We start from the raw sequence: 72089 nt of genomic DNA on the forward strand, positions 1-72089 counted from the left end.
CGTTTGATTACCGGTCATTGATGTATACCGTTAACAAACGCGAGACTACTCACCGATAATGATAATGAGCGTCAAGGTACCCAGTACAATCTAACAAGTGTGAATAGATGAGCTGAAGTCGAACACCTGTAAGAATCTATCGATCAGGAGACAATGATGGTTTCCCACTGTCGATAGCGAAGGATCTGCCACTAATGACTGAAAACCCCAAGGTACTGCCAAATGGACTCTAGATCTTTACCCCAGAGCAATGAGTCGGAGTCGATAGGGAAAGATCTGCTAGAAGGAAGGCATTAAGGCATCCTCCATCAATCTAGCGCGAGTGTAACCCGTAGGCCAATAATGTGGAAGGAATCGGACGAAAAAGATGTAGTAACCCAACCGAAGTACGTTTCCGGCATACACAAGATGTGGCTAGCGCACGGCAGAAACCCTCTGAACCAACCAATAATGAAAGCTGACACAGAGGTGAGGTATCCACCAATAGGGTCAAATGGAAACCAAGGTACTGCACGAATCCCAATGTGTGATAATGTATGCTGATGTCGAACACAAGGGAAACCACTCAGTCAAAGACCCATGATACTGATTGATGCTGAGCACAAGGTGACCTATCAATAATGAAAATAGGGCCAGGGTGCGGCTCTAGGCCTGTCCTCAGAGCAAGGTGTCGTCGTCGATAAGGACAAGACCCGCTAGCAAGAAGTCAATGGGGACCTTCTCAAACCGGCACGAGTAAAGGACCAATGTAACTGATGTGATGATAGACATGATACCGACAACCAGGGATGGCTGATTGAAAAATGAGTCAAGAGACACCGCAGAGAGGCCGACTCAGGCTAACTTCCCTTGAACAAAAGCACGACTCAATGTGACTATGTGGCAGCATATGATGACTCTGTATAAGTTCGCCATGCAGAAGGCACGAACGAACCCTCCATATGATTGGAAGAGATAACCAACTGGGGGAGAACTGACTCAATAACAAGGTTATGGCATACCTAAGTCAAACTAAATCCCACCCATGTGGAGGAGACTTTGTTTTGAGTTCTTTGTTCAAGGGCGACACGACTGACTCTAGTTGCCAACAATAAATGGAAATAATGTCCCTGTTCCCGCTCTTTTTTGGAATATTTAATTTTTTTATCTTTTTCTGTTAAGCCGGAAAAAGAATAAAAGAATGCTATAGTACAGTGGAAAGAGCGAGTGTTGGTGAAACAGATGATCTAGTTCCCGGGAAGGGAACATTCCTATGCTCAATGCAGGGAGGTGAAAACTGGTCAGTGACACTCAAAGGTATGTTCCTTCCACAGATCAGGGTATGTCAAGACGCAGAAGTCAAAAGTATGCAAGATTGATTTTGCAGATGTCATGGTCAAAAGTTGGCTTAAACACGAGTCCAAGTGAAGCCGGCTCTAGGCCAAAAGGTGCAAATGGTCAACATGCAATGCAGAAGTACAACTCGACACACATAGGAGCCTCTAGGGTATAAGGCCAGAACGAAGCGAAGAAGAAAAGAGGAATGAGTCTTCAACGCATAAGTCATGGCGGGACTACAGAGGACTCCCGAGCCTAGGGATGAAAAATCAACATGAGTGCCAAGTGACAACAAGGTACTAACTAGGGCACCCATGATAAGGTAGGCTCTACCACACAAGTCATGATACTTCTAAGCAATGAGAAGGTTCCGCACCATAACTTGGTGGGGTCGATCCTAAGGCCAAATGGGAAAGGAAACTGATAAGTGCACAATGCAGGCGAAAAAACCTAACCTATATGCCAGTTTCGAGAACCAATACCTGTCAGAACGGACCAACCATAAACTTCCAAAGGAGAAATCTTCCAAGTTCTGTAAACATAAATAGGAACACTAGACGAGAAGTTAATGCATCCCACATATAAACTTCATATAAAATCTTTGTGTTATAGAATACAAAACTTGAAAATGCGTACCTCATATATACAATATGGTACAGGGAACCACGCAGCCTTGCAGCTTACGCATAATAGTTCTTCTGGACAAACCCCTTGCAGGGATCAGACCAAGGACTCCTTTGGTAGTCATAACTCATGGCTTCAAAGAGTTCCTCCTGTGAAGGCAAAACAAGTTCTAAGAAATCATGAGAACTACAAGGATCAAAAGACGGAATTAAAGGGTCCCATGTCCCTATAGGATGAATCTCTCGGTCAATTGCCGGGACCAAGTCCCAAGAAGGAGAATAATAAGTCAAAGGATCCTTCTCAGAAGCAATTGAACATTGAGGACTCAATGCCACATAATTCACCCGTGGCCGGGTAGAGTCTACTTGAACACTTGGAACAAACCAAGGGGCATTCTGCAGTAAAGTTGAATTAGGGTGGTGATTATCAGATGCAAGCTGATCAATAGTGACAATATTCCCGTTATGAGGAAAGCACATTACTCGAAAGAGTGAAGACACCACAGCATTCATAGCATAGACATAATCATGCCCAAGTAGCATATTAAAGTCTAAAGGGCTATCAACCACCATCATATCGATTAAGACAGTCTTCCCACCTAAAGTGATAGGCATTTGAGGAAGAACACCCATAGATTCACCAGGCCTTCTATCATAGGCTAACAACTGACTCTGAGCTGTCAACAACTTTGGGGAACCCAAAGCTTTCCAAGTCAAAGAGGATATAATACTTGCATATGATCCTTCATCCACCATACATCGATAGACATTTGTGGAATTAACCCTGACCTTTATTTGAAAAGGTGCAGCGGAAGGAAGACGAGGCTCAACAAGGCTATCCCAATCAAAGGAAACACTCTTAGAACTTGGAGGGGGAACATTCGAAGAAACCGGAATGCCCCCTATACTAGAAGACTCTGTACTAGAGATCAAACAAACTCTTTTGTTAGGCACTTCACCCCCCAAAAGAGGAGTGTAATCGGCCAGCGATTGCACTGGATTTACCACATTATCAACCAATGGTTGATGGGATTGATGAGAAACCATATCAGATCTAGGAGTAGAAGTACTTTCAGACTCGGACCATAGCTTTTGAACCTCTGGAATACCAGGGCATAGATGAGTAAGATGGTCTCCCTTGCATATCTTACAAGGGAACTTAGGTTTAAAACTTCTACGTCCAGGTTTCTTATCAACCTCCATTCCGTCAACATGACTAGCAGTGGTTTGCGGAGAGTCCTGAACATGACTTGCAGAGGTCGATGACTCTTTGCTAGTATGACTTGCAGTGACTAGACTCATGCCCCCAGCATGACTTGCAGCGGCTGAAGACTCATCTCCAACATGACTGGCAGAGGTTGAGGATGAAGTGCTAGTGCGACTTGCAGTGACTAGACTTGTGCCCCCAGCATGACTAGCGGTGGCTGAAGGCTCATCTCCAACATGACTCGCAGAGGTTGAAGATGAAGTGCTAGTGTGACTTGCAGTGACTATACTTGTGCCCCCAGCATGACTAGCAGTGGCTGAAGGCTCATCTCCAACATGACTCGCAGAGGTTGAAGATGAAATGCTAGAATGACTTGCAGTGACTAGACTTGTGCCCCCAACATGACTAGCAGTGGCTGAAGGCTCATCTCCAACATGACTCGCAGAGGTTGAAGATGAAATGATAGAATGACTTGCAGTGACTAGACTTGTGCCCCCAGCATGACTTGCAGCGGCTGAAGACTCGTCTCCAACATGACTCGCAGAGGTTGAAGATGAAGTGCTAGTGTGAATTGCAGTGACTAGACTTGTGCCCCCAGCATGACTAGCAGTGGCTGAAGGCTCATCTCCAACATGACTGGCAGAGGTTGAGGATGAAGTGCTAGTGTGACTTGCAGTGACTAGACTTGTGCCCCCAGCATGACTTGCAGCGGCTGAAGACTCATCTCCAACATAACTGGCAGAGGTTGAGGATGAAGTGCTAGTGTGACTTGCAGTGACTAGACTTATGCCCCCAGCATGACTAGCAGTGGCTGAAGACTCATCTCCAACATGACTCGCAGAGGTTGAGGATGAAGTGCTAGTGTGACTTGCAATGACTAGACTTATGCCCCCAGCATGACTTGCAGTGGCTGAAGACTCATCTCCAACATGACTCGCAGAGGTTGAAGATGAAATGCTAGAATTATTCTTCTTCTTTGACTTCCTCTTTCTCCTCTTTTTAGATTTCTTGTTACAAGAAGGAGGAGAAGAAGGAATCCCAGATTTCTCTTTGAAAGAAGATGAATAATTAGCACCCATGTGATGCCCTTGAAATAAAGCATTCAACTGAGAGGCTTCAAGAGCATTTGGAATATTCGGAGTGGACCACGGCCAAACGGGTAGTCCAACATTCAACCCAGGAATATTCAAAGTGGCCATCAAGGGAGTACCAACGTTTCCAAAGGAAGGAAAAGAGCAAGGATCCCCTTTCGGGAGGGCACCTTGGTTGGTTTCCACGGGAATATTGGCCATATCTAACTGATCCAAAGACCCTTCCCTTATAGAAATAACTTTTCAAGGAATCTGGATAAGCAATCAAAACCTTTGCCCTTGAGGAGGCAACTCCACAACTTCTGAAAGAACAACCAAAATCCTTTCAAGATCGGTAGAGTGGTAAGCCAGGCACTCAGAACACAAAGTCCAAACATGACTAGAAAAAAATACCTAAAGCCAACTATATACAAGGAGCAAAGAGCACACACTATAAAGTCCCTAAAGATATCAGCCAGTCAAACAACTTCCAAGTATTTCCGCTCCGCGTGATGAGGACTGGACACCAAAATACAAGAAAGTGGAGTCAGGGGCCTTCTGAAGATAGTCTGGGATAATGACGGCCCAGTCCTATCAGCGAAGGTAACAGAGGAAGTTACGCTGACCTCCTAACAACAGCCTACGCTGGTGCAAGCCCCCAAGCTTCGCAAGGGTGCCCTCCAGTAGTACTATCGAGAGTGATACAACGTCAACCTCAGGTGCCACGGGATTCCCCTCCGCAGCCACCTATGTAGATCCCTAGGAGAGGCAACTATGGGCACCAAATCGTCGCAGAAGCCAGGCGGAACAGTCGTGAGGTAAGTTCGGACAAGTAGGAGAGGGGGTATCTCTCTTCCCTGTCTTCACAGACCCTCGTGCTTAACTCCCAGATCCGGAGCTTTCCTGGTCTTCCTAACGCTATTGGATTTTCTCTCGTTATTCAGACTCTTATGTTTGACATTTTATGTGGCCTTGGAGAGTTAACTCTCCACTCGCCTAATCCAAGGCCCTAAAATCCTAAACTTGTTCTTTAAGTCACAAGGTAATGGAGATGAAACTAGTGGTGTTTTTTGACGCAAAAGAAATTAATAAAAACTTAATTACATGCACATGCACTTTTTCATTTTTCGATGAAAAGTAATCTCTACAGGGTTCAGAGGAACTTCAAATAAACAAAGTTTTTTGCTTTCTTTTCAAACTCCACACTCACAAAAGCTAACAAAGCTATGTATGCATAAAAAGGGATGCAAATCTATCCTAATGCAACAACTATATGTGAATGCAAGATTTTAAGACTACTCTGCAAACAAAGAAGGAAAGTTGCTCACTTATCAAATTTGTCTTGCCACTAAAATGCTTAGATAGAATATGATGTGCTACCAATCATTTCGTCCAAACAATAAAAACAAGTTCTAAGATAAACATAAAGCACTTTCACTTCGCAAAAAAGGAAATCAAACGAAAAGCAAGTTTAAGAAAGCGAAACTTAAAACTTTCAAAAGATTTTCTTTCAAACAACAAGCAAAGAAGTCTTTTTCAAAGAATGCTCTCAAAAATACTAACACTAATGATTGAAGAATAGGCAACCAAACACTTTTGCGAATTGAAACCTTTCAAATGATGAAAACCCAACAAAAATAAATGTGTTTGAAATCGCTCTTGACAATCAAAAGCAGCAATGAAAGTCCAAAAGATCAAAAGACAAGTCTCAAGAAAGTGATAACAAACAATTTTCCCGAAACGAAGGAGCAAATGGTCACAAAAATGGTTTCGTTAAGCAAACAAAAGGGTCAACAAATCAAAATGAACACAAAGATTGAATCCAATCTTCCTACTCTGCCAAAACAGAGCAGTCAAGATTCTTAACAAGAAATCTTGTGTGTCAAAAAACAATGACGCTTGCAATCAACGAAAACAAGAATAATACTCCTTATAATTAGAGAGAGTTCAGAACAAGATGCCCCCTGTTTAAATAGAGGACTGTTACTGGAAAATGACTGCTTCAAACTGACCCAAACCACCAGACAAACATTCAGCAAAAAGAAAATTTATAAATCTTGAAAATTATATAATATACGCGCCTGCAGTGATATGCAGAGTGCGTGTACACGCGACGGTAACTGAGGAAACCTGCGTATATGCGGGTTCACTTAGTTCAACTTGCGTATATACGCTTCTGTAATCCAGAAAAACAGCGTATCTGAAGATTTTCAAGAAAAATAAAAAATACAGACTGAAAAAACTGGAAAAGCTTAGAGTTCAAGAACAGATCAGACAGTCAGAGCCAGCAAACAGAGGGGCTGAGCCTTGATTGGCTTGAAGACTACCCAAACTAGGAACAACAAGAGTGTTGTTCCCCAGCGGAGTCGCCAATTCTGGTTGAGGGGAAAGTACCCCTAGGGTCCTTTGGGTTGAGACTCTACCAGTCTGAAAATTGCTTATTCAAAGAAACACACACACAGCCATTATCTTTACTGTAAGCAAATTCTAATGTTTAGGGTACATACCTAAGGTCCTACGTTCGAGAAGGCCTTTAGGGTCCAAACCCTTCTTGGAGTTCCCTTCTTCTCCTTTGACCTGTAAAACAAACCAATCAAAGAACACAACAGTACATGGACAAATACTTATACATAAACCATCTTCATGGTATAAATTTAGTTATAAAAATCTTTAAGTAACTACTTGCATAAGAATTCAAGACAAGAATCTCATAAGCACAAAGAAAGATTGTTTCGGGCACCAAGACGTGTTTCTTTATATAAAGGCAAGTAAAGTACATATAACGGAAAGATTTCACCTGAAACACCTTCAGCAGGCTCCAAGCGAAGCTTCCTCCCGGATCCGTTCCAGCCTCAAGCCTCCAACAAGAGCTCCTTCCAAGTCTTACTCAATGGTGATATAAAGAATGAATGATCACCAATACACATGGAAACAAGGGTTTCCTATGCAAAATGGGGGAAGTGCAGAAGGCACCAAGGACTTCAGACCTAGTCTAAGGGAAAAATCTCAGCATAATAATCTTGCTCTCTTTTCTCTCTCCCTTAGGCCCTCCCTTTGATGTCTTTTTATACCATCTCCAAAGTAGTTTTTTAGTTAGGAGTTGGTTGGGAACAGTTGGTCCACGGGCACTAACAGGTGATCAGCAGGTAAAACCCGCGATCTCCGCCCGAAAATAAGAAATTATTTATTTTTTTAAGTGTTTTAATACATACATGCGGGTTGGGCATACACAGACCCGCGTGTACACGCGTTTAACTCAGGGCAATGTCGCGTATAAGGGATAAAACACTGTTTTTTAAATTTTAGGACCAGGTCTGGAAGGAGGGGTTGCCCTAGGCCATGACTGCAGCATCAGAAACCATAAGAGTGAGATTTGGAGCTATAACAATGAGCGCACTGGCAGATTTTGAAGTAATAAAGATTGCGGATGATAGCAATCCCTACCTTGCACTCCTTGGAATCGATTGGGTCACTGACATGAATGGGGTGATCAACCTGAAGAAGCGAAAGATGATATTTGAAAATAAATCACTCCGCATAGTGGTGGCACTGGATCCTGCAGAAGGACCGCACTATATAGAACCAATATGCAATTATGAAAGTGATGACAATTTGGAATAGATTTACAAGATAACAACACAAGACCGGGATTGAGTAAATCCAACAGTAGACGTACATATTGCATGGGACCACGAGAGATCATGCACATCAAATTTAGATGAAGAATTAGAGCACTGGTAGAACCGGCTACATGAAGTATCTACACTGCGTTGTAATATGATGACCAAGTCACTACACTGCGTATCATTAGAGGTAAGGAATCTGCCGCACTATGATGGGCTCACTGATTTTGATCAATTTTTGGATGCATTTGGGAGAGAAGTACCGAAGAAGCATCGCTTCCACACCTTGGATTTGGCACTACGCACTACACTCACAAGATGGTGGGGTATGCAAAAGGATAATTTCGATGATTGGTGCGAATATAGGAGGATGATGAGAATACGTTTTGGACAACCGAAAGTACGAATGACAGACAAGTATGATGGAAGGGATGATTCGCGTGATCACCTGGCCAAATGGACTAAGGTTTATGGAGTGGATCCCCAACGTGAATGGGTGCATCTGTTTTGTCATACCCTAGATATCATACCAATGAATTGGTACTTGGAAACAGAACTCCACCATGGCATTGAAGAATGGTACATCTTGCCTGAGGGGTTTATAATGATGTTCAACTTTAATGATGGGTTTGACTATGTTGATGCGACGCTACAAGAGGTTAAAGCAATGATCTTTAGGATACCACAAGATCCTTTTGGACCTGATTCAACCTGATTGAACTACCCAGCTGAGCCATGCACTGGAGTGATATAACGTGACAGCTAAAGAAGAAGATGAGGATCCCAGAAAGATTAATATTATGAAAATCGAGGGTCATCGCAAGGTTGAAGGACCGTAGATAGAGGATCCAGACATAACCACGCTGCTAAAAACTAGACAAGTCAACATTGTCAAAGAAGCAGATCCGAAATTTACGAAGATTGGGGACTATTGGGATGAGGCCATAGTAGATAAGGTCATTGAGATCCTCCGTGAATATCAGGATTTGTTCCCCATGAAGTTATCTGATCTGAAGGGAATAATAGGAGACCTAGGTGTCATGAAGATCAACCTGAAACCAGATGTGAAACCTGTGAAATAGAGACCTTACTGCCTTAATCCAAAGGATAAGGAAAGAGTCCACGCTGAGTTAGATAAGATGCTCACGGAATGTATTATTGAACCAGTGGAAGAATTCAATTGGGTAAGCCCAATAGTGGTTCAGGAAAAGAAACAGAAGGAAGAAATAAGGATATGCGTAGATCTTCAGAAATTGAATGACACTTGTGTGCATGATCCTTTCTTGACCCCATTCACTGACGAGGTCCTGGATAATTTAGGCAGTCAAGAATCATACTCTTTCACTGATGGGTTCTCTGGGTACCATCAGATCAAAATCGTGCCCGAGGATAAAAGCAAGACGACCTCCATGACTGAATGGGGTTGTTTTCAGTACACCGTGATGCCTTTTGGGCTGAACACTGTGCCATCAATATTTTTGCACGTAGTCATTGTAGCATTCAAAGAATTCATTCATAAATTTCTAGAGGTATACTTTGACGATTGGACAACGTTTGGATTGGTCAAGCACCATGTGGTGAGCCTGTGCTTGATGTTGGATACATGGAGGAGATACCAGATCATGCTCAATCTGAAGAAGTGTTTGTTTTGTGTCCCTTTTGGGATCTTGCTGGGTCATGTGGTATGTAAACAAGAATTAATGGTAGACCCCGCAAAGATCGTGGTGATAATTAACTTGGCGATGTCGAGGAATGTGAAACAGCTGTGCACAACTCAAGGGCATACCAAATACTATAGGAAGTTCATCAAGATCTATGCCCAGATCACCGCGCCTATGGACAAATTATTGAAAATGGATGCTACGTTCTATTGGAATGATGAATGTTAGAAGAGATTGGATGTGATGAAGGAGAAAATGTTCACTGCACTGATCCTAGTCTTCCCCGACTAGAAGAATGAATTTCATGTGCACGTCGACACATCATGTATTGCACTGGGGGTTGTACTAACACAGGCTAGTGAGGGAGAACTTGATCATCCTATAGCGTTTGCAAGTAGGAAGCTATCTAAAGTAGAGAAAAACTATTCCACGACAGAGGGCGAAGGACTAGCTATGGTGTACACGCTCCAGAAGTTCAGGCACTATTTGTTGGGCGGACGCTTTAAGATGTATACGAATCATTCCATGTTGAAGTACTTGGTCAAGAAGCTTATGTTGGGGGGGGATATGTAGATGGTTGTTGTTGTTACAGGAGTATGACTTTGAAGTTATTGTGAATCTAGGACGACTGAATGCGGGACCTGATCATTTGTCGCGCATTGAAACGGGAAAGGAACCTACTAATTTGGAGGAAGAGATGCCTGACATGCAACTTCATGATGATAGGATTGGTTGCGGAAGGTTATACAAGTCAACAGAAGAAGGAACAAATAGTGCGCGTGATAGAATTTTCTATCATTGCAGGGCACTTGTACAAAATGGGGTCAGATGAAATATGGCGACGTTATGTGCCCGACTTTGTATGAAGTAACATCCTCGCTGAGGCTCATGGAGGAGCTGCAAGAGGACATTATGCAAGAAAAGCAATAGTGGAGAAGATTCTACGCACTGGGTTGTGGTGACCAACCCTACATAAGGATTCGAAGGCATATTGTAAGGCATGTGATGCATGTCAAAGGATTGGCAGGCCGTCACGGAGGGATTAACTACCTCTGTTGCCACAGGTGATGTTACAACCATTCTAGAAATGGGCGATGGACTTTGTGGGTCCAATTCAGCCTCAAGGAAAGAAGACGGGTGCATGCTACATCATCACCGCGACTGAATACTTAACTAGGTGGGCAAAGGTGCAGCCTGTGAAGGATTGTACAGGCATGACAACAACAAAGTTTATTTTTGAATATGTGTTGACAAGATTTGGCTATCCAAAGATCTTGATGAGTGATCATGGTACGCACTTTCTTAATGAAACAATCAGCACGTTGACAGAAGAATTTCAGGTGTATCATCAGAAAAGTACGCCTTATCATCCGCAGGCTAATGGGATGGTGGAAGCATTCAATAAGATATTGGAGAGCGCGCTGATGAAGGTCTGCAATTCTCAAAGAAATGACTGGGATGTGCACGTACCCATGGTGTTATGGGCCTACAGAACGACTTGCAAGAAGCTGACTGGGAAAATTCCTTCCAGACTTGTGTATGGCGTAGAAGCTGTGATGCTAATGGAATACATTGTACCTAGTCTGCGCATAGCGGCAGTCAAAGGAATGGCAGATCGAAGAGCCCTAGAAGAGAGGCTTGCACATCTAGCAGAGCTTGAGGAGGATTGATTTCTAGCTAGATTTCATCAACAAGTTCAAAAGGAGCGCGAAAAGGCATCGCATGATCAGCACATCAAACTACGCACCTTCAAGGTAAATAATATGGTATTGTTATATGACAATAATTTTGATAAATTTCCAAGGAAATTTAGGATGATCTCGCTAGGGCCATATGTCATGAAGGAGATTACTGATGTTGGAGCAGTTCAGCAAGTCAAATTGAATGGAGAACCCTTCCCAGGGAAGGTGAATGGCAGCCAATTGAAGCTATACACTAGTGATCCAACTAGGTGACTATATGAGTGAAGAATAGTCTTAGCGCTCCAGGTAGCTGAAAGGGAGGGCAAGACTATAAACTACACTACTCGGGATGGAGAGTTGCCCGATTGGGGAACTATGCGAAACGAAGAAATGTCATAGAGCCTGCGAAGCACGTAGGGAGCTGCACTGCCAAAGGAAAAACCGCGTAAGATAGCTGGAAAGTGAGAGTTAAAGTCATTTTTCAAGATTTGATGATGAAAAAATGGCCAAAGGGAGCGGGGGGAGGGGGGCGACATTTAAGTGAAAATTTATGGACCAGATCTTTGAAAATCTGCGGCCGATCTAGCATTAATGAAATTATTTTTAGGGGAACAGTCAGATTTGAATTTGAAAGTGCCTATAAATTACAGGTGGCTGCCTAACAAAAAACACTTAGAATTTTCAGAATTGAGTTGTTGAGCTCTCAGGTGCACATGAACCATGACACCTTTGAATTTTTGCTAGAAAGTTTAGTATTTGAGACATTGCCACAGGAGACATAGGAGTTGTTGCATAGCATCATTTCGACATGCACAGAAGCTATGAGCGTTGAAGCAGTGACAGATGAGGGAGATGTTCTAGAGGTAGCCATGGCAGTAGAGGGAGCTGCCCCAGAAGTTGCGCCTGCGGAAGTACCGATAGAAGTACATAAATCCCCCAGGACACCTCGGTCAAGCCCTACGCCAACCCAGGAGGGGACAAAAACAAAGAAGGACAAGCAGAAAATGTAGTCGCCACTACATGCATCACCTGGGAAGCACCTATAGTTGGGAAAACCCACCGCTCAAGAAAAGGCCAAAATGATTGACCTAGAGACAAAAGAAGAGGTCGAATAAATCCCTATGGATGATGAGGATATTACAGTGGAAATGGAGGCAGTGGAAATTGAGGGGTCGGACCCCATATCTAAGCTACCTGAATACATTCCTATGCATAGGGGCAAGACAAAGGTGCCCATTGATATTGATGAGAGTAAGGTCACCCTACACACATCCCTCCTACCAGACCAAATCATCTTTGAGGGAATGCACTTGGGGCGTGTCTTCCTTTTGAAGTTGGAGGACTAGGACTTAGCATACACAGAGTGCTCCCTCATTTAGCGACTAACCAACTTATGCACTAGATCTTCCACAAAAATACTGGAGTGATCGCGTTGGAGCTTAGGAAGTGGCTGAAGGGTGTGGACAAGGCAAGCCTGCTAAACCTGCTATGGGTGCCGCATTACAACAACACACCTATCATGTGAGTAGTGATCAAGCAATTAATATGCTTGGTACATGACAGGTGTTTATGGCTAGAGGAGCTGATACCCATCACGGACATGTTGATCCATAGGATCACGCGGTTGTCATACAGAGGAGAAAATTTGGCCATGGAATTTGGTGGAAAGGTCAGCGAGCATGCTCTTGCTGACGAAATGAAGGAAAAATTTAAGCTTGTGAAGAAGTCACGCGGCTACACCATTTCAAGTATCTGTGACCCTGCGGTCAAAGTGGCGACACAAATATTGGCAGGGAAGGTCACGTGGAAGTGTCGCGCAGATGAAGTGTTGGCACCAGCGATAGTTTTGGCAGCTCAGTGCATGGAGGGAGTTCAATTTAACTGGGCGTGCTACCTCTGTGGTGAGTTCCTCATGAACTGCCGTGAGGCACAAGATCGCAGTAAGACTTTCCACTATGCATGGCTATTACTGTCCATAGTGCTGGTTGCATGGGAGCCACCTGAAGGCAACCAGTTTCCTCCGGTCACACCAGACCTACCAGAGGCAGCAAAGTTTGCTTCACTGTGGGCAATGAAGGATCCTCAACGGATAAAGGACAACAAGATCTTCTGGATCTTGATGTAAATAAGCCTCCATATGGCCATCAACTGTAAGCCATGACTGACACCTACAAATTTGGAGAAGTTGCAAGAATCTGTGGAATTCAAAGGCTGACTTCCACCATGTCTCCATATGGGTGTGAAAAGACCCTGAGGAGAAATGTTACAACTTTCCATACCTGGCTACAAATGATGCAATTGCAGTAGTCCTTGATTGATGGCCGGCAGATTGGTGCAATGCGACAAAATCAACAGCAGGATCTAGCAAGAGCGTTGCGCAGCAGAAGAAGGAAGAAGCCAAGTTGAAGATGGAACAATTGGCCGCAAAGAGGAAAAAGGAGGTTGATGCCAAGGCCAAGGTAGAGTGTGCTGCCACGCAGTAGTCAGGTGGACAGGTAGGCAAAGAGGAGCGTGACTCTAACCGGAGTTAGAAGTCACCTTCCCTGGAGACCAAGGAAGAAGATGATCAGACAAAACAGAGAGGAGCAGACTTGGAGACGACTCCATTCTACACCAAGCGCACCAGAGATCCAAAGAAAGTAGGGCCGCAGAAGAATTCCAAGGCTAGCAAGACGTCTCTGGACCCAATCACCATGACAGAGGGGGACTTAAATGATATTGGTGATACGTTACAAGATGCCACCACAGAAATACTGTAGCAGTTTGAGCAGCAACAACAGAAGGCATTGGGTGCTATACAAATGGGTTTGTGCGACCTGCAGATCCATGCATCACAGATACAAAATAGTGCAACATCAACCAGGTTGGCACCCGAAATCTTAGAAGCCACAGGGATGCTGTGCGGAAGGAATCCCCAAGCAATAGTGCTGTCAGATGGACCACTAACAAAAAAGTCTGAAGCTGACAGACCCACTGTCAGCGCACTCAAGAGAGTTGGAATCAACCTGGCCGTGCTTCTGAATAAGGCGCTTTACCTTTTGCAGGACGTCGTGATCATGGAACTTCGAGCCCGTGAATAATGTGCATTACAGGTAATCAGTGAAAAAAAGGTCAATAATGCCCAGCTAACCATGTAAAGGGACTCCACCCTTAACCTTTTCAAAGACATTACACACAAGAATCAACACATTACCACCGTCATGACTGAGATGTGCAGGATTGTCCCGATGTTGGGAATTCCTGAAGTTGAGCCGATAGATGTGAGGATTCAGAAGCTCACTCCTGGAGTTCACGACGCATGAACTGAATTAGAAAAGGTTCAGTTGGAGCTGAATCTCAAAATTGTAGTGTTGTAGTTGAAGGCCCAACCTTTGACTCCGTCATAGATAAGAGAGAAGCACAAGACCATTGTGAAAGATGCAGTAGCAGCAGTAGAAAGTGCAGTGAAGGACTGTACCATGATCTTCGAGTAGTCTCTTGAGGTAGTCACATGCCTACAAGAAGATCCTATGGTACAATGGCTAGAAACAGAAGCACGAGAGCTGTAGCAGTGCTATGAAAAATTCAAAGCGACAGCGTGCACTTTCACCATCACGCAGAGGTTAGTTAAGCTGCAGGAGGCAAAGGTGTTGAAAGAGCAAGTACATGTAGCTCAACACAAGGAAGTCATGCCGAAGGCTCGCTTGAGCCCTTGGTTAGAAAAGTCCTACTTGATCATGGCCACTATTCAAGGCAAGTTGGCTAGTCTACAGGAGACTCAACAGAAGATTAAGTCAGACAGCACAAGGCCAACGAAGGAGTAGTTGGTCAAGGAGATGAAGCAGGAAAAAACACAGTGCACCGCTGAGGTAGTAGTTGTCCAAGTTGAGATGGGATTTCTTCACGACAAGATCTTCGCGCCAACTATGTGACTCGAGGGCGAGTCACCATGTTTATGTTGGGGGCTTGTTGGGAATAGGTCCCTTGGGGGTCAATTTTGGGGTTAAAAACCCAAGTTTTGGGGTTGAAGACCCGAAGTTTTTATAAAGAAATGTATAGTCTCTGCATTTTGAGGTCACGGAGCGCGAAGATATCTAAAGTCAAAAAGGGTTTTCCACCATTAGTCTAGATAGGTTGTGTTGGTTTTGGAGATATTCCCTTCGTCCGTAGACCATGGAACACATATTTCATTAAAATTGGAAAAATATTATTACAAGGAAATCACTACAATTGAGTTTTTTGGTTATTTTGAAATTCTATATCCACTATTTAATTCCAAATTTAATGAAATATGTGCTATGGGATTATATAAAAAGAAGGTCTTAGAGGATTCTAAGGGAGGAAGTGAGTGAAGTAGAAGTATTGGATGAGTTTCTAAAGAGCTAAGAGTGACAGCCTTTGTGTAAGAAGAGGCTCTGCATCTGAGTGTGCAGAGGCCTAGGGTACAAGTCTGCAGCTGAGTGCGCAAACCCCTGTAGTTGTGTGCACAAGGCAGATAGAGTCTGTATTGAGAATCCAAATCATCAATAAAGAGAAGTATTTTGGAATTACTGTGTACGTTTCATCTGTGTGTGTGTTATTTTACTTTTGCTATGAATGTTGCGATTATGCTATGTTGAATACTGGCATTATGAATTAATGCTATATTGATGCGCGGATCTATGTATTTTACTTTGTCATATGAGAACAATCAAGAATATATGTTTACACAAAGATAACCGTAATACATGTTAAGGATAACCAATACTTAAGCTAATCTGGGTAGACACAGAAGTAAGGATAATTACTGAGGCGTGTAAGCCGTTGATCTATCTATTTAGGGTCCGCAAAGGATGATCAGAGACTTCCACGGAGCCTCCAAGGATGACTACGAGAAGTACATTGATAAGCCCTAAAGGGCTTATTGATCTGCGCGAAGGCGGAGTGAAGGTCTACAGACCAACATCACAACCATCTCAAGGTGTGAAAACTTGGTTCCTATTGTTAGAGTCCTATAGTGATAGGATCCATAATTTTGAAATTGGCTAAGGTTAAGCCTTGTAATATTGTACATACCTTTTCTTTCTACAAATGTTTTCCATATTAAAAAATTAAAAAATGTAAAGAGGGTGTGTCCTAAAAGAAATATCAAAGGACAAAATGAATAAGAAAAGAACAAAAAATGAAAATATATGAACCCCAAACCCAAAAACAGATCATGAAAGTATGCAAGTCCAAATGCCACTACTATTTTACTGCTTTACTGTCTTAAATAATGGCTGTGTGCAGCTTGTCATACATGCCACAACCCATGGTAGTCAAACTTCTTAATCTTGACTATGTCATGCTTTGAATTTAATGTTTATATTTAGAAAATAAAATCTGACCAAACAGCTTAATCTTGGCAAATCATTAAATAGGTAGAGAAAATAAAAGGAGCTCATCAGTTTAATATTAGCTCTTGGAAGATATAAGGTTAGAATTAGATAGTTTAATTTATAAAATAAAAAAGAATGATAAGGGTCTGCTAGCCTAAATGCACTCACCTAAATGAAGAAAAAATGTTAGGGGAAGTAATGGGTAAGTAGAAGAAAGGTTGCTGAAGTATAAAGTTGATTGGATAAAAGCACATTTATCATGCTTAATCATATGTTTCAATGTGCATGAGAAATTAAGAAAGCAAAAAAAGAGGTTTACAAGTTGATTTAATTGACTTCCCCTCATTCATTTCATCCCTATACTTACTAATTTCCCAATCCACAAGTATCTTCTAGTACTAAAAATCCTTGAAGTGACCCTCGGACGGACCCTCGGCTTAACGACTTATGGACATCAAGTGTTAGAATTCCCTTCATAAAAGTAATTTCCTTCATTACCCTAATAAAACCCCTTTTCTTAAGGTTAAATTCCATTTGCCTATGAAAAGTAAAAACCATGTTAAGTTCCATTTCACTCAAAACACCCACAAGAAGTTTTTATCCTAAGTATAAATGTATGTGAAGAAAATGAGCAAATATTACATTATGCTTAGTAGTATTTTCATTCCACTCATTTCAGTTCATATTATTTTTTAACTTAATAATATATCTCCCGATATACCTTTTCCCATATATAAATAAATCCCGTATATAATACCACAACCCTTAGTTTAACTATAAACTATATTTTTATCCCATACCCCCGACAAAACCCTCTTAACTCACCAATTCTCGGTAAAGTTAAGATAATCCCTTAATTAACCCCATCCAATCATTTAATCCCATGTTTAAACTCGTAAATAATCACAAACCACCATGGATTAAAGCCCTGCCCCCCCCCCCCCCCCCCCCCCCCCCCAAAACCTGTGCCCATTTCATTTGTGCTAATCAGTCACCCGACTACCGTCCGATCATTAGCACCCAAATCCAACGGTTCACAGCCATATCTGGTTCACCCAATATCCAACCTTTACTCGCCCGATAAAGTGGTATTGCCTGGGCCCCCATCTACTACATGTCAAGCATTAAAGCTGATTAGGTGACCTCGCCAAAATATCGCCTCCTCCATAAATGTGGTCTGATGGCTTGGGAAACCACCTCCCCGCCCAACCCGAAAAACCACCCACTATTCATTTGTAATTCACTTGCCAAAAAGTGACAGTTGTTCAATAAAAAGGACGAGAAGCCCTATTTGGCTTTTTTTCAATCAATTTCTTTGAAAACCTCTACAAACCATTGTGACACCTTCAAACACTAAAATCGCTAATTGACCTCAATTTCACCCCTGAAGAAGTTGCAGAGACCCTAATCAAGCTCTCAATCTGTACCATAGCCCATTCAACCTTTTGCGGTTTCTGAGAACACCAATTTGAAGTTAATTCACCCAAATTCTAGGTATTTGAAGAGAAATTACCAGACACCCTTTCAATTTGAAAACGTTCAGTCTTTAAAGTGTTTTAATTGAGTAAAATTAATTGATATTACTTTAAAATTAAAGAGTCTGCCTGACTAAAATACCCAAACCCTTCTGAAAGCTTCTGAATTACTTTCAAACCTATGATATAGACCTATATAAGTCAAATTCAAATCCACAAGAACTTAATTATGGCTTCCCCCATAGCCATGGATGTCAGACCAGTGGCAACCCCCCATTTGGACCTTGACCACCTTCCCCTGGCGGACAGGGATTTTGAAATCAAAGACACAAGTTCTTATACACACCTGCTCAAAATTCATTGTTGGAGTAAGGATAGATATCTAAAACATACTGATGAAATTGGCCTTTGGGAGTCCAATTTTCCCAAATACCAATTTCCACAAGTACATGTCTTTCTTGAGAATGTTCATCTGTGCCATGCTTGTTACATTCCCAGTGAGAGAGCTACAATGTCCCTAGACCAAACAGTCTTGTTTACCATTACAACTGAGTCAATCAATGAAATGTTGCAAGTCCAACCAGGTCTAAACCTAACCCCACTCTCCATTGGGGATTTGTTAGACCAATACACCAAATTGAGTCCATATAGACTGGCCCAAATATTCCAAACTTTCATTGTAGAAGAGCAACACATTCCTAAAAATGTCCCTCCATATGTTTTTGCCATTTGTTTTGAAAGGGGAAAGCAAATTGTAACCGTGATATCATGTATTCTAGGCTATACCATAAATGAATTCGTTGATGAGCTCATCCTAGCCTTCATTTCCATTTCCACCCTAGGAAAGCCTCCTGCTACTTTGTACAATTATGCCTAGTTCATAGCTGAAAGGATGCATGAACAATTTACCAGAATGCACAATGAGAGAGTATTCAAGTACTCATCTGTACTTTACCACATTTTTTTGTATTATCAGTCAGAGAAATTTCTCTTCACCATCCAGAAGTTGGATAGTAAAGGCCAGCCCAGGCCTGTTATATTTTTGATACCATTATTCCACAGGTATTCATCACCATACACCTACAAAGACTTCATTGACTCTTTTGTCCATGCAGTCATGACCATGCTAACAGGAAGCCCTCCACCCAGAATAAGACAAGAAATCAAAAGCGTTCTACAGTTCTCCAAACAAAGTAAGGTGGGAGATTAGTACCTTTGCCAAAATCAAACAGAAATAAGAATCTATGGTTTCCAGCTTGCCCCATACAAATTTCCCAAATACCTCCACATGAGGTTATTTTCTTTGGAATATTATAGGTAGATAAAGAAATTTGATGATATCAACTTTGTCTCAACTAAGAAAAGGACTTAGATCAAGATAAAAAATCAGTTAAGCCCTTTCATTTGCAATTCTAGAGAGTTAGGAGAGGAAGCAAATCAAATTCTGCAACAAATGAAGTTGTAGAATAGTTTCATGTGGAGGTATGACCCTCACGGGTTTATAACGAAACTAAGACAAAAGGTCAAATTGGGACCTTACATTCATCACCCTATACCAGAAATAGAGAGATATGCCAACCAATATGAGTGGCTGGAAAACACTCTCATAGGTAGAGATAGTACAAAGGTAGATGTTGAAAATACCTTGCTTGATTTAGAGAAACAGCTTAATGAAAGCTCATTCCTGTAGGTACCAAAGCAATAAGGAACCATGAGTACCCTTCCTATTTTGCAGACTCTCCAGAATGAGGAAAGGAATCCCAAAAGGAACTAAGAGGAAGGCTCCAACACAGGTATGGAAACTTCCAATGTACAGTATGAAGCTAGCTAGGGCAAAAGGCCTAGGTTTAATCCTGTTTCAGAATAGGAAGACACATAAGGCTCAGTAGAAATAATTGATGCTGAGTTAGACATGAGCAAGGGCACAACTCCTTCTGGAGAAACACGGGAGCCATCCCATCAAAAACCCAAATTTTAGAAAGGTAGCTCATTGTAGAAGTCTCCTCACTTAATAAGCCTGATGATAGAGATAGGGACATTAAGGAAATACTCAAGGAGATTAAAATGAGAAATGAGAAACTGGAGGAGGAATCCTATGCACAGTATTTCAAGCTTACATTACCTAATCAAAGTAGGCTGATGTCAGATTTTGACATCAAGGAAGGAAAGATGAAAATGTCCTTCATAAAGCCAACTGTACAATAACTGAGAACATCAACAAATTTCAAGAAAATAGACTTTGAAGTATTGACAAGGGATATTCATCTTGTTGACCAAATTGAATTTTACAAGCAGGCTGGAGAAATGATTTACTCCACCCTTACAGGAAAATCCATGGTTGCTCATCAATTGCAGAATTCACTCAGTAACATTTCAAACCAGTATCAATTAAAAAAGGCCTCCTCACAGGCCAAGGACACCAGAATCAAGTCTTTGGAAGACTTGATAATTGAATTGGGACATGATCCCAAAGACATCAAGGCTACTAAACAATTAATCAAAAATAAGAATGATGACATTAGAGCACTAAAGAAAAAGTTGAAGATACCTCAACTATAGCACCCCCAGACATAGGAGGTCTTGGAAAACCAATCTAAGCATGAAGAGTTAATGGACTTAGTCCTTAAACTCAATGATCAGTTGAGGGAGACAAAAAAGGAATTTGAAAGCTTAATCCAATTAAAACAAACTGACCTTGGCACTACCTCAGTGAATGTCATCCCAGTAGTTACCATAGCTCCAATGGCCACATCACTACCGGCTTCTACAACATCTACATCAACAACAGGTACATCAAGTGAAGAAGTATGAAAACTGGTTAAATCTATGGAAGAGATGTCCATACAAACCACAAAGATGAATAAACTTAAAGAGAAAGTGACAAGCTTTGAAACTGATTACAAGCTTGCTAAAATCATGCGCAAAGAAGAAGTGCAAAAGGCTACCAGGATGAGTGAAAGATTGAAAGCCCTGGAAAAGGACTTAACACTAAAAGAACCCCTTGGGCAGGCTAAGGAACAACTATGGGCCAATATCATTGACTCTGTCAATGATATTTGGCCATCTATTCAGGTGATTTTCGAGCAAATAGATTTGATAAAACTAGCTACAGAGGCCATCCAGAAAGTAAAAGCAAAATTAGGATAGATGCCAGAAGAGGCTGCCAGAATTATCCAATTCCTTAATAGCAAGAATAAGTATGAGCTACAGGAATTGGAAATAGAGGACAGAACAGAGACAATTTTGGAGGTCAAAAAGGTCCTCTCCAAGAGGAACTTGATGCAAAACTTGGAGGATAAGTGTCAGAATATGTTGCTAGCCATTGAAAGATTTATGGCTAAGTTCCATATTTTGAGAGAAAAGGTATTACCCAATCCCTTAGTGATAAATGATAAGATCATGACACGGGAGGATTATAACAATAAAATCAGAGAGGTAGAAAAGGATCACGTAAATACATCATCAATGAAGGCATTTCCAATAGGCAAACTACTCTACCAAACATTTGAAAACTTGTTTTACCTCCAGCATGAGGTAAAAGACTTATTTAGCAATAAACCTACTTTTTCCAAATACATAGAGGCAAATGAAACATATAGGAGGGTGCTAAAAATCCAATTACTTGATGCTGAAACATGGGAGAAATTAACTTATTTACTATAGAAAATGCAGTAAAAAGGTTGATTTTCAGTAAAAGTAAAACAACATGGTAAAAAGGATGTTGACAGATCAACAGAGTCAAAGTGTATAAGATGAAAGGATAAATTAAATGAAGCATCCAACGTGAAATATCAAACAACAAAGCAGATAAAAGGGCAAAATATCAAAGCTAGCAGAACCACAATAAAAGGGACAGCATGAAACAGTTCAATAGTTGTCTCTATCTTCTTGCATGAAGATATTTCTTTTCTCCTAGATTAGCTCTGAATACAGTTTCAGATAATTTGTAACTCCATTTGTATAAATACTTCAAAATTCTAAGTATGTAGGGTGGATTCTATTAGACATTTCGATATACTTTTTGATGAGAAGACCCAGAAGGTTACTATATCATTTGCTAAGTTAGCAAGCTGGATTGATAGATAAAGATCATATATTTCCAAGGATTCATGTGTTGAGCAAATTTCAGACAATCATTTTCATTTGTTATTGTCATTTTTCTCAAATTTATTCATAATCTTTAATGTGTTTCTCAATCTTCATGTTATAACTGGAATAATATTTCAGAACTTATTTAATTACACTCTGTCTTAACAGTTATGCATTTAAATGTTTTCTTCTGATATTTAAATTAAAGAATTCTTAATTTCTCTTTGGTTTAGATTGATTTCTTGAATATCCAGGTTAAAGGATTCTTAATTGCCCTTTGATATTGATTATCCCTTCATTCCTCATTCATTATCCAGGTCTGAGAACCCTTAACTGCTCTCTCACCCCGAGTGAAACCCTTTCACCCCTCTGTCTCAAATATCTAAAAAACACTCTGCTATCTTGCCCTTGGAACATTCCCTTTAGTGAGTTAATCTAGTTTTGCTCCATTATTGCTTGACTCTATAGCCCAATGGTCTAAAAGACATCATTTTATCCATCTGTCTAAGTAGATCCCACCACCCAATCTCAAATAAAAATAAAAAAACCCTTGAACAATCATAACTAGACTAAAAGCATCTTAACTAAAACAAAGTTAAATTTTAAAGAGAGATCCCTCTCTGAGCATCAGGAAGGCTAGGTCTTGATCTCCAAAAGCGGTTTGTGGTTACCTTTGGTTATTCTTTCCTTTTACTTCAAAAGAATTATCAGAGTGATAACATTTCTAGCTACCATATTGGGGAATTCAATCCTTAGTCTCATAAAACTTTAAGGAAACCTTAAATTAAATATTGAGCCCCTTAAGGTCATTACTTGAAGTAAGTTTTCAGAAAATTTCATAAAAAAAATTTAAAAACTTAAAATTCGGGCTCATAAAAAAATTCCCTATACTAGGGCAAACCTAGATCCAAACCCTACAACTATAGTGGATGACCTAGAGAGGATTTCAAGACAACCTAAAATAATAGAAAATCAACCCAGTAGTAGCAGGTTAGTTAGATCCAATTCACTCCCTGAGGAGTTGTCAACTTTAGAGGACATCCCTTTCGATTTTTCATTTGACCTCTCATTATTCAGAAGTAAATCTGAGAATGCAATCCATGAAATAGTCTTAGATCCTGAGTTTGTTCAACTCATTGAATCAAAAAGGGTTATTCATTCAGATTTAGATAAATTAGTTGTTGATACTTTTGACAAATTAGAAGCTTGGGCCTCTAAATTGATAAGTAATATAGGTGATTCTTACATTCAACAATCTACTAAACTAGCTGCCCTTACTACTGCTACCCTTGGAGTTTCTCTACAAACTTCACTTGCTGTAAATCCACCTTCCTTTACCACAACTTCATCAATTGTATCTACCACAATCCAATCACCTAAACCACTTATTAATCAATCATCTTCATCATCATCTAGTTCACCTCCATCAGTTTCAAGCCCTTCTTCAACCACCACAACTTTACCCCCCAGTCAAACTAGAATTACAACAATGGAAAACCGATATGCCCCTCTTGTTTTACCTACCCAACTCCATCCCATGCCTGTAGATTATCAGAGTAAGATTTTCCTGTTTGATGCTACTAGTCATTAAACTGCCTAGCAACATGTAAACAAGATGTCTAACTTTTCTGAATTGCATGAAATAGATGAAGCAGATGTCCAAATGAGATGTTTGCCCAAACTTTAACTGGTGATGTCAAGAAATAGTTCAAAGCCTTTCCTACCAACCATATTGCAGACTTAGCAAACTTTCAAAGGTTATTCATTGATAGATGGGAGAGAAAGAAGAACCCTTTGCAAATACTTTCTGAATATGACAATATTAGGATAGCTCCCAATGAGTCAGTTCAGGACTATTGCAATAGGTTTAATAATATCTATAATGGAATTCTAGCCAACATTAAGCCTCCACCTGACCTAGCATCAATTAAATTCCCTGATGGTTTTGATGTTGACATGTCATAATAGCTAAGGGAAAGAAACCCTGAAACACTTGAACAAATGCAGAGTAATGCTGCCAATGTAGAGGGCAATCTGTTAGCTAAGAAAGCATGAATGAGGAATGAAAAGAAAGTTTTATTTAAAGAAGAAGCTTCAACTTCAGATGGAAAAGTAGATGTTTTAGCTAAAAGTTTAGAAAGAATCATGGATAGGTTAGATAACATGGAGAGGAAAAATCAATGGGAGAATCAACAACAACCCCCAATAAGAAACCCAAATTTTAGGAAGAACCCTAATACTGCAAAAAATGATATACCAGACCAACAAATTAGGACCCCTTTCCAATAAAATTAAGTTTAGGATTCACAGAACCAAGAAGCAGAGGATGATACCCAAATTAACTTACTGGAAACCACAGAGGAAGACACTATTTTTCTTACTCAAGAAGAACAGGAGATATATATGCTTCAGCAGTTGTAGTTAGAATATGGTGAATCTTTTGATTTTAAACAGGGATATGTGTGAGCTATATATGAGGTACATAAACAATATATCTTGAGAAGTAAGAAGAATAACAAGACTCCCATTAAAAGATCCATTCAAACCAGACTAAGATAATAAAAGTGTTGGCATTATGATACAGGTATGACACAAGTGTTGTCCTTGATGGAAACTCTCTTGGATGAAAGATCATAGTCTAGTAGGTAAACAACAAAAATGAAGAAATAAATGTATACACAAGTTCACTATATACCAAGTCACGTATACACATAGGTTCACTATATACAAAGGTGCGTATATCATACACACGTACTTTCACAGAAGGAAAGGCGCGTACATGTTGGAAAGCTAAGTTTTGGTCTATGGTATTTGGTCCATGGTATTGGTCTAAGGTATTGACCCCAGGTATTGGGTCCAAGGTATTGATCCTACGTTGTTTTGGACCATGGTATTGAGAGAGGCCTAAACCTATATAAGGAGAAGAAGATCATTAGGCCAAAGTGCAAGTGTGCAAGTGATGAATATCTGATGAAGTGTGAGATCTAGTATGTAGGTTATGGGTATGTGATGCTTTGCTAAGGATGCACCTATGTGGAAAATGAAGGTTGATGGACTGGGATCATGAAGACTAAAATGCATTATCATTATATGGTATGATCATGAATAGTTCATATCTGAATACTGACGCATGTCTTATCCTTTATATCTGATGATCTGGGTATATCTAAAGTAGAAAATTGCAGTGAAGGTATAAGTAATTATTTTCAGATCTGTACATTGGTTCCCTTTGGTGAAAGTGCGTATACACGCTGGTTCGACATAGCCAAGTAGTATACATTATGAAATTTGATATTTGAGGTTGTTGTTGGTTCTAGTGGTTATTCTAGAGTTCTGGGTTCTGATCTATGTTCTAGTGACTGTGTTTTGATGACAGGATTTCAGTGATTCAGTTGTTGGGTGATTCAGAGATTGATGATGCAGATATAGTTCATGGTTGTGGTGATTGTTTTGTATTAATGGATCTAGTCTGAAAATTTATGAAACATGGTCCCTGGAAGAAAAGAGAAGGTCGTGGCCTTCTATAGGTCGGCGCCTACGTACTAGTAAATATATCAGCTAGTACAAGAGATAGGGGGTTGTAGCTCCCTTCCAGTAGAAGATGGAGAATGAGAGAAGGTTGTAGCCTTCTCTAGGTGGGTGCCTGTGTACTGGTATGAGTCTGCACCAGTACAAGATTGTAAACAAGTTTTTCTTATCTTAAAGAAAACAACAACAGGTGGTTTTTGTCTCGCATTGGGTTTCCACCTTATATCATGGTGTTCATGTGTGTTTCTTATGTGTGATGATCTGTTCTATTTTACTGCACCTATTTACTATTTATATGGTTAATGGAGTTCTGATGCACTGATTAAAGATCAACATATAATCGATTAACTGAATCATAAGTTTACTAGATATACGCTATTTGCATTAAACACAGTTGTGTGTACATGCGGGTTCCCTTAACTGAAGTAGCATATATGAATCTGATTATGGAAATGAAAAAGTTAGTGATTTTCTAATATTGATTCACCCCCCCCCCCCCCCCCCCCCCCCACTCTCAGTATTATTTCCAACAAAAAGAAGCTTCAGTTAACAAAGTGTTGCAAATTCTCCCTAGGGGAACAAACGAAACTTCAACCCCTAGGATTGTAGATATAACCTCCACTGAAACCCAAACATAGCCAATCATTGAAAACAATCAAAATAAAAGAATTCAAGGAAAGATAGTAGAAACACAAACTGAAATGCCTACCACTGAGAAATAGAATAAAGATACTCAAACTACACACATTAAGGAAGATCTGAATCAAACAAACAAACCTCAGCTCCCTTTCAATATTAAAAATGAAATAGCTAAATTAAAGATATCAATTCCTTTGACTAAACTAGTAAAGAATGAATCTTATAGGTCATAGATAACTGAGACTTTGAACATAGGAGAGGGAGAGGATTTTGTTAATTTGAATGATGACCAGCTTGAATTTTTGTTTGGCCCTGAGGCCAATGGAATTCATCAGCAAGGGGGAGTTCCTCCTTTTTACATTAGCCTAAACATTCTTGATAAAAAATTTCATAACGCTATGTTGGACTCAGGAGCATCCCACAATCTAATGCCAAAGGCAATAATGGAAAGAATGAACCTAGACATTACTAGGCCGTATAAAGATTTATTTTCTTTTGACTCTAGCTAGGTTAAATGCCTTGGTCTAATCAAAGACTTATGTGTGACTCTTGTCCAGTGCCCTGCAAAGATAATTATAATGGACATTCTAGTTGCATACATCCTCCCAAAATATGGAATGCTACTATCTCGCTCATGGGGAGAAACACTACAGGGATCTTTGCAGTTGGATATGTCTTATGCCACCATATCTGTTTTTGGCCAACCAACAAAGTTATATAGGGAGACCTTGATGAAGTACATGGTTAGTAGTGAGGAAAAGCCAAAAAACTTTCCCATATACTCTATGCATTCATATTTGGACTCTTTCATCTTATACAATGCAGAAAATGATAAAAAGGAAATCATAGCCAGAGACGTTAAGTACAGAATAGGGGACAGTGAGAACACATTCCATGAGTCACTTTGGAATTTAGACTTTGATGGGTCTACAAATAGGTTAGGGGCTGGTGTAGGAGTGTGTATCAATAATATGGAGAATAATCATGCTGAGGGGCATGTTTTCAGATTGAATTTCAAATGTACCAACAACATGGCTGAATATGAATCCTTGATTCTAGGGTTACAATTGGTTAGGAAATTGGCAGCCAAAAGAGTTTCTATCATGGGAGACTCAGAGCTAATTATCAAACAAATTAGTGGTGAATATTCTATCAACAACCCTAGGCTTGGTAGATATAGGTATACTATTTTAGACTTGATCAAGGTCCTCCTGGAATCAAACTTTTCTGTCATTCCTAGAAAACAAAACATGCAGGCCCACAGTCTAGCTACCTTTGCTAGTACTTGTAAATTTCCATTTCAACCAAACCACCAGTACACTGCAGAAGTTAGACATAGGCCTGTTATACTAGACAACCTTAAGTATTAGAAAATTTTCTCCCAGGACTCTCAAATCTACGATTTCATGAACAATGAAGGTGAATTTCAGAATTGTAAGATAGATACTGATTGTACAGTAGACAATAATATAGAAAATAGCTTAGATGTAAATATTTTTGATGTACATAAACCAACTAAATTTACTAAACTAGAAATAGATAGTTTAGAAAAGGTAGAGATAGATGAAATAATGGATGATGATCATGAGAATCTTAATTTGAAAAATAATTTTTTGCCTAAAGGATTACTACCTTTAGAAGATTTGTTTCACTCTAATGATGTAGCTAGGAAAGTCAAGATGGAACCTCTCAGAGCTGACATAGAAGAGGTTAATATAGGAACTAAAGATAATCCAAAACTCATTAAGATATCTAAATCCTTACCCCTAGAGGAAAAGGCCAAATATATAAGTCTGTTTAAGCAGTTAGAGGATGTATTTTCCTGGAGTTATGAAGACTTAAAATCCTATGACACCAACATAATCCAACACAAAATACCTCTAAAAGAAAATCATAAACCTTTCAAATAGAAACTTAGGAGGATAAACCCAGTCCTTATGCCATCCATAGAGAAAGATGTTAAAAGAATGTTTGATGCCCAAATAATAGCACCCATTAGATTCTCAGACTGGATTTCAAACTTAGTTACAACTAGGAAAAATATAGGTGAAATTAGACTTTGTGTAGATTTTAGAAACTTAAACAAGGTCTCTTTAAAATAAAATTACCCCTTACCAAAAATGGACCATATATTGCAAAGGGTAGTGGGCTTATCTAGGATTTCACTATTAGATGGATTCTCTGGGTATAACCAGATATTAGTCCAACCTGAGGACCAAGCCAAAACTGTGTTTACTACTCCTTGGGGTACCTTCATGTATTTGAAGATTCCCTTTGGATTAATGAATGTAGGTGCCACATTTCAAAGAGCTATGGATATAGCTTTTGCCAAAGAAATCCATGATTTATTAGTAGTATACCAGGATGACATCACAGTCTACTCTAAATCTGACAATGAACACTTAGACCACCTCAGAAGAGTATTTATCAAATGTAGGAAATTTGGGATTTCTTTAAATCCTAAAAAGACACTTTTCAGTCTTCAAGAGGGAAAGTTGTTAGGACACATCATATCTAAAGATGGGATTAGGATAGACCCTGCTAGAATATAAGCCATTTTGACCATTTCCCATTCCCAAAACATAAAAGAGCTACAACCATTTCTAGGTAAGATTAATTTTCTTAGGAGATTCATCTCAAATGTAGCAGAATTAATTAGGGAATTAAATAACATTCTAATAAAGGACTCAACAATTAAATGGACCTTGGAGGCCAAACAATCCTTTGAAGCTATTAAAGAAGAATTAACCAAGATTCCAATCCTAATTAGTCCTGACTTTAACAAAGATTTTATCATTTTTTCTTTTGCTTCAAAACACACCATTGTAGCAATCTTGCTGCAAAAGAACAATCAAGGATATGAATAGCCAATAGCATTCTTTAGTAAATCCTTAAGAGATGCCACACTCAAATACAATATCATGGAAAAACAGGCTTTATCTTTGGTTAAGGCAATCAAAGATTTCAGAGTATACATTCTATACTCTCACATTATTGCTTATGTTCCAAACTCTGTAGTTAAGGACATTTTGACTCAAAATGGGCCTGAAGGAAAAATAGGCAAATGTATTGCCACAATATTGGAATATTACATAGAGATAAAACCCACAAAGCTCATCAAAGGCCATGGTTTAGGAAAACTCATGGCTGAATCTAATTGTTAGGCCCTTGATATCAACTTGATTAGTGCCCTTGATGATTAGGAGGAGATGGCGACTCCACATATCAGTGAACCTTTTACTAGTTCACCATGGTAGGCAGATATTACATTTGTTTTACTAAACTTACAAGCTCCTCCTGGATTGACAAGAACTAAATTTAGATTCTTAAAAATGAATTCATTGAGATATTGTGTTATAGATAATGCATTGTTCTGGAAAGACAATAGTGGTATTCTTTTAACATGTTTATTAAAAGATTAAGCTGACAAGTTTTTACAAGAGTTTCATGTAGGGGATTGTGGAGGGCACTTGTACTAGAAGAATACTTCTGACAAGATTTTGAGGGCTGGTTTCTATTGGCCTACTTTGTTTGCAGATGTTAAAAAACATGTGACCTCCTGTCATAAATGCCAACCTTTTTAGGGAAAGAGGAAACTTTTACCCTTGCCTCTTAAACCAATTTCCACTGAGATGCCATTTCAACAGTGGGGGTTAGACTTCATTGGAGAAATACATCCAGCCTCCTTAGCTCAGCACAAGTGGATTCTGATAGCCACAAACAATTTTACCAAATGGATAGAGGCCATATTGTCTAGGCAAGCCACAGACACTGTCATAATCACCTTCCTAGAGAGTAATATCCTTCCAAGATTTGGATGTCCCCAAAAGCTCATTACTGATAATGCAACAGCCTTTAAATCCAAAAGAATGATAGATTTTTGTAACAAATACCAGATCACCCTTGGCCATTCCACATCCTATTACCCTTAAGGTAATGGACTAGCAGAGTCATCCAAGAAAATTTTGGTCAATATTATCAAAACGTTGTTGGAGGATAATAAAAATACATGGAACAAGAAGTTAGTCAATGCCTTATGGGAAAATTGACTGACTACTAAGAAGTCTACTGGAACATCACCCTATCAGTTGGCTTATGCGATGGATGCATTTTTCCCATCATCCTTAGGAGTGCGAGTCATGAATATCCTCCAGGAATTACAGGTGGAACCAAATGATATTCAGAGAAGAATAAATCAGACCATACACCTACAATAGACCAAAGAATAAGTATATGTAAAATCACAGGTAATCTAGTAAAAGTTTAAGAAATTCTTTGATAAAAAGACTAAAGTAGATGATTTTCACATAGGAGACAAAGTCCTTAAGTGGGACTCAAGGAGAGAAGACAAAGGAAATCATGGAAGATTTGATTTCTTGTGGCAGGGGCCTTATGTCATTTATGGCTATAGAGGCAACAATGCCTTTTTCTTGAGAAACATAGATGGATTAGATCTACCAGGAGGACCTGTTAATGGTAGGATGCTAAAGCATTACTTTTCCACTAACTTACAGTAGTTCACTTTATTTTGCATCATTGTACATAACATTGCAGAGTGTAGATTGGATTGGGTAGTAATCCTTTGAAGCTAAAGCCCAGGGAGAAGGCCCTTGGCTTTGAAAGATTTACTGTCATAAGTATCAATAATACATATTCACAGAAGGACACTTTGCAAGGTAACTTCAGCCACAATTCAAAGGCTACTGATCTTTAGATTTCTTGGCATTTCACTAAAAAATTCCATCCCCATGTGGAGCCATTGTTAGAGTCCTATAGTGATAGGATTCATAATTTTGAAATTGGCTAAGGTTAAGCCTTGTAATATTGTACATACCTTTGCTTTCTACAAATGTTTTCCATATTACAAAATTAAAAAATGTAAAGAGGGCTTGTCCTAAACGAAATATCAAAGGACAAAAAGAATAAGAAAAGATCAAAAAATGAAAATATATGAACCCTAAACACAAAAATAGATCATGAAAGTGTGCAAGTCCAAATGCTACTACTATTTTATTGCTTTACTGTCTTAAATACTGGTTGTGTGTAGCTTATCATACATGCCACAACCCATGGTAGTAAAACTGCTTAATCTTGACTATTTCATGCTTTGAATTTTATGTTTATAGTTAGAGAATAAAATCTGACCAAACAACTTAATCTTGGCAGATCATTAAATAGGTAGAGAAAATAAAAGGAGCTCATTAGTTTAATCTAGCCCTTGGAAGATATAAGGTTAGAATTAGATAGTTTAATTTATAAAAGTAAAAAGAATGATAAGGGTCTGCTAGCATAAATGCACCCACCTAAATGAAGAAAAAATGTTAGGGTAAGTAATAGGTAAGTAGAAGAAAGGTTGTTGAAGTATAAAGTTGATTGGACAAAAGCACATTTATCTTGCTTAATCATATATTTCAATGTGCATGAGAAATTAAGAAAGAAAAAACAGAGGTTTACAAGTTGATTTAATTGACTTCCCCTCATTCATTTCATCCCTATACTTACTAATTTGCCCATCCACAAGTATCTTCTAATACTAAAAATCCTTCAAGTCATAAAGGCTCAGAGCATTTCTCTGACTTTTGGTGGGACCAGACCCTCGGCTTAATGACTTAAGGACATCAAGAGTTAGAATTCCCTTCATAAAAGTAATTTCCCTTCATTACCCTAATAAAACCCCTTTTCCTAAGGTTAAACTCCATTTTCCTATGAAAATTAAAAAACCCCATGTTAAGTTCCATTTCACTCAAAACTCCCACAAGAAATTTTTATCCTAAGTATAAATGTATGTGAAGAAAATGCGCAAATATTACATTATGCTTAGTAGTATTTCCACTCCACTCATTTCAATTCATATTAATTTTTAACTTAATAATATAGCTCCTAATATACCTTTTCCAATATATAAATAATTCCCGTATATAATACCCCAACCCTTAGTTTAACTATAAACTATATTTTTATCCCATACCCCTGAGAAAACCCTCTTAACTCACCAATTCTTGGTAAAGTTAATATAATCCCTTCATTAACACCGTCTTATCATTTAATCCAATGTTTAAACTCGTAAATAATCACAAACCACCATGGATTAAAGCCCTAGCCCCCACCAAAACCTGTGCCCATTTCATCATGCTAATCTGTCACCCGACTGTCGCCCGATTGTCAGCACCCAAAGGTTCACAGCCATATCAGGTTCACCCGATATCTGACCTTACCCTCCTGATAAAGTGGTATTGTCTAGGTCCCCATCTGCTACGTGTCAAGTGTTAAGGTATATCAGGTGACCTCGCCAAAATACCACCTCCTCCATAAAAGTGGTGCAATGGCTTGGGAAACCACCTCCTCGCCCAAACTCAAAAACCACCCACTATTCATTTGTAATTCCCCTGCAAAAAAGTGATCGTTTTTCAATAAAAAGGCTGAGAAGCCCTATTTGGCCTTTTTTCAATCAATTTCTTTGAAAAACCTCTACAAACCAATGTGACACCTTCAAATGCTGAAATAGCCAATTGACCTCAATTTCACCCCTAAAGGAGTTGCATAGACCCCAATCAAGCTCTTAGTCCGTACCAGAGCCCATTCAACCTTCTGCAATTGCCGAGAACACCAATTTGAAGTTAATTCACCCAAATTCCAAGTATTTGAAGAGAAATTACCAGACACCCTTTCAATTTGAAAACATTTAGTCTTTAAAGTGTTTTAATTGAGTAAAATTAATTGAAATTACTTTAAAATTAAAGAGTGTGCTTGACTAAAATACCGAAACCCTTCTGAAAGTTTCCGAATTACCTTCAAACCTCTGATATAAACCTGTATAAGTCAAATTCAAATCCACAAGAACTGAATTATGGCTTCCTCCATCGCCATGGATGTCAGACTAGTGACAACCCCCCATTTGGACCTTGACCACCCTCCCTTGGCGGACAGAGATTTTTAAATCAAAGACACAAGTGCCTATACACTCTTGCTCAAAATTCATTGTTGGAGTAAGGATATATATCTAAACCATACTGATGACATTGGCCTTTGGGAGTCCAATTTGCCCAAATACGAGTTTCCACAAGTACATTTCTTTCTTGAGATTGTTCATCTGTGCCATGCTTGTTACATTCCCAGTGAGAGAGCTATAATGTCCCCAGACCAAAAAGTCTTGTTCACCATTATAGCTGAGTCAATCAATGAAATGTTGCAAGTCCAACTAGGTCCAAACCTAACCCCACTCTCCATTGGGGGTTTGTTATACCATTACACCAAATTGATTCCACATAGACTGGCCCAGATATTCCAAACTTTCATTGTAGAAGAGCAGCACATTCCTACAGATGCCCCTCCATATGTTTCTGCCCTTTTCTCTGAAAGGGGCAAGCAAATTGTAACCATGATATCATGTATTCTAGGCTATACCACAAATGAATTCGTTGATGAGCTCATCCTAGCCTTCATGTCCATTTTAACCCTAAGAAAGCCTCCTACTACTTTGTACAATTATGCCCAGTTTATATCTGAAAGGATGCATGAAAAAATTACCAGAATGCAAAATGAGAGAGTATTCAAGTACTCGTCTATACTTTACCACATGTTTTTGTATTATCATTCAGACAGATTTCCCTTCACCATCCAAAAGCTCGATACTAAAGGCCAACCCAAGTATGTTATATTTTGGACACCTTTATTCCACAGGTATTCATCACCATACACCTACATATACTTCATTGACTCTTTTGTCCATCCAGTCATGACCATGCTGATAGGAAGCCCTCCACCAAAAATAAGCTAAGAAATCAAAAGAGTGATCCAGTTATCCAAACAAAGTAAGGTGGGAGAATGGTACCTTTACCAAAATCACATAGAAATAAGAATCTATGGTTGCCATCTTGCCCCATATAAATTGCCCAAATACCTCCCCATGAGGTTATTTTCTCTGGAATATTATAGGTAGATAATGAACTCTAATGATATCAACTTTGTCTCAACCAAGAAAAGGACTTTGTTCAAGATCAAAAATCAGTTAAGCCCTTTCATTTGTAATTCTAGAGAGGCAGGAGAGGAAGCAGATCAAATTTTTCAACAAATGAAGTTTCAAAACGGTTTCATGTGGAGGTATGACCCTTAAGGGTTTATAACAAAACTAAGACAAAAGGTCAAATTGGGACCTTATATTCATCACCATATACCAGAAATAGAGAGTTATGCCAACCAATCTGAGTGGTTGGAAAATAGTATCATAAACAGGGATAGTACAAAGGTAGATGTTGAAAATACCTTGCTTGATTTAGAAAAACATCTTGATGAAAGCTCATTCCTGTAGGTACCAGGGCAAGAAGTAAACATGGGTACTCTTCTTGTTTTGCAGACTCCTCAGAATGAGGAAAAGAATCCAAAAAGGAATAGAGAGGAAGGCTCTAGCTCAGGTATGGACACTTCCAATGTACAGTATGAAGCTAGCCAGAGCAAAAGGCCTAGGCTCAATCCTGTTTCAGAACAGGAAAACACAGAAGGATCAGTAGAAATAATTGATGCTGAGTTAGACATGAGCAAGGGCACAACTCCATCTGGAGAAACACAGGAGCCATCCACATCAAAAACCCGAATTTTAGAAAGGTATCTCAGTGTATAAGTCTCCTCACTCAATAAGCCTGCTCATAGAGATAAGGACATTAAAATTAGAAATGAGAAACTGAAGGTGGAATCCTATGCAATATTTCAAGCTTACACCACCTAATCAAAGTAGGTTGATGTCAACTTTTGACATCAAGGAAGGAAAGATGCAAATGTCCTTTATAAAGCCAATTGTACAACAACCGAGAACATCAACAAATATCAAGAAAATAGACTTTGAAGTATTAACAAGGGATATTCATCCCATTGACCAAATTGAATTTCACAAGCAGGCTGGAGAAATGATTTACTCCACCCTTACAGGAAAGGCCATGGCTTCTCATCAGTTGCAGAATTCACTCAATAACATTGCAGCCCAGTATCAGTTGGAAAAGGCCTCCTCACAGGCCAAAGACACCAGAATCAAGTCTTTGGAAGACTTGATAATTGAATTGGGACATGATCCCAAAGACATCAAGGCTACTGAACAATTAATCAAAAATAAGAATGATGACATTACAACACTCAAGAAACAGTTGAAGATACCTCAACTACAACAACCCCAGACATAGGAAGTCTTGGAAAACCAAACTAAGCATGAAGAGTTAATGGACTTAGTCCTTAAACTCAATGTCATTTGAGGGAGATAGAAAAGGATTTGCACAACTTAATCGAATTAAAACAAACTGATCCTGGCACTACCTCGGTAAATGTAATCCTAGGAGTTAACATGGCTATTCCTTCCACATTGGCAGCCTCATTGGCTCCCAGAGCTCCAGTGGCCACAACACTATCAGCTTATACAACATCTGTATCCGTAACAGGTACATCAAGTGAAGAAGTAGGAAAACTGGTTAAAGCTATGGAAGAAATGTCCATACAAACCACAGTGATGAATATGTTCAAAGAGAAAGTGACAAGCTTGGAAACTGATTACAAGCTTACCAAAATCATGCACAAAGAAGAAGTGCAAAAGGCTACCAAGATTCGTGAAAGATTAAAAGCCCTGGAAAAGGACTTAACACAAAGAACCCCTTGGACAGGCTAAGGAAAAACTATGGGCCAATATCATTGACTCTGTCAATGATATTTTTCCATCTATTCATGTGATTTTCGAGCAAATAGATTTGATTAAACTAGCTACAGAGGCCATCCAGGAAGTAAAAGAAAAATTAGGACAGATTCTAGAAGAGGCTTCCAAAATTATCCATTTCCTTAATAGCAAGAATAAGTGTGAGCTATAGGAATTGGAAATAGAGGACAAGACAAAGACAATTCTGGAGGTCAAAAGGATCCTCTCCAAGAGGAACTTGATGCAAAACTTAGAGGATAAGTGTCAGAATATGCAGCTAGCCATTGACAGATTATGGCTAAGTTCCAGATTTTGAGAGGAAAAGGATTACCTAATCCATTAGTGATAAATGATAAGATCATGACACGGGAGGATTACAACAAGAAAATCAGAGAGGTAGCAAAGGATCAAGTAAATACATCATCAATGAAGGAATTACCAATAGGCAAAGTACTCTACGAAACATTTGAAAACTTGTTTTACCTCTAGCATGAGGTAAAACACTTATTTATTAATAAACCTACTTTTGCCAAATACATAGAGGTAGATGAAACATATAGGAGGATGCTAAAAATCCAATTACTGATGCTGAAACATGGGAGAAATTAACTAATTTACTATAGAAATATTTAGTAAAAAGGTTAATGTACAGTAAAAGTAAAACAACATGGTAAAAAGGATGTTGTCATATCAGCAGAGTCAAAGTGTATCAGATAAAATTGTATCAGATGAAAGGTTAAAGTAAATGAAGCATCCAGCGTGAAAGATCAAACAACAAAGTAGATAAAAGGGTAAAAGATCAAATCCAACAGAACCAAAATAAAAGGGACAGCATGAAACAGTTCAATAGCTGTCTTTATCTTCTTGCATGAAGATATTTCCTTTCTCCTAGATTAGCTTTAAATATAGTTTCAGATATTTTGTAACTCCATTTGTATAAATACTTCAAAATTTGAAGTATGTAGGGTGCATTCTATTAGACATTTCTATATACTTTTTGATCAAAAGACCCAGAAGGTTATTGTATCATTTGCTGAGCCAGCAAGCTGGATTGATAAATAAAGATCAGATATTTCCAAGGATTCATGTGTTGAGCGAATTTTAGACAAGTATTTTCATTTTTTATTGTCATTTTTCTCAAAGTTATTCATAATATATAAAGTGTTTCGCAACCTAAATGTTATAACTAGAATAATATTTTAGAACTTGTTTAATTACACTTTGTCTTAACAGTTATGCATTTAAATGTTTTCTTCTGATATTTAAATTAAATAATTCTTAATTTCTCTTTGGTTTAGATTGATTTCTTGAATATCCAGGTTAAAGGATTCTTAATTGCCCTTTGATCTTTATTATCCCTTCATTCCTCATTCATTGTCTAGGTCTGAGAACCCTTAACTACTCTCTCACCCTGAGTGAAACCCTTTCACCTCTTTGTCTCAAAGATCTGAAAAACACTATGCTATCTTGCCCTTGGAACATTCCCTTTAGTGAGTTAATCCAGTTTTGCTTCCTTATTGTTTGACTCCATAGCCCAATGGTCTAAAAGACATCATTTTATCCATCTGTATAAGCATATCCCACCACCTAATCTCAAATACAAATCAAAAACCCCTTGAACAAGCATAACTAGCCTAAAACTTCTTAACTAAAACAAAGTTAAATTTTAAAGAGAGAGCCCTCTTTGAGCATCAGGAAGGCTAGGTCCTGATCTCCAAAAGCGGTTTGTGGTTACCTTTAGTTTTTATTTATTTTTACTTCAAAATAATTATCAAAGTGTGTTGAAGCCCCGAAAATCAGGTCTACAACAAGGGGGATACCCACCCAATCTGGACCTTGGCTAGCAGCTCCTTTTCAATTTGGTGTAGTGGGTCCAACTGGGGATATGGGACCAGTTTCCCAATTTATGTATGTGTGTGTTGAGAATTGATATTTCCTTTCTAATAACTTCTAAGTAAAATGCTTTTATTCTAAATCTACTTTAATGATATGCAATTGTATTCTAATAAACAGAAATATCTAATTCTAAAACTACCCCAGGATTTGATCTTTCAATTATGCGATCTAAAGTAGTTTCTACAGCAATTGGTAATAAATATCATTCAATCGCTATAAGAAAAGAATTCAATAAAGATGAACTATTTTGTATAACAAGTTAGCCAAACAGTTGTGAGAAACATATCGCATAATAAGTCACTCATATATTAAGCATAAATAAATAGCTATCACCATACAAAAGTGCCAAATGATAACTCAAGCATTTAAGCATTCATACATAAATAACTGAGCATGAATATCACCATAACACATAAGCATAATTTGTTAAGAGATAAAAGTACCATTTATAATGAGTTCCACTCATGAGCTCCAGCAATAATGATCTATCTCTTCTTAATTCAACATCTACTAAGAGTACAAAAGTGCAACATCAGTAGTATATATTAAACGTAGATATCAATAAATCCCGTTCCATTCATTCATCAAAACCTCCTCAGAGGGTGCAAAAGTGCATGTTCTGAGGACAAGTTTTTGATAAATTTCAGGACCCTTCTCTAAATGCATGAGAAGGGTTTAAATACTACTAACTAAATCTAAAAATAATTTATTACAAAAATGTAGGATACGGTTTAAATGACCGTCCTCATTTTAGGCAAAAATAAAGCAAAACTAAAACTAAAACTAAATCTAAAACTAAAACTGATAACTAACTATCTATGTATCTGTTCCTTGTAGTCGCAAGCATTCAGCATTTGCTTGAGGAGAGTTGGCTGGCCAACTTCCGACTTTAGCTGTCCTATGAAAACAGAATCGGTAAGAGCTGGCGCCATCTTCTCGGCAGAATTAATGATACATTTGAGAGTCATGCACTGGCTGTGTGGTTTTACCAAGTACGTCTAGTAAGAATCCCAATTCAACTTGGTTACCCTTTTGATGGACTCTGCTTTTTCTTGAGCCTTTCGTCTCCAACTTGTCTATAGATGATGTACATTTGGTAGGTATTTACATACCACTTGAGGATATCCCTGATAAATACCACTAGTTTTTGAGTTCAAGTTTTTCCATTCGCCTTTAACACTTTTTCCTACAAATTTCTAGGCTTACAGGGGACTGAGCGATTATAGGCTTTCCTTCTCGAGGGGTTTTTCCTGGTGATGTGCGATTAGTGCTATCGCGCATCAGAAACTTCCTCCATTCCTTGATCCAGGCTTCCTTGGTGCTATTTTTCACCTCTTGCATGTTTTTTTTGTTAGAGGATATAAACCTTAAATTTTGTGGAAAGAACGACTTCGTAAGTTCTTGGCTTTGAGTCTTAAATTGTCTATTCGTGATATCAACACTATCCAATACCCATTTGACCATGTCCGTGTATGGAATAATTTTGGGCCTCGCCACTGTCCGGTGCAAGAACGAACATGTTATTTCTATAATAGATGACTCAGATGACCGGTGTGAGCCAGCAGTAGCTGTAACCTCCATTACCCTAGGATTTTCTTCCTCGAGTAGACTATACATGCCTTCCCAAGTAGTAATACTGGCATCTTTGTTACAGGTGGTGTCTGTGTATAAGGGCGTCATCTCTTTATCTTCAGAACTCAGAGCTTTACTCTTATTTCCCATAATATTCTAAACACTGCTATGTACACCTCCCTGCTCTTTGCTCCTACAGTTTACAAATGAGGCAAGAGTAATGATAAGAAAAAAAAGGTGATGGGAAAGCTTTAAATCCTAAAAACATATAAAATATGTCACCCTACGTGAAATGGCTCCTCGATCAGATCAAAACCATATTTCATTAATGATTGCCAACTAACTCATTAATTAACATTAACGCGCATAACTGGGCATCGATTTATGGGAAAATCTTTCTCGAAAAACGAGCCTTATAGATCTGCGATAAGGCGATTTTGAAATTTGCTTCGAAATATCATAGATCGCGATATCACAGATTCGTAGTGTGTGGTAATCATCCGTTACAATGTGTTTTCTGCGAAATGCGCCATTGCATATCGGCGGTTTGAGGCATTTCATCTTAAGTGATTTTTGAGGCATGTGATGCGATGAGGGTCTTTTGATGTGTGATTTCGCATCGTGATTTCACAATCTTAGGATTCTGCTTGTAGGAAGGCATCCATTACCTTTTTGCGATGCGACGCTTTTTATTAAGGGAACAGTTTTGTTCAAACTTATCATAAAAATCAAGTCTTTTTGGGATTTTATGGTATCCTCCTAGGTTTTATGATAGTAAGATTTATTCAAAAAGGAAATAAAAGTCCTAATTTATTTTTTTGAATTTTATGGATAAGGGTCCCCACTTATTTAGTATTAGTAGTAATACTAAATAAGAGGGGGGTTGTTGCTAGCCACAAAAAAGTGATAACACCTGCATCCCCCCATACTGCTTTGGGTGAGACTTCAGTCCGCGCTCTGTAGATTGATGTCGAAAGGGCCAATAGTGCAGGGATTTGCTTGGCTACGTAATGTTGAACCTGGGTCAAGGCCCATCAAGCCAACATTCATCCTACTCCAAAATTTGTTTCTCTACCGAAAAGGAATATTCCCATAATACGTCCTTATTCCCTAATTCGATCTTCTACCCAAGAACTTGTTTGCCTAAGATTTTTCCCTTCTCCTTTTTATCAGATGATCTGAATTTGTCTTGTATAGATGATTGTCGAAATTCCTTTTGAAGGAGGTCAAAGTTTCTATTTATACATGTTTAAGAGGTTGAATGGGTGTGACCCAAGGGGAATTCCAACCTAAATTCCTGGAGGGTCAACTTTATGTTTTGGGTCAAATTTTCAATCTTAAAAATTAAAAATTCTTTCTTTTGGGTGACATGAAGAACATGTCTAATACATATTTTTCTTTTGAAAATAACATGAAGACCATGATTTTATATTTAGCATTAAAAATACATTTATGGCTAACATATTAATTATAAAGACAAACCATAGCTACAAAACTCAACAGAAATAAGTGATTAATGATGCTATTTAGTTTGAAAGGTCATTCGCTGGGAACCATCATAGAAGTAAGATACGTGATTAATCTTTAAAAATATCATGACTGTGTAAATGGTATGTAAACAAAACTTGTATTTACCATGTTTTGGATAACAAAATGAAGTTATTTAATGAATTCCATGTCACATGGAATATGCATTTAGAAAGTGTTTAAGAATGACCTAGTACTGATAATTGCCATTATTAATATGTTATGCTTATTCATCTGATCTTTGCTATGTGCATGAATGAAAATGATTAAGGCTATAAATTGATAGTGTGTGCATATCATAGGATGTGTGAATGTGCGACACATGCTTGTCAAAATGAATATGCATAGGAATTGTTGAATATTGCAACGATAGGAATGTTACCAAGCATGTGGACCCTTCAAAAAGGATTCATCTGAAAGTGTTGGTAATTAAAACCAAGTAAATAAGGAAATAATTAATCCAAGGTAAAATGGGTAAGGAAAAGGAATTGGGTAAGAATTCCTTTAGTTGAGTTTGAAATATATTATTTCAAATTAGTGTATGATTTGCATGGATACCAGAAAATGGTAAGGTTAAGGTAGGTAGCCTTCAACCTAAAAGTATTGCAATGACTTTTGTAAAGCATGCTAAATGAAACAGAGAACTAAATTTCTCATGAGTTTAAATATATGTATTTGTCATTTTAGACTCATTGGTATGCTAGAATAAATGTTTAATTGTATTATGAAATGCTTGGAATAAATGTGATGCACATGTACAATGCAATGATAGTGTCATTTCAATTTATTTTAATTTAATTGGAGTGATAGAATGGTTACGAGTATAATGATTTTTTGGTCACTTCGGGATGTTGTAAATTTTTTCAATAGTGAGATTGCATGTGTATATAAGCACTAATGTGTTGGTTGGTTGAAAGATTAGATTGCAGGAATAGTGTTGGAATGGGGTGTGAAATCAAAGCTACCATGAAAAATTAACACCACCTACAAAGGAGCCCAACAACATAATAAAAAAAACATCTCATGCATAAGGGATTAGGATTATGAATGAAGCAAAGTTGCGCAATTAAAATTTCTGATTTGAATTTTTTTAGTGTATCTCATGGAAATTAAATTTTGTGACGTAGGTGAAATGATGGAACTAGGAGATCGGGAAGAAGATTGTCGTGATGGAATTGTGGCCTATGGAACTTTTTTTTATCTCATGGGAGAAAGTCATAATCAGTACCTTAACTATAAGACTCCATGACTAGTGCAGTGGAGAACACTAGACTGTTACATGGCCATAAGGCTCCATGCACATGTCATTAGAGCATGTCAGAATGGTACTTCGCCATATGAATCTAATGACTACCCCATGTAGGAAAACCTTGGGATAATGACCAAAATGGTGGTTTCCTATGCCTAGAGGTATGATGATATTCTAGTCGATAGATTACTACCTTAATGGTAGATGATATACCCACACTCACTCGGAGGTTGTTGGAAATTGTAACTAGGTTCGGTCTTCATTTAATGTATTTGAGTCATCATAAAATGTACTTGTAAAAATTTTAAAGAAAATAATTTTTATTATTGTAATAATGACTTATTAAAGCATGGGTTTCAATCTTCAGTCATCATTATATTAGTCAAAGTCCCCATTGTAGACTCCTAGGATTAATATTGAGTTTACAAAGTCATTGCATATTCATAGAGACCCTTCTTGGGCTTTTGAATCATGTAAAAAGGTTTACTATTGAGTCAAATATAATTTATGTATCCTCCACACCAAGTCGGCCTAGAAGAGATCAAGTCAGCCTAAGGACACTAATTCGACCTCACTTGGAGCCTATAAATAAAAGCAAGTCAAAGTCATTTGGAGTATCTCATCTCAAGCTAGTTTGATATCTCAACAGAAGTTGGAGAAGTGTGAAGTAGGTCTAAGGAAGTTGAAGGAAGTGCGAGTTTTAGGAAGTCTATGGAGAAGAATAAAATCAAACTTTTGGTGCCTCTCTCTCTCTATTTCATCCCCTAGTTTGGGAGATCGAAGTCTTCCAAGTTTCACTGATGCCAAAAGTTGTTGCCTAGTCGAAGTTGTTGGAAAAGAGGTCAAATATCTAGAAAGCCAACTTGGAGTAGAGGGAAGGTTTAGTTTTTTTCTAGGGTGAAGAGTCTCAAATAATACTATTGAAAGGAATAATTTTCTTGACTAGGTTTCCCACTCGAGGGGGGATTTTCCCTGGCATAGTGCCTACGTATTGTGTCTCTTGTTTTTGTGATCTTCATACAAACATAATATGGTAATTTCTTGATGAAAGATAAGATAATAAAGAATTAAAATAAGCCAACACACTCACAAGTAATTATCAAGAAAGAAAAATCAAACCCTAATATAATTTCTTTGATTTTCCAATAGAGGTAAGAGAGAGGGGGCGAGGGGCTTATTTGGACTTATACAAAAATACTATGTGGAGCAGTATATCCACCACTGGGTGATTCCCTTTGTGGTGAAACTAATCAATGAGTTGGACTATGGATGGAGCTATATGAAAAGACTGCGCGGAGCAGTATATTCTCCACTATGTGCTTCCCTTGGTGGAGAAACAACTCGGTGAAATATATTTAGATATGAAGTTGGCTAAAGACTATGTGGAGCTATGAAACACTAAGTATTCAATTTTTCTATGAAACCACTTAGTGTTTGTGAGCCATAGGAATCCAAGAGTAACTATATAGATAAGTATCAATTATCAATTTAAAGAAATTTATGTTAAGTTATGAGTTAATTTGATTTCAATAATGTAGGTGAACTATTGAACTATCCAACATAAATATCAGTGAGGATGACTACAAAGAAAGAAACATTATCATGATAATATGAGAGTATGAAACAACAACATAATGGAGCTGCGGAACTCAAGAAATAGGACATTGCAATGATGTTGGAAGCCTATGATATGCATTGATTTCCATGAGAGATTCCATGACTAATAAGTTGTGCTATTAAATCAAGGTAGAGGGATCCCTTGGCTATGAAGACTCTTCCTATGTGAGGAATCCTTTCCAAGGGATGGATCTTTTGAGGGATTGATGAAGTTGTTGGGAAAAATATTGGGGGGGTGAATAAGTATTTTAAACTCACTCTAAACTTTTAATTTCATAATACGACTTCTATAATATTATTTCATTCATGAAACCAGTATATGTACGCGAATTCACTAAATGGAAACAATGTATATCTAGTTAACTAACTTTTCATATATCTCATCATATGTTCATGTTTAATGAGTGCATCATTATTTCATTATTTGTCAATTAAATAGTAACCATGAGCAGTAAGATAAGAATAAACCATCACATATAAGAAACACAACAAAACATGATAACACCAGGAATTTTAGGTGGAAACCCAATGTGCGAGAAAACCATCGTTGTCTTCGTCTCTCTCTTCTTATTTTATTATAAAGTAAAACATCTTACAATATTTTACTTACACAGAATCTTACCAACACGTAGGCACCCACCTATAGAAGGCTACAACCTTCTCTCATTCTCTAGCACCCATTGGGAGGGAGCTCCAACCCCGTGATATTGTTTACCAGCTCCTACCAAAAGGGAGCAACTACCCCCTGCACACATTTACCAGCTACCAGTGGAAGGAAGCTCTAACTTCCTCACTGTAGGATCCAACCATCAACACCTTCTGTGGACCACATTTTGTAATATTTCATACTCGATCCACCTGACTCAAAACATCAAAACTATAGGCAACCTTTCATCATATTTTCAAACTGGACCCACTTCCATCATTAAGCTTAATATCAAACTAAATACTTAATCTATAATATAATCATTGAACCAACTAAATCATTGTAATATTAGAAAACCAATGATTGAATCTGAATCAACTATTGCAACCAATTTAAAGCAATCATAACTAGATCATACCAATGCACAACCATTCATAAATATACCAAGCCATACTATCTTAATCATAGAAACCAATTTTTTTCATTGCAAACCCTCATCAAATATACTTCAAAGCAATATATGATACGTTGTATCACATCCGCGTATGTATGTGCTTCCTCTATATCACACCTGTGTACAGATCTTAGAATAATTAACACTGAATCACCAATCACTGAACCATACATAGATCATTCCATCAGTCACAGATCACTTGAACTAATCACAGATTACTGAACCAAACATAGATAACCATATTGTATCATCATTACCAATCAATATATCATTCCACATATAACCTAGTCAGCACTGTTAGATAGATATTATCATAATAAAGATATCATCGATAGATAATAACAATCAAAACAGAACTGATCAAATGTCATCAACAAGGCATACTCCAAAACCCTAGTTTATATACATGACTTCCATAGAGCATGTCATAGTATGTACGTGTTTACCATACACAACATCTACGTATAGATCTTCACATACAGAAAAACACTTCATAGAATATATACACAACTACTTAGAAGCATATCTATGTATGTACACGAATAAACTAAGACAAACCTGCGTACAAATCTAAAAAATTTCACTGTAAGAATAATCTTCACACTCCACAACCTTCATTACAGACTTTTGAATAATTCATTTAGACCACATATCTATCATTGTTAGTTACTTATAAATTTTCAACATGTAAATCAATCAGGCATATATGTCAACACATCTTTAGATCTTTTAGATCTGAGTCCTCTCCTTGCTCCCTGGTGCACATCTATTTCAAATCATATCACACATGTATAACACATTAATTGCACACCTAACACCTTGATCTCCATATCCTTATATAGCTTTAGCCTTAGTCAATAACTTGGGTTAATCCCTTAGTAATGTCATTAGTATTCCTTGAGGAGATCACATATCCATTGATGCTTCCATCACTATGGGCCAATACCATGGTAATGACCCCTAGTATTAAGATTACCATGGTTCAGATTATGTACGCAACTTTTCTTCACAATACCTACATATGTATGCGAACCTTCTGAATAGGATCCACATATACTTTCCCAAGCTTCATATTTAACATCCATCTCTCTATGATCTGTCATTTCTCTATTCATAACTTTTTAGAGCATATGTTCCAATCCTCATAACCATCATGTTATCATAATGTTGGCATGTTTATCAAGTAGGTTGACATCAAGGAAAACACATTAGCCATAATGCCAATAATACCCCCCTTTGGACTTGATGGCAACCACTTTGGTGTTTGGTCACCACCTGTAATCATCTGCAAATACCAAGGATTCTCACCAATATTTTATCTCCAAACGACACACTTCTCTCCCCCTTTGACATCAAGGTCAAAGGGTTGACCAATGTTGAATGAAGACTTCTTTTCCCATTTGTAGCAAATATCACTTGTAGGGTTGATCTCCTGAATATAAAAGTTGCATACTGACCATGCTCCCCATGAGCATATGTTGGAATCTTTAAAGATATACAATGGAATTACAAGACTTTATGACTTAACCAATTATGACCTTTCCTATCAACAATGACTCCTAAATACATCAATCTGATGAAGAACCTGCAAACGCTGGGCGCGCTACCCTATTTTGAAGAACACTAAAAACGATGATTATCCTTTAAATCGATTCCGCACTTCTTCCTACAACAATTCACCATACAAATAAGAACTCAGAACAAAAACATATCACATGCTGCAAACTTCTAAAAGAAATTCTCTCCCAACACGTGCTGGATGCTTTTGTATGGACCGCCTTGACCGATGAAGCACTGAAAGCATTGTGACCAGTATAACGGAAAGAAGCGCAAGCTATCGTTTTTTCTTCCATTGGGTTTGCGCCAAGCAAAACACAAGACAGAATAGGAAATGAATATTTTCTATATTCATAAAACGTGTACAGATCTCATGATCGGCAGTCACCCCGTTTATCTTGCAATTGAATGCGCAATACCAGATCCAATCCGCTCCGATGTGATGGATCGGTGGTCAAAGTTTGTCCAACAATTGATTGCCTAACTAGCAGATCACAAATCCGCTCCGATGCGGTGGATCGCCATCACCAGAACTGATTGTCCATTATTTGTTGCCGATTTCATAACGCCAACGCGGATTTCTCGGATCCAAAACAGTGTATTTTCAGTTCAACATCCGTGACTCGATAGGAATTGCTCCACGTTCTCCATGTTATGGACTTCACAACTCACAAAGGGCGACAGCGCTCTGCTTTGCTGGAGTATATATGTCCAGGAGGAAATATTTCAAAACGTTCACAATCATCATGCAGAGCTTTCAATTCCGACGCAAACCAGATTGATCCTGCAAAAAGGCGCACTCAACCAGATATACCAATGCTACGTTAATCATTAAAACGGCTCTTTGGTCAGCCATAGTTTTGCTGAGATCTCATCTCGACATATTTTTAATCTTATCAAGACAGTCAATGCGATTTTATACACAAACACAGATGGAATTTACTTAATTTCATTATCTAGACATCAGTGCGCACCCCCTCCAGGATTGGTCATTCTATTTTGGAATATAATCACGCGAAACAGAAAAACAGAGCTTTGGACTGGTTTTTTTTTCCCATTTTATTCCAGAACTAAAAGAAACCATCTACACGCTGTCACCACCTTTTCAACTATCTTATGCAACCGAAATATATATAACAGTCACAGTTTATATGTCGCCCACAGTATATCATGTATTACGTAGGCCAGATTTTGCCACGGCAAGGACACATATATTATGGGTCGATGCTATGCGCATTTCCCAACTTTCCATGCTGGTGTCGGTTCACCATAAGTCGAATGCATATTTCCCATATCTCGGCCACTTATTCACGCAAACTGCATGTGTGGTTTTGCAACGCGGACTTTTATATAAACACCCTCTATGAACAAAGGAGCCCACATATTAAACTGTGTGCCTGGCAATCAATTTCACACTTGTTCAATTAAACGGACACACTCTCCTCACGCACAGACATATAACTAACATTCAAGATGCTGGAATGCGTGGCCCTTTCCATTCATGTAATACAGAATTCGTGTTCAATAAACATGGTTATATATATCCACGCTTCCGCTGCGACATTAATACATAAATTTATATATGTCAAATACAAACCCGTGGGGAAGTAGCGGAATTTCAAATGTAGCGTGGGAGGTTTGGTAAAAAAAAATTCTGGAAATCACACTTGAGATTCGAACTTATCCTGCACTGTCACCCAACTGTATCAATACACAGATCTTTCAAACATTCACTGGCAATTTATTTATACCGAATTCTGTCTCTTGGGATCGATCCATTGAGGTTGACCTGTTAACTCTATGATTTCACTTAAGGCGCAAGCTAAATTGATAACGCCATGATTTCACACAATTTCATATAAACAAACAATCATTCACACTGAGGTCTTCACAATCAAATTCTATGAAACGTGTATTCCACTTTAAAATCAGGTTACAAAATATTCCATCACGTAAAGAATCGAACCCACATTCTGAAAACACATTGTTTTTACATTAACAAACACAATTAAATACTTACAACCTTCCTTCGTGGCCAGATATTCAACAGTCGTGGCCTTACAATTGGTTGAAGGCTTACAGCCTTGCTCACTTCTCACACTCACTCTCTCACGCTCCCTTCCTCTAAAACTTCTTCCTGTTTATAAAATTTAAAAATATCATTAAATTAAATGCTCAATCCCTTCAATTCCTCAACAAACCCCTAAATCTCTCAACATCCCTAAAGGATAGCTCTTTATCCCTAAAATCCTTCCACTAATTAAATTCCCTCATATCCTTTTATTAAATAAAAATATATTTACAATAGATCCTCACATTTTCCTATTTTACTCAAATTAATTTAATAAAATATCAAAAATCAACACACCCACTTTTAACATATTTACAAAATAAAAAAAACGCCCTTGATGCTCCTGCATCAGACTCCCCATGTAAGAAAGTTCATGACCACCTGGTCATAAGTCTGGATATCTCCTCCTGGATCCCAAATTTTATTTTGTAATCTTCCCATGCTTGTCGATTGCTTTACTACTGTTATCATCTGCTGTTGTCTTCCAGGTTTCCATATTTTGTGTTGTAGTGCTCCACTTGCTTTGCTCTTGCAATCCTTCGCTATCTTTCTCTTGTTGTCTTTCCTTTCCTTTCTTGCTACTGCTGGTCTCTTCCGGGATTCTTTCGTCATCAGTCTTCTGATACTTTCAATCTCTTGGTCTAATAAATCTCCCGGCTGTTGATTTCTTGCTGCCTGCTGAGCTAAGACGGCTTGCTCAGTTTGTATTGTCACTCGCTGACTTCTTGCTTCTATGCTTGTTTTTGTTCTGACTTGTACAGTCTTCACAGCCACCCAATCATCCATACCCTCTTGTTTTCTAGAACAGAAAACTTCTTCTTCCTTCATTTGACTTCTCAATTGAGTCAAATGTTCTGCAACAATACCTGCATTCACAAAACACTTGTTAGAATAAAAATCAGAAGGCATCAGTGCCTTGTCCTCCTTTGCCAGCACTTCAGTATGTTGTTCTGAATTCTCCTCCACCATCAGCACATCACTATGCCAATTCCCTTTGCCCAAAGAATCCTCTGAAGAATTCTCAATACTGTCAACCAATCTTTCTCCCACATCATACTCCGAATTTTTCAACAAATATTCTAGCAATGCAATTTCCCTGTAGCATTGCTGAAGCATAACATCACCATCACTTACAGTCCCTGCATTCATACACAACTTGTCAGTTTGAAAACTACAAGTCTCAACAGCTTTAATCATCGGTTCATATACCAGCTCTTCCAGCTGATCATTTTCTTCATGGACTTCCTCTTCAACAAAACCTGTAACCACATCACAACTGTCAGCTATAAAAACACAAGAGTTCACATTATCCAGCTGATCTGGATCTGCCCAATAATTTAAGAAATCATCAATGATCTCCTCCTCCTCTTCCAACTCAGCTGCTCTGAGTTCTTCACGTCTCAATTGTACATCCATCATCTGCTCGAGCTTTCTCAACTCTTCTGTTAACTGCATGCTTATCTGTCGATCTCTTTTCTGTTGTAGCCTCTGCCACTTCACTTTCTTTCCCTTCAGTGGAAAGATCCATCCTCTATTCTGGTTTTCCTGCTCTTGCAGCCATTCCTCTAGTACCTGCAATTGCACTTTCATTACTGCAATCTCTCTTTCTCTGACTTCTGCAATCATCTCATCGCTGTGGCATTCCTCTGAACCTCTTCTTTGATCCTCCATGATCATCTTCTCACTTTCCATGAGTTGCACTAGCCTCTGCAACAAGCTCTCCTGTCTTGCCGCCACTTACCTCACCAAGCTCTCCTCACTCAGTCTTTTGGTAAGTACTTGGTTCAATGCCTCTGGAACCTTTCGAGCACTCTCTCTGCTCTCTTCAGGCTATCTCTTCAACTCACCTTCTTCTTCAGGACACTACAATTGTCCTCCTTATTCAGCCTTTAGCTGAATGCCAGGTTCAATGCCATCATCTTCTCTGCAACCATAAACTCTCATCACAAATTTCAAATAAAAAAAAACATCTCACCTTTAAGATCTTGCACGATCTTATCTCCATTTACTTCTGCCATCCTGTTCACTGCATTTGTGTAGCTTGCATATCAAATTTAAAACTCTGATCTTCATCATCATTCATCATACAGTCAAAAATACACTTCAATTCTCATTCAGAAAATAAATATTTCAACAGAGCATTTGGCTCTGATACCAAAAATTGATGAAGAACCTGCAAATGCTGGGCGCGCTACCCTATTTTGAAGAACACTAAAAACGATGATTATCCTTTAAATCGATTCCGCACTTCTTCCTACAACAATTCACCATACAAATAAGAACTCAGAACAAAAACATATCACATGCTGCAAACTTCTAAAAGAAATTCTCTCCCAACACGTGCTGGATGCTTCTATATGGACCGCCTTGACCGATGAAGCACTGAAAGCATTGTGACCAGTATAACGGAAAGAAGCGCAAGCTATCGCTTTTTTTTCCATTGGGTTTGCGCCAAGCAAAACACAAGACAGAATAGGAAATGAATATTTTCTATATTCATAAAACGTGTACAGAGCTCGTGATCGGCAGTCACCCCGTTTATCTCGCAATTGAATGCGCAATACCGGATCCAATCCGCTCCGATGTGATGGATCGGTGGTCAAAGTTTGTCCAACAATTGATTGCCTAACTAGCAGATCACAAATCCGCTCTGATGCGGTGGATCGCCATCACCAGAACTGATTGTCCATTATTTGTTGCCGATTTCATAACGCCAACGCGGATTTCTCGGATCCAAAACAGTGTATTTTCAGTTCAACATCTGTGACTCGATAGGAATTGCTCCACGTTCTCCATGTTATGGACTTCAAAACTCACAAAGGGCGACAGCGCTCTGCTTTGCTGGAGTATATATGTCCAGGAGGAAATATTTCAAAATGTTCACAATCATCATGCAGAGCTTTCAATTCCGACGCAAACCAGATTGATCCTGCAAAAAGGTGCACTCAACCAGATATACCAATGCTACGTTAATCATTAAAACGACTCTTTGGTCAGCCATAGTTTTGCTGAGATCTCATCTCGACATATTTTTAATCTTATCAAGACAGTCAATGCGATTTTATACACAAACACAGATGGAATTTACTTAATTTCATTACCCAGACATCAGTGCGCACCCCCTCCAGGATTTGTCATTCTATTTTGGAATATAATCATGCGGAACAGAAAAACAGACCTTTGGACTGGTTTTTTTTTTCCCATTTTATTCCAGAACTAAAAGAAACCATCTACACGCTGTCACCACCTGTTGAACTATCTTATGCAACCGAAATATATATAACAGTCACAGTTTATATGTCGCCCACAGTATATCATGTATTACATAGGCCGGATTTTGCCACGGCAAGGACGCATATATTATGGGTCGATGCTATGCACATTTCCCCACTTTCCATGCTGGTGTCGGTTCGCCATAAGTCAAATGCGTATTTCCCATATCTCAGCCACTTATTCACACAAACTGCATGTGTGGTTTTGCAACGTGGACTTTTATATAAACACCCTCTTTGAACAAAGGAGCCCACATATTAAACTGTGTGCCTGGCAATCAATTTCACACTTGTTCAATTAAACGGACACACTCTCCACACGCACAGACATATAACTAACAATCAAGATGCTGGAATGCGCGGCCCTTTCCATACATGTAATACAGAATTCGTGTTCAATAAACATGGTTATATATATCCACGCTTCCGCTGCGGTATTAATACATAAATTTATATATGTCAAATACAAACCCGTGGGGAAGTAGCGGAATTTCAAATGTAGCGTGGGAGGTTTGGTAAATATTTTTCTGGAAATCACACTTGAGATTCGAACTTATCCTGCACTGTCACCCAACTGTATCAATACACAGATCTTTCAAACATTCACTGGCAATTTATTTATACCGAATTCTGTCTCTTGGGATCGATCCATTGAGGTTGACCTGTTAACTCTATGATTTCACTTAAGGCGCAAGCTAAATTGATAACGCCATGATTTCACACAATTTCATATAAACAAACAATCATTCACACTGAGGTCTTCACAATCAAATTCTATGAAACGTGTATTCCACTTTAAAATCAGGTTACAAAATATTCCATCACGTAAAGAATCGAACCCACATTCTGAAAACACATTGTTTTTACATTAACAAACGCAATTAAATACTTACAACCTTCCTTCGTGGCCAGATATTCAACAGTCATGGCCTTACAATTGGTTGAAGGCTTACAGCCTTGCTCACTTCTCACACTCACTCTCTCACACCCCCTTCTTCCCGTTTATACAATTTAAAAATATCATTAAATTAAATGCTCAATCCCTTCAATTCCTCAACAAACCCCTAAATCTCTCAACATCCCTAAAGGATAGCTCTTTATCCCTAAAATCCTTCCACTAATTAAATTCCCTCATATCCTTTTATTAAATAAAAAGATATTTACAATAGATCCTCACATTTTCCTATTTTACTCAAATTAATTTAATAAAATATCAAAAAATCAACACACCCCCTTTTAACATATTTACAAAATAAAAAAAATGCCCTTGATGCTCCTGCATCACAATCACCCATCACAACATGGTTACATATTTGACCCAACATTACATCAGTTTCCCAAAATAATGGGATTTCATACATAACATGACTTGATCCCAATAGCCCATACATGATTGAGTTTTACAATGATTTATAGTATGGGTCTTTACATGACCATTTACATCAAGGGACATATATGACATATATAACTAGGACTAGGACCTCAACAATGAGGTTGTAAGATCATTCTAGTCATCATAAACCATCATATAGGAATCTGCAACATGAATATTTGATAGCAGCATCGTAGAAGAAACATGAACATCCTCCTCATCAAGAAGTAAGATAGGACAAAGGAGAATCATTGATAACTAGTGTCAGAGAAGTGGTATATAAATCTTCAGCAGTAACAGTAGAAATGTCCAAACATTAGTAAAAATATGCAACAAGACATGCTTATGAAACCATAATGCCAACAATAGACCATTTAGAAGCATAGAAGATGCTCCCCCTGAACCTATGTCAACTATTCACTGTCAAATATAATCATATCCACCTCATCAATCAACCAAATACATTAAGGAATCATTTCATTAGCATAAATAGCATGAGACTTGCAACGACTCCTAACCTCATCATTAACCAACCATCATTCCTAAACATTATTAATGGTATGCAACATGTCAATATCAGAACGAGAAAGCCAATAATAACTTATTGAAGCATATCAAAAATCCCCTTGGTTCTATCCCACTGTTTCTTCATCTCAGAGAAACATACACGATTGTCTACATCAAAACCCACTTATACAGGAAACTATTCTTCATGTGATCCATGTACATAAAGTAAAACATTGAACTTTTCATAACAAAAACTGTCATGAACATACCATACTTGTTCCTCTTCACTCCCACTTCATCAGATGTAATGTCAATAATACCAAAACATTATAAAAATGAATATAAAACTAAAATAGTGAACCATCACCAAGATACTCATGCATAGCTCCACTTGATATCATACATCAGTGATCTTGCATACCTCATAATAAGCACTTGCTCTTCATGAGGTCATGTACCTCACATCACTTTTGTGGTTTTTGGCTGCATGGGACCTGACCCAGGTTCAGTGTTAGTTAGCCAAACAAATCCCTACACTACTGGACCTTTCGGTGTCAGCCTACGGAGCACGGACCAAAGTCTCACCCAAATCATTATCGGGGGATGTTGGTGTTATCACCCCAAGAAACTCTCCTAGATTGTATATCAGAGATGCTCGGGAACATTACAAACTCAACAAAAAGTTGGATAAATTGGTGGATGAATGAAACAAATGTTGCATATTCAAGCTAGATAACCACTCCTACTATGCTTAACCCTAGACATGGGTGAACACCCCTAGACTACAAGGATTTTAACCACCAATTACTGATAATTTGAGGATAAGGTGATAATGGAGAAGACTGACCACACTAGCAGATGCACAGGATCCTGTGATGGCCGGCTGCAACCAATTAAAAGGTCTGTAAATTTGTTTTCTAATACACAGACAGGATGACAACTCTCTGGCACTAAAATAACAGAAACATGCATACAAATTCAATGATACATGCTAAATCCTAACACAGAGGTGGGATGACAACCCCTCTAATCCTAACATTAACAACACATGAATAAATGCAAGACAGGCATAGCCTGGAACAAGAAGAAGAAGTGGACAGTGAGCAATTAACAGCAAAAGAAGCTTGCATTAGCTGAAAATGAAGACTAGATGTTGCAGATATCACAACAGTTACAATCTCCAGAAGTTGAACATTACAGAAAAATAACACTCATCCCCCACTCATCAACCTATTACATTTGTCTTCTAGATATATATAGAGGTTGGTTTACAAAATATCTCTGCTACTAAGCGTGGAGGTGTCAATGAATGATCACCAACCACATTTACATTTAGAAATGGGCTCTGATACAGTCTGCTGATTTTAATGGACAAAATCAACCTTTTCTGATATTCTGAAGTCCATCTCTTGTAGCTGGAATGAATTATGGATCAAACTCCATTCCCTGATTAATACCTTGATCTGCTCAAGGCTGTCCTGTTTGTCCTTCGACCATTCTTATTTAAATGTAGTTGGTTGCAGATTTAATGTGCAGGTTACTGGATCATGGCCTCCTCTTTTTCGGCAACAGGGAGAAATCGGGAGCAATACAGGCAGTAAGGCGGAGGCTTGCACAGCATGAGAATGAGGCTCGACCGTTAGATCACGTGGATCAACGGCGAAGATCCATTGGAGGGGAAAAATTTTGACAGAAGCGAGGTGAACATATATGGGCCATTAGATCATATAGATCAATGGTGGAGATCACCTGATAAAGGTTATCGGGAGGTTTAACAATCGAGATGAATTAGGGTCGTCAGATCATTTAGATGGACGGTCGAGATCTGATATTGGGTAGCGAAGGGAAGACACAGAGGTGCTATTAAATATAAGTCGTTGGATTTGTCAAATGAACGGCTGAAGGATGTACCAGATCCGACGGTGATCACTATCGGAAGGTGCACACAGGTTAACGGCCAGGGAATCGTACGGGAGGCAGCATGAATGGAGACATGTGGGCCGTCGGATCGCTGTCAGGCAGATCTGATGGCGGAGTTGCTCGATGGTTAATGAGCGGGGGAATGGCGGTTTTCGCGGGCGGCAGTATTCCTCGCACCGCCTATCGACGTTGGGCGGTTTCTGTATATGGAGAAGCAATGTAATAAGAAAGTTTCGTGTGGCAGGTTAATACCACCACCCTCATGGGTTAACAAGTGCGCAGGTCGCTCAATCAGGGGGAGCAACTGTCATCGATCTGGCGATGGACGGTCAGATGGAGGGGAAGATGCACACTATTTAATGTGTGGGAAAAGGCACATAGACAATTGGATCGCGGCGATCAACGACTGTAGTTTCAAAAGAAACATAGGGTTAATAATGGCACGAAACTATGTTTTAAGAACCCGAGAAAAAGAAACGGGTTATATAGAGTTTAAATAGATAAAACAGAGGAAGTATGGTCATGGCGCTCGGGAGTTAAAACCAACAGGTTTACACTGAAGCTTGAAGGAAAACAGGGCTAGCGGGAGGTTAAGGGAAGGTAAGGAGAATCAAGGAGAAGAAGCTAAAGGTGAGGGATTGAAGGGGTTTATGAAAGGGACAGAGACGGCGGAGTGTGAGGAAACTTGAAGGAGCAGAAAAGGAAACGATTGTTGCGAGGCCCTTTCAGCACAAACCCACCATCAAACCTGAAAATGACTTGCAATCACTGAAAATTGTAGTAGAGCTAACATTGGATCCTTTTGGGGATGAGATCCTCCATGTGAGGTCTCAAGAACTGCAGACCAATGCCTTACAAAACTAGCTTAAAAACATTTTCCTAGTATCCATTGTGCATGGAGTCAACTAAACATACAACAAAGACCTGTAAAAGAACATGATTACAATCATTAAAGCCTGAAAACTTAAAATTTTAGAAACTTCCCATCTTCTGGGCCATCAAAAATGCTACCTATGATCCAATTAATCATATATCAGCAAGACAGGATTTATTTGATCCTCTACCTCAAAAAGCTTAGGACATTTGAGCTTAATAGGTAAATATGGATCAAATTTCATTTCCCTTTTGTGCATTTTACTCCTTGGATGTTCTTTAGAGGAGCCTTTGTACACGTGCTGAATAATCATGGTTGTGTATACCTATTTTTGTCTTCTGTGGCCTGCACAACTAATATGAAGGAGGCACCGTTGAATTCTTGTGCAGGGGACACAAAAACAATATCTGCTCCTGCATCTTTATTTGAACAATGCTTATCCAAGGAAGAAGCCCACAACTATACATTCTCTTCCTTTGTTATCTGATAAGCTGCCCTTTCATTCTGTGTGGAGGCCATCTGAGCAGGATTCAGAGAATCAAAACTAAGGTGATCAGTCTCAGCGTTGAGAATAGAGCTATTTCCTACCTCAGTGTTCAAGGGGCAACTTAGAGGGATTGTCACTTGAGCAGACATAGGGAAAAAGATGATGGGGAGATTTCTTCTCCCTCTTTGATCACTGGACCAAGGATGATAGCAGGCTAGCTAATTTGTAGATCTGCATAATCATGGGAAGATGGGTAGGTTTCAAGCTCAGATTCTTGGAGGATGAAGGTGCCTTCTGCTGATTGTTGCTGCTGATAAGCTTGTTGTTCTGCAGGCACAACAAACTGACAAGCAGTGCCTCTGGATATTTATTTCTCATAAGCAACCCTTGTTAGGAAAGGAGCACCTTCCAAAACATGGACCTTCTCCTCATGCTACTCTTCTTCCATGACTATATTTTGACAAAGGGTCTTCACCCTTTGATCTTCGTTTGCATCCCTATTTCTTTGAAAAATATGCAACTGCTCCTGTGTTTCTCTATGTGGATTTGGAGTCGAAAAACAAAAGTCACAAGGAGCTCCTACTTCCTCAGAATACTGCTCAGCCTCTAATCTGGAAACTACAGAGGCTAATGCCTCTATCATCCTGGCTAATTCATCGATTTCAATATCATAGGATGATAGGGATTCACCTCCCTATCTTCCATTTTCATCATCACCTTCGAGACTTTCTGCAGCAATGATGTTTGCTTCTACTTCAAAGGTTGCAGCTTGCATCTCAACCAAAGAAGCACATCTTCGTTCTCTTAACAACATGCAAAATTGAGAATCGAAAGCACTAGCATAAGTAATCATGGCAGAAGCAGGTGTAGGTCTTATTTCGGTTGGCATTCTGCTGTACATATGATTGAATATGATGTTAAATCAGACAGCAGCTCACCATCTTCTCTCCACAAGTTTCCAAATTCATCATGATAAAAGAGCAGATCTTTATTATTTCCCCAGTGCTTTAAAAATACATCATCTAAAGCATCAATGTCTGCAATAGACCTAGGGGGTAAACTTCTGAACCATTTTCTAGCCTCCCCATCTAGGCTTTGAACAAAAGCCCTCATCGAGACATCTTCTTCATTGATATCCATGTTATCAACATACCTGTAAAAGGACTCAAGGTGCTCTTCAGCTGATATCTCTTCTGAACCAGTAAACTTTGGCATGAATTCTTGATATTCTCTTGCAAGCATGGCATTCAAAGGGGTAGGCAAGGCCAGGGGTCCATACCTAGCAGCAACTATTCTTTCTATCTTTGTAAGAGCTTGCTGGCTTGCCATGACTGAGGTAAGGTAAAAGGATACTGGTAGCCTGAGTGAAATGAATCAATAAAATGGATAATGGAGACAGAGGAATATGATAGACAACACGAATGCTTCTTTCAACTAAGGTCTGAAAGGGAAATGACTTACTAAGGAGCTGTATGATCTCTGAAGGTATTTCTACAGTAGCAGAGATACATAAAAATTTCAAGGCTTACCTGATCCTGATGCTCCTTTCTGCAATATTTTCATCTACTTAACGGTCTTCTCAGAATCAGGCACTGGTTCAGCTGATAATTTCTAATGATTTTTGCAAGCATGCTTCACCAACTGTGCCAGAACTGCAATGTGGAGTCGCCAAATGATGGTCTTCCTCCAATGGAGTCGCCAGATAGATGATTACAACCAAAATATGTGTTCAAGCCTTGTCTATCATCAAAGCTTGAAGCTGTGTTGTTCTCCCAGGGAAGATGAGCTTCAATTCTCCTCTCCTCGGCAATGGTGCCAATTAATGTTATCACCCCAAGAAAATCTCCTAGGTTGTATCAAAGATGCTCGGGAACATTAAAAACTCAACAAAACGTTGGATAAATTGGTGGATGAATGAAACAAATGCTGCATATTCAAGGCAGATAACCACTCCTACTATGCTTAACTGTAGACATGGGTGAACACCCCTAGACTACAAGGCTTTTAACCACCAATTACTCACAGTTTGAGGATAAGGTGATAATGGAGAAGATTGACCACACCAGCAGATGCACAGGATCCTGTGATGGCCAGCTGCAACCAGTTAAAAGGTCTGTAAATCTATTTTCTAATACACAGACAGGATGACAACTCTTTGGCACTAAAAGAACAAAAACCTACATAAAAATTCAATGATACATGCTAAATCCTAACACAGAGGTGGGATGACAGCCCCTCTAATGATAACATTAACAACACATGAATAAATGCAAGACAGGCACAGCCTAGAATAAGAAGAAGAAGTGGACAGTGAGCAATTAATAGTAAAAGAAGCTTGCATTAGCTGAAAATGAAAACCAGATGTTGCAGGTATCACAACAGTTACAATCTCCAGAAGTTGAACCTTACAACAAAATAACACTCATCCCCCACTCATCAACCTATTACATTTGTCTTATGGATATATAGAGGTTGGTTTACAAAAGATCTCTGCTACTAAGGATGGAGGTGTAAATAAATGATCACCAACCACATTTACATTTAGAAATGGGCTCTGATATAGTCTGTTGATTTTAGTGGACAAAATTGGCCTTTTCTGATATTCTGAAGTCCTTCTCTGGCAGCTGGAATGAATTATGGATCAAACTCCATGCCTGATTAATACCTTGATCTGCTCGAGGCTGTCCTGTTTGTCCTTTGGCCATTCTTATTTAAATGCAGTTGGTTGCAGATTTAATGTGCAGGTCGCTGGATCATGGCCTCCTCTTCTTCGGCAGTAAGGCGGAGGCTTGCACAGCATGAGAACGAGGCTCAACCGTTAGATCGTGTGGATCAATGGTGAAGATCTATCAGAGGGGAAAATTTTTGACAGAAGTGAGGTGAACATATATGGGCCATTAGATCATATAGATCAACGATGGAGATCACCTGATAAAGGTTATCGGGAGGTTTAACAATGGGGATGAATTAGGGCCGTCGGATCATTTAGACGGACGATTAAGATCTGATGTCGGGTAGCGAAGGGAAGACATAGAGGCACTATTAAATATAAGCCATTGGATTTGTCAAATGAATGGCTGAGATTAATTAACAAAAGAGGTCAGGAGGTTTAACAATCAGGAAGAATGAGGGCCGTCGGATCAGGATGCACCAGAGCCAACGGTGATCCATATCGAAAGGCATGCACAGGTTAACGGCAGGGGAATCATATGGGAGGCATCGTGAATGGAGACACATGGGCCGTTAGATTGCTGTCGGGTAGATCTGACAGCTATCGGGCGGCAGAGTTGCTCGATGGTTAATGAGAGGGGGAATGGCGGTTTTCACGGCCGGTAGTATTCCCTGCACTGCCTGTCGGCGCTTGTCGGTTTCCATATATGGAGAAGTGATGCAATAAGAAAGCACTGTGTGGCAGGTTAATACCACTGCGCCCGGAGGTTAACAAGCACACAGGTCGTGCGATCGGGGGGAGCGACTGCTGTCGATCTGGCGGTGGACGGTCAGATGGAGGGGAATATGCACACTGTTTAATGTGTGAGAAAAGGTGCATCGATTGTTGGATCACGGCGATCAACGATTGCAGTTTCAAAAGCGACAGAGGGTTAATAATGGCGCGAAACTATGTTTTAAGTGCCCGAGCACAAGAAACGGGTTATACAGAGTTCAAATAGATAAAACAGAGGAAGTATGGTCATGGCGCCCGGGAGTTAAAGCCAACAGGTTTACACTGAAGCTTGAAGGAAAATAGGGCTAGCGGGAGGTTAAGGGAAGGTAAGGAGAATCAAGGAGAAGAAGGTAAAGGTGAGGGATTGAAGGGGTTTATTAAAGGGACAGAGACAGCGGAGTGTGAGGAAACTTGAAGGAGCAGAAAAGGAAACGATTGTTGTGAGGCCCTTTCGGCACAAGCCCACCATCAAACCTGAAAATGACCTGCCATCACTGAAAATTGTAGTAGAGCTAACAGTTGGAACCAAGTTTCTAGACCCTGAGATGGTCGTGATGTCAGTTTATACCTTTCGTTCCTATTTCTCATAGGTCCCCAAGTTCTAGGGCTCTATCTGTCTAGCCCTTTATTCTGCCCTCACTACCTCTGCAAAGGGGTAAAATTGACCTTCTTGCAACCCTAACTTGTGGTTTAGGTACTTTCGTGCTGCTAGGGTAGCGTATTATATAGATTCCCAAATTATCTTAAGTGTCTTAGTTATCTTATTAAACGATAACGGTTAGTGCCGTGTAAACAAATATTCTTACTTGCATTCAATTGACTAACGTAATTACATATATTCGCACATCACATAAGCATTGTAAATGAAATCCATACACAATATGACAAGATGCATTAACAGGAAACGAAGACACAAAATTTGTAGAATGCTTCTCTTTATTGATATATTCAGATGATTACAGACTCTTTCCACCCTGCACACACAGTTGCAGGGGTCCGCGCACTCAGCTATAGACTTCTACCCTAGGCCTTTGTGCACTTAGCTACAGAGCCTCTACCTATGCTAATACTAGAAACTTAGACTTCTCTAAAGACTTCCTTCTTATCGCTCAAGACTTATCACTACTTAGAGCTTACTTTCTTAGCTCTTTCTATACAATTCCATGGTCCGTAGACCATGGGTAGATATTTACAGTGGACTTTACACTTTACAAAATAAGGGTGGACAACCCTTTATGACTCATGACACCTTCGTGTTCCGCGACCACAAAATGCGGAGACTTCACAACTTTATTATGAAATTTGACCCAAAACATGGGCTTTTAGCCCTAAAACTATCCTAGGGGGAACTTGTTCCCAACGGGCCCCCAACACAAACATCCTGACTCACCCTCGAGTCACTTTGCGGAGTGAAGATCTTAGTGTGAAGACCTCCCAACTCAACTTGTATGACCATAACCTCGGAAATGCATTGTGTGGCTGCTTTCTTTGCTTCTTCAACCATCCACTCGGTCACTACTCTTGAATTGTCGGCCTGAAGCTTTTGCTAAGTTGCTTGCACAGTCACAAGCTTTCCTTCAGTAGAGGCCATAACCACATAAGCTTCAAATCAGCCAGGGCTTTAGTCATGCCTTCAACATTGCATCCTTGTGTTGCGTTGTATCCACCTGTTCTTTTAACTACTTGGCCTCCTGCAATTTTTCCAGTCTTTGTGTGACCACGACGGTTCGCGTTGTGCCTTTGACCTCATCATAGCACTGCTGGAGTGCTCGCACTTCTGCCTCCATTCGTTGTACATTAGGGCCCTCCTGTAGGCTCATCAAGACCTCGAACGACTGCTCAAAAAGTTGTGTGTAGTCTGCTACTGCACTATCGACCGTCGATATCGCTTCTGTGACAGCAGCTGCACATTGCTCCTTTACTTCTAGTGGGGTTGAAGGCTTGTCCTTCATCTGCAAATAATCTGAAGGTTCAACTCCAGTTGAATCAGAGCCATCTCTATGCGAGTGTTTCACACCTCTATAGCTAGCTTGCAGACGTGCACCTCGACCGGTTGTTCCTCAAGAATGGCCAACTCCGGGAGGATTCGAAATGCCTCCTCTACGACCTAAATTATTCATTTTTTTTGCGTGGTTACCTCGTTCATGGTGGCAATGGCAGAGTATCACTGTGGTGCCATCTTCTCATTGTTAATCCGTTGCTTGCTGATCACCTGTAGGGCATGATGCTCATGGGCACTCAACTCCGCAATCACTCCATCCTACAATAGGTGGAGTTCCTTGCCATGGAGCACTGCCATATTCAACCCTACTCCCTTGAGGGCTCTGACTGTGGGTGTTGAAAATAGCAACAAGAAATGATAAAAATAGAATCCAGAATATTCCAATTTAATTTGTCCTTGAATTAAATTGTGAATTAAAATCGAATTTAGTCTTAACAGCTACTTGGAAATAATTAATTAAGTTATTTTGACTTAATTAGTTGGAGAAATTCAAGTTAGAAGTCTTTTTGAAGTCATGCAAGAGTTATCCCTTAAATTAAGGAGATGAGCCTTAAATTAAGGAGATAAGATTGAGTTATATTTGAGTTGTAATTAGTTAACTCAGTTTACTGAGTTAAGTCCAGTTAAATTAGTTCCAAACTGTTTGAGGAACTAATAGAGAGTTAACATTTAGTTGATGCATGCATGCACGCACTCAACTAGTGTACTCTAGTTAACTAAAGACTCCCTCATCAGAAACTCATGCCTGTCTATTCTGAGAAAGACCCAATTGAGATTAAAGTTAAGGACAGTGCATTATCAGTTGCATGTGTTTTCCTATAAAGAAAACTCGTGCATGTATAAGGAATAATTCCTTGGAGGATTGTACAATTCTGACAGTGTGTGAGATCAGTTGATCATCCACTAGGTGAATGAATTTTTCCACATGGTTGAAGGAGATCATCCTAGAGAGGAACTACGCAAGGAAATAGGAGCTTGGAGGGCAGAGAGGAAGGCTTGTGAGAAGACAAGATTGCCTATGAGCATCTATGAGGATTGTACTGAGAGCTGGCTAGCTATGAGAGCTAAGGCTTTGTATAATTCCTATGTATTTCCACCTTGTATGATAATACAAATAGTGAGGTTTTTAGCTGAGGCTTTCCCCAAAGTATTTTCATGTGTATGGTTCATTGACTCTTCTTCTTCTGGTTATATTTTTCAGCTCAATATTTAAGCTTCCACAAAGCAAACTTTGATAGTAGAAGTAGGTTATAGTATTCTTCTTTGATTTATATTGCATTATCGGGTTAATCAACAGTCAGATTTTCTACATAGGTCTCAGAGCGATATTTTTAGAGAATTTCCAGATCTTCTGCATGGTATCAGAGCGAAGTTTATCAAATCTATGAACATTATACTGAGAAGAGAATTCAAAGTTTGAAGTTTGGGGTTGTGGGTGCAAATCGAATTCATATCATACTTCAAGATTGGCCAATGGCGTTCTATGGCTTGAGACTCGAGTATGCTTGGAAGGTAGCTCGAATTACATAGCATGGAAATATCGCATGGAAGCTATATTAGAAGATAATGGTTTGAAGGATTTCATTGATCAAGAAACCCCAAAGCCAGCTTCAACTAATGCAGAAGATTTGGCTGAGTGGAATAAGTGTGTGGCAAAGGTGAGACGGATCATCCTTGAGGGAGTTCGAGACCATATTGTCTTGAGTCTCCTTTGGAAGGATACTCCATTTTCAATGTGGAAGACATTGAAGGACCTCTACTAGAACAGTAGAAACCAGAGGAAATTGGTGCTCAAGGATAAGCTTCGAAGAATAAAGATGGAGAAGGGTGATACTATTTCCACATATCTAAATAAGCTCACCACCTGCAGAGATGAGATTGGTAGTGTGGGAATAACTATTGTTGATGATGATATGGTGAGCCTCGCTCTCCTTGGCCTTCCAAAGAGTTGGAATAGCTACTAGGACTCTATGAATGGAAGGGAGAAACTGCTAGATTGGGAACGACTGTGGTCGAATCTCATGCAGGAGGATATCAGGAGGAGCACACAAGATGGTTCTTCATCCAAGGATGATGATGAAGAAAATATGGCCTTAGCAAGTAAGGCAAGGAAAGGGAAGGGGAAGGCTTCCCATTCCAAATTGAATTCTTCTCATGGAGGGAAGAAGAGTGACAAGTCTAAAGTGAGATGATTTAATTGTCATGAGAGGGGACATTATGCTACTAATTGCCCATCAAAGAAGTCCAAGAAGGGATCCTTAGAAGGATCAGAAGGTGAGGCATTGGCCTGTCAGTTCGAAATGGACTTTACCCTCATCGCATGCATGGTGTCATCGATGATGGGTTGTGTATTGTATATTGACAGTGGAGGCTCATTCCACATGACCGGTGATAAAATTTTATTCAGTACCTTGGAGGAAAAAGACCTCAAGATGCGCATAGAGATGGGTGATGATGGAAAGTATAGTGTTTCAGGAGTGGGCACGATTGCTTTTCAGAGGGAGCATGGAGCTCCAATCACCTTGACAAATGTGAAGTATGTGCCTAGACTAAAGAAAACTTAGTATTAGTAGCGATGTTGGAGGACAAAGGCTACGATGTTGTCTTCAGTAAAGTGTTGAGCACTAGAAAAGGTATGAGATTACCACTTATTTTTTCATCCTTTCTTTAAATTCATAACTTCTTTACATTATGAAATAGGTATATGATGAGAGATTATGATAAAATCTAGAAGATTTGTGTGCAATGTAAGATGACTAATAATTACCCTTTTCTATGCAGAAAAAGAGGAAAACGGAAAATCACCACTCTAAAGGAAACGACAAGACGCAATCAACTGTTGTCCCTTTGACAGGGAACCACATCCAAACAAGGCAATCCAGATTGGAGCGTACAAACCAGGAAAAGGAAGAGGAGATACCAAATTGGCGCAAGAGAATGAGAAGATAATTGAGAGCTAATAGTATGGCGAATCCCTCAGGATCCTTTGATCCTGAGGGATTGCTACCTTAATGATTCTCTGTATCATTGACATCTCCGCTCAACTGCTATAAGAAGGGGCAACATTTCTAGCCAAAACGGACTATTGTTGTTTTTATGAAATTCACTATTGTACTTGAAACTTTGATCATCGACTCTCTTTAAAAGAGCGATTCCTATAACTCTGTTTTGATTCTTAATATATAAATTATGTTGCCATTCCATCTTTGATTCTGGAGTAATTATAAGCAATGCATCCCTGGAGGCTAAGGGCTCGGCCCTGGTGGATCACTTGCTTCCTGTACCATTAATTCTCAATTTCAAGTCGTGTGTGGTTTGATTTCTCTTATCTACTTTGTTCAGTAATCTGTTGTCCCTTATTTCATGTATTAGCTCTGTTATATTTTGATTCCCATTTGAATAGTAAGGTTATTCTCTGCACAAGAATGTTATGCTACTCATTCTGAAGTTATATCGTATTGTTGTTCCTTTGCCAAACTGATATTATTATATAACATTGTTGTTCCTTAACAAATTACCATTACTGTTCGATTACAGAGTAACAATGTTGTGTATTTATAAATCAGTATTATTGTCTATTTATCTACGGTTTACTTCCAAGTGTGATTGCTGTTCATTGGGACTACTGTTCCACCGTGATCGCAATTGTTATTTCTTCACAACCAGGATTAACCATTGTTATGCTGAAACGCAGATTACTATTCCTTTAACTGAAAAATGTTGTGTATAACATTTGATTCGGTTTGGTGTGAATTTACATTTGGTTTAAGTTTCTGTTCAATATTTCATAGCTTCCTCTAGTTTGCTATCCCATTTTTGTTTTCTGTTTAAATCATTTCTGAGTGAAGATTGCAATTACTGCTTCATTTTCATCGGTTAAAGCTTCACTGTTCAATTGAGTTAAATAGGTCAGTCGTTGTTCCATTTCCTGTCATTGCTTTAATGCACACAAAATGATCTGAAACTGTAGTGAACATTGACAATTGTTGTCCAGTTCCCAGGTTGATGATCTTTTCCTTAAATTGCTTCTCAATTACATCAGTTTACAAAGGGATGAGTTATTATTACTGCACCCTTGACTGATAAGTTGTTGTAGTTTTCTAAGTGAATGATTTAAATCTCAGAGTGCTAAAGTTTCTTTTTGAGAATAGATTTTTATTTCAAGCATCTGTTTACTCTTGTATTTAAAAGCACTATACTACTAGCATTACTTTGACAAATTACAGCCTCAGACTGAGTACACTCTTTGAGATAACAAATCGTACCTAGATTGACAATTAATGTAGGGTAAATAGAGGTGAAAAAGACCCTTTTTATTACTTGACATTTTGGTGCCGTTGCCGGGGAAGAGTGTAGCCATTTGTTTCTTTTTAGAGTAGTGTAAGTACCTGCTAGGAGAGAATTGGGTTTTAAAAATGGAAGGTAAGAACCTGCGTACGGAGCATGTAATAGCCCTGCTCCCCTGCCCTCTTTCCTGCAGATTTGTTGCTATTTTGGGTAGAAATTGGCATTTGATTTGTGTGCATTACTAAGCATAAAAATCCTGAAAAGAATCCTAAACCACCACCCAAACCTGAAAAAGCTAAGGGGCTGGTGACCCTTGACCAATCAACCTTTATAGACAAAATCCTTAAGAAAGCAGAATCTCAGCCTTTAGTAGGACCTAGAAAAGTTGCTTCTAGACAACCTACTAGTTCCCTTTAGGCCACAAGATCACCATCTGTAGCCTTGGCTGAGTTGCATAGCCAAACTGAGGAGCAAGATTTTCAAGAAATTGAGAATTCTATCCCAAAATCATTACAAGAAGGGAACCTTAACAACCTCTGCGAAGGAAGAGGAGAAATAGGGGAAATTAAAGAACCAAGATCTCCTCTTTGGATAATTCAGCCATTAAGCAACCCAGATAAGGGAAGTGTTGTAAAGATCATTCAAAACGAAGAATCCCCCCAAACATTAATTCAGAAAGGAACTCTCATTATCCCAGAAGATCCAAATGCATTCTTATTTGAATTTGATGTGTTGTGCAGAGGATATGACTATACCACCGATCCCCAAAAGCTGAAATTATTTCCCTCTACATTGAAAGGGGCTGCTTTACGATTGTTTATGGGGTTGGGTGGAGGTGTTATAAATAACTGGGATCAAATAAAAGGAGCTTTTCTGAAAAATATCAGGATTATTGTAGGTCTAGAGAGTTAAAAGATGAAATATTTCGGATGGTAGCTAGACCTAATGAAACATTAGAAGAGTATGTTGAACGTTTTCAGTATAATCTTCAAATATCTCCTTATGCATCATTACCCTTACCTAATAATGTATTAAAAAAAACATTAATTAAAGGTATGAAGGAACAATGGATTGGAACACTAAATATTATGGGAAAATGAGATATTTATCAAGAGAATTTTGCTGACATTATTGATTTATGTATCAAGAGTTCATGAGGCAGCGCAAGACTAAAACCAGCAGAACATGACAGGTTTACAAGGGATAACAAGATCTCTGTAGAAGGAGTAACTCGAGTAGAAATTGGAAATTTATTAGAAAATTTCAAAACTGATATATTGGGGACTCCAACAACGCAGCTCGTTATTATGAAAGCCAAGCAGAGGCAGAGAAAAACATGGCAATCTTCTATCCCAGATGCAAAAAGAAACACAGCCACAAAGAGTTCCCATTAGATGCAATTCAATTTTGCACCATTTGTAAAAAACACCACTCACAAAGTAGACTATCCCTTGAGAAAAATACGAGAAATTGCAACAGCATCTGAAAGACATTAATGCATCAGAAACTTAGGCCTTTGAAGGATGGCAAAAAGTAGAAGAAAGAGTCACAAAGGTAACTCATAGACTAGATGTAGTCATCCAAAAAATGGATACCTTATGCTCTCTATATATTGACGTGCTAGCATGTAGAGCACCTACTAGGAACTATGCTTTGTTTTTAATGGAAAGATATTTACAATTGAAAATTAAAGCTGTTAGGGTAGGAGTGCCTATAGAAATAAAAACCATTGATGAGTTCATAAACTGTTGTAAGAATTATGGGGTGAAAGTTCAGAGATTGTTATGTGAATTTTATTTGCACAATCTTGTATTAGATGGAGAAATAGAGTAGAATCCTAGCCCTATCGTGGGTGATGTCCAACTACAGGCATTTATTTCTTTTGGTGTTAATCAAATAAAGTGGCTTAAAGCCTACAATGTCTTTCAAAGATAAGAGAATGGATTAGACTTATGGGTGAGAGTTGAACCTAGAGACCCACTACAGTTATGGAATAAACATAGGAACCTAATGAGAACTCCAAGTGTGATTGAGGCATTGGGACCTATTCACACAGCAATCAATTGGCAAGGGGTAGAATACTTCTTTGCCATCAAAGACCTTGCCATTGCAGCAGCCAAATTCTGATATCAGACTTCTAATCCGAACATCCAAAACAGGGAACCATTTAATTATGAGAACTTTAAGCTAGTTGTTGACTGCTTGGGTATCTATGGTGACCTTATTTTGAGAGAAGGCCCGTCTTGGTTAGGCTGTAGGTTCCGAAGTCCGGTCATTTGGCACCCTGCACCAGGATACCAAGCCTTATATGAAATGCCTGAAGGTCAGACAGGACATCTTTTTGAACACCTAGCTAGGCATCATGATTGTAGAGCACCTCATGAGATCCCTTCTCCAACCTATTCCCTCACTGGCTTGCATGTCAATTACAATGTTTTCACGAGGGCATGAAAAACTGTAAGCAGGGGGGTATGTTAAGCACTAAAGAAGGTATGTGATTACCACTTATTTTGTCATCCTTTCTTTAAATTCATAACTTCTTTACATTATGAAATAGGCATATGATGAGAGATTATGATAAAATCTAGAAGATTTGTGTGCAACGTAAGATGACTAATAATTACCCTTTTCTATGCAGAAAAAGAGGAAAACGGAAAATCACCACTCTAAAGGAAACGACAAGACACAATCAATTGTTGTCCCTTTGATAGGGAACCGCATCCAAACAAGGTGATCCAGATTGGAGCGTACAAACCAGGAAAAGGAAGAGGAGGTACCAAATTGGCGCAAGAGAATGAGAAGATAACTGAGAGCTAACAGTATGGCGAATCCCGTAGGATCCTTTGATCCTGAGGGATCGCTACCTCAACGATTCTCTGCATCATTGACATCTCCACTTGGCTGCTATAAGAAGGGGCAGCATTGCTAGCTAAAATGAACTATTGTTGTTTTTATGAAATTCATTATTGTACTTGAAAATTTGATCATCGACTCTCTTTACAAGAGCAATTCTTGTAACCCTGTTTTAATGCTTAATATATAAATTCTGTTGTCGTTTCATATTTGATTCTAGAGTAATTATAAGCAGTTCATCTCTGGAGGCTAAGGGCCTGGCCCTGATGGATCACTTGCTTCCTGTACCATTAATTCTCCATTTCAAGTCGTTTGTGGTTTGATTTCTCTTATCTACTCTATTTAGTAATATGTTGTCCCTTATTTAATGTATTAGCTCTATTATATTTTGATTCCCTTTTGAATAGTAAGGTTATTCTCTACACAGGAATGTTATGCTACTCATTCTGAAGTTATATCATATTGTTGCTCCTTTGCCAAACTAATATTATTATATAACATTGTTATTCCTTAACAGATTACTGTTACTATTCGATTACAGAGTAATAGTGCTATGTATTTATAAATCGGTATTACTGTCTATTTATCTACAGTTTACTTCCAAGTGTGATTGTTGTTCATTGGGACTATTGTTCCACCGTGATCACAATTGTTGTTTCTTCACAACTGGGATTAACCATTGTTATGCCGAAATGCAGATTATTGTTCCTTTAACAGAACAGTGTTGCGTATAACATTTGATTTGGTTTTTTGTGCATTTACATTTGGTTTAAGTTGTTGTTCAATATTTCATAGCTTCCTTTAGTTTGTTGTCCCATTTATGTTTGCTGTTTAAATCATTTCTGAGTGAAGATTGTAATTACTGCTTCATTTTCGTTGGTTAATGCTTTTCTATTCAATTTAGTTAAATAGGTCAGTCGTTGTTCCATTTCCTATCATTGCTTTGATGCGCACAAAATGAACTAAAACTGTAGTGAACATTGACAATTGTTGTCTAGTTCCCAGGTTGATGATCTTTTCCTTAAATTGCTTCTCAATTACATCAATTTACAAAGGGATGAGTTATTATTACTGCACCCTTGACTGATAAGTTGTTGTAGTTTTCTAAGTGAATGATTTAAATCTCAGAGTGCTAAAGTTTCTTTTTGAGAATAGATTTTTATTTCAAGCATCCGTTTACTCTTGTATTTAAAAGCATTATACTACTAGAATTACTCTGATAAATGACCACCTCAGACTGAGTACACTCTTTGAGATAACAAATCATACCTGGATTGACAATTAATGTAGGGTAAATAGAGGTGAAAAAGACCCTTTTTACTGCTCGACATAAGGGAAAGGTTTTCCTTAGACACATCACCACGAGATAGGTGAAATAGATCGGTTCATGAGTTGACAACCTATATGCTCTGTTGAAGGCTCGAAAAATCAGGTCTACAACAAGAGGGATAACCATCCGGTCCAGTCCTTAATGCAGCTCCTTTTCCGTTTGGAATAGTGGCTCCGACTGGGGATGATGGGACCAATTTCCCAATTTGTTTCTTAAGTGTGTGTGCTAACAGGATGATGTTTTTCTTTTTTGGGGTTTTATGGGGTGAATGCTTGTTCTAAATCTAATATATCTTTTAACTATCATATGCAATTTATTTTAATCAAAGAAAACATCTAACTCTAAACTGTCCTGGGAGTAACATTTACTTATGTGATCTAAAATAATTTATGACAGCAATTGATAATGAAAATCATTCAATCACCACGGGAAAAGAATCCATTAGAAATGATTGTTTCATATAAAAAGTTAGCCAAAACAAATATGAGAAATATATCACATAAGAGTTATTCATATATTCAGCATAAAAAGGTAAGTTATCACCATACAGAAATGAATAATGAAAACTAAACATTCAAACTTTCATATATCAATAACTGAAAATGATTTATCACTTGGCACATAAGTAAAATGTATTAGGAGATAAAAATACCATTGATAATAAGTTCTACTCATGAGTTGCAACAATATAGATCTATCTTCCAATAACTTAACATCCACTAAGAGTACAAAAGTGCATTTCAGTAGCAGATATCAAACACATATAGAAAATAAATCTTGTTTCATTCATTTTATCAAAACCTCCTCAGTGGGGGAAAAAATCCACGTTCTGAAGAATTGTTTTTGATAAAAATCTAGACCCCTCTCTAAATGCATGAGGGGTTTAAATACTACTCTAATGAAATCTAAAAAAAAATATTACAAAAATAGATGAGGCGGTTTAAATGATTTGCCTCGTTTTAAGCAAAAATAAACTAAAACAAAAATAAACGGTATCTATGATAAATCCTACATTTGATCCTTTAGATCGCAAATGTCCAGCATCAGTTTCAAGAGCGTCGGTTGGCCAAATTCAGCTTTTAATTGTCCTACAAATATGGTGGTGGCAAGAGCTGGCACTATCTTCTCGGCAGAGGTTATGAGGCATTTCAGGGTCATCCATTGGCTATGTGGCTTTACCAAGTACTGCCAGTATGTGTCCCAGTTTAACCTGTTTACCTGTTTAATCACC

Source organism: Pinus tabuliformis, chromosome 5_2, assembly GCF_031772625.1.
Source record: "Pinus tabuliformis cultivar Carrire ecotype Pingquan chromosome 5_2, CPIR1, whole genome shotgun sequence".
Classification (NCBI taxonomy): domain Eukaryota; kingdom Viridiplantae; phylum Streptophyta; class Pinopsida; order Pinales; family Pinaceae; genus Pinus; species Pinus tabuliformis.